We start from the raw sequence: 72,089 nt of genomic DNA on the forward strand, positions 1-72,089 counted from the left end.
AGTCAAACTCAATAATACAACTTCTAGCTTCTGACAAATTTAATGGAGAGGGTTAGTCCAACTGGAAATCAAATTTAAACACAATATTAGTAGTTAATGATTTGAGGTTTGTGTTAACGGAGGAATGTCCTCTTATTCTTAGTTCGACGGTAAATCGGAACGTTCGGGTGCTTATGATAGGTGGGTAAGGGCAAATGAAAAGGCAAGGGCCTATATCTTAGCGAGCATATCCGATGTGCTCAACAAGAAACATGAACCCATGCCCACAACCTGTAAAATTATGGTGTCATTACATGATATGTTCGGGCAACCATCATCTTTTGTTTGACACGAGGCTATAAAATATGTTTATAACTCGAGAGTGAAAGATGGAACCAATGTCCGAGAACATGTCCTAGACATGATGGTTCATTTTAATGTTGCTGAAGCTCACGAAGCTACCATAAATGAAACTAGTCAAGTTAGTATAATATTAGAGTCTCTTCCGAAAAGCTACCTAACCTTTTGTACTAATGCCATAATGAATAATATAATTTACAATTTGAATATTTTATTAAACAAACTACAGATTTATCAGTCAATGATGAAATTAAAAGAGGGTGAAACAAATGTTGTTTCACGTCAAAAGAAATTTCTAAAGGGTTCTTCGTCTGGAACAAAACCCACTGACAAAAAGTAGTATGTCCCTTATTCATCTAAAGACAAAAATGTACAAATGAAGAAAAAGGGAAAAGGAAATAAATAAACCATTATAAAGAAAAATAAGGCTCCCAAAGGAAAATGGTTCCATTGTAGAGAAGATGAACACTGGAAATGGAACTGCCCGAAGTATTTGGCTGGGAAGAAAGAGGAAAAGGCAAACCAAGGTAAATTAGATTTACTTGTATTTGAAACATGTTTAGTGGAAAATTCTCACTTGATCTAGATATTAGATTTAGGAGCAACTAACCATGTTTGTACTTTTCTACAGGAAGCTAGTTCTTGGAAACAACTATCAGAGTATGTAATGACTTTCAAGGTGGGAACGAGGGAAGTTATTTTAGCAGAAGCAGTGGGAGATATCAAGTTGTTTTTTGGAGATTCTTTTGTCTTGTTAAGAAATGTATATTATGTACCAAAGATGAAAATAAACCTCATATCTATTTCATGTCTACTTGAAAATATGTATAAAGTGCATCCAGGTTCCTCCAGCACAAGTTATGAAATATGGAGGCGGAGGAAACCTTATGTCAAATATTTTTATATATTCGGCAGCAAGTGTTATATCTTAGTGGACAAATACTTCATCAGAAAATGAGATTCTAAATCTGACGAAGGCATTTCTTTTGGGTTATTCCACAAATAGTAGGGCTTATCGCATGTACAACAAACGTATACAATGTGTTATGGAATCTATACATGTTGTAATTGATGATATTGTAAATCGTTCTGATACTGCCTCTCAAGAAGAATAAAAAAAATGTTGCCCGTTGTTAGCTCAAATGTCCATGACAAGTTATCTGACAAATGCACTGAAAGTTAGAATGAGAATAGTGAGGATATAATTGAAGAACATGAAGTTCGTAAGAAGCAACCCTCAAGCAAGGTTCATAAAAAATCATCATGCCTCTACACATTATCAGAAGTTTAGAAGAATGTGTCTCCACCAGAAGAAAAGACAAAGTTAACCACCTTGAGATGATAGGTAACATCTGCTTTATCTCCCCAATTGAATCGAAAATGTCAAACAAGCCTTTGTTAATGAATGTTGGGTGAATGCAATGTAGGAAGAGCTTGAACAATTTGTGAGGAATGATGTTCGAACTCTTGTTCCTCATCTAGAAAATATGAATGTATAGGGAAAAAGTGGATTTTTAAGAATAAATCCGATGAATGTGAAAATGTAACAAGGAATAAAGCCCGTTTAGTTACTCAAAGATATACCTAGATTGAAGGAGTTGACTTTGATGAAACATTGGCTCGACTTGAAGTTATCAGATTGCTTTTGGGTATCTCTAGCTTACTGAAATTTAAATTATTTCAGATGGATGTGAAAAGTGTCTTCTTAAATGGGTACTTGAATGAAGAGGTGTATGTTGAGCAACCTAAAGGGCTATTGATCCCTCTCAACTGGATCATGTCTATAAGCTCAAAAAGGCTCTTTATGGCCTTAAGTAGGCTTCTAAGGCCTGGTATGAACAGTTGAATCAATTTCTTGTTGAGAATGGCTATAATAGAGGAAGAGTTGATAAAACTATGTTTGTGAAGAAATTTGAAAAGGATTTTGTTATTATACAGATTTTACGTTGATGATATTGTTTTTGGTGGGATGTCCCAGAAGATGGTTGACCTATTTATAGAATAAATGAAGAAAGAGTTTGAAATGAGTATGGTAGGTGAATTGACCTACTTTCTTGGGTTCCAGATCAAATAACTTGTTGAAGGTATATTTATCTCTCAAAGTATATATGCTAGAAGCATTTAGGCTTGAAAAGGCAAAAGTCAAATGGACTCCAGCTCCCACTCACTCTAAGTTGTCCAAAGATGCAAATGGAAATAGTGTTGATGAAATCTCATATAGAAGCATCATTTGGGAGTTTATTATACCTCACTGCCAGTAGATCTAATATTGCTTTTTCAATTGAAGTTTGTGCTCGATATCAATCCTATCCCACATCTAATCATCTTCTTGCTACAAAGAGAATAATCAAATATATTAGTGGGACAAGTGATTGCGAGCTTTTATATACTTTTGACACAAGTAATTCTCTTGTTAACTACTGTGATGTTGATTGCGTTGGGAGTTCTGAGGACGGAAAAAGCACTTCGGAGGATGTTTCTTATATCATGATTTAGTAAGAAACAAAATTATGTTTCTCTATCTATTGAAGAAGCCGAATACATTGTTTCAGGCAATAGTTCTACTCAACTGATGTGAATGAAGCAAATGCATAAGAAATATGATGTTCCACAGAAAGCCATGACTCTTTACTATGACAACCTTAGTGCTATCAATATATCAAAGAATCTTGTTCAGAACAATTGAAGCAAACATATTTATATACAACATCACTTCATTTTTTATCTTGTTGAAAATAAGCAAATTGTTCTTGAACACATTTGTATTAAAGATCAACTAGTAGATATATTTACTAAAGCCTTAAATGTAGTTTAGTTTGAAGCCTCAAAAGCAAGTTTGGGCCTTTGCAAAATTAATCTATAGTAATTAACAGATATTGTTTTTGGCAAGTTTGGGCCTTTATTGTAAGCAAGCCCATTAATTGTATTATGTTGATGGCCCACGCTCAACTTAATGTTATGATTAGTTTAATTTGAATTTAAGTAGGTGCAATTATTAATTGAGGCATTAATCCCTTCTAACTGGTTGTTCATCTTCTTCCCCACGTTGCTTCAACTGCCCTAGTGCTTTGTTTTGTGTATTGTTCTTGCATGGTGGTGAATACGAGGAAGAAGACTTATGTTCCTTAGAAAAAGATGGTTCATTTAAAAGAGAAAGCTAATCGAAAGAAGATTTTTGACATTGATGTCCTTCAACTACTATTAAAGTGTATGACGTTCGAATGTGAGGGTTACATTCTCCCTCAAACGATAATCTTGTTGCTTCTCGTATCATCAAGCAGAGGAGTTTGCCTGTTGGTTCTCCGGCATTTGTTAAGAGGAAGATTAATTTGTTGTCCACAACCACCTTGACTATGTTTGATTTTGTGGGATCAGGTAAGACAATTTTAGCTGACTCTAATAAATCATCTTCTAGTAATTCCTCTGAGTCTGAACAATATTACCGTATTGTGAGTCATGGTTCTAAGCAAAATGTGTCTTCTGATCTTGGTGAACCTTCTAACAAAGAAGTTAGGGTTTTTGAACCATTTGTTACTAATAAACCAAATGCCTCTTCTACTTTTGAAACGAGTCCTGTTACTAAAAATATTCATGTCCCTAGAACTCCTAAATTGATTGATTGGATTGTGCATAAGTATGAGTTGAGTTCTAGTGGTAATGTTGCTATGAATGTCTCTACTTCTAATGAGTTTTGTTTGGTTTTACCTATTTGTGAGAATCAAAGTGTTGTTGGTGAGTTTGTTAAACCCACTTTTATTGTTGATAGTGGATCTGATAAAAATGACGTTTTAAATAATCAAGTGGTTGACAAATCTGCTAATTTGTTACCTGAAAATGAGAATATTGAAAAGTTGTAAGATGTGAGTGATAATCTTGAAATAATTAATGTTGATCATGTTTAGTATGAAAAGGGGAGAGTTCTACAAAACCTTTGAATTTGTCTAGTCAGGATGATATTCCCTTCAGTCAAATGTTATCCAAGTTGAAAGATGTTGCAAATGATAAAAAGGCAACTTCTGAATCTTCAAAAGAAAATTCTAATGAAGAAGATGTTGAAGACATATATGAGCCATCCAGAGATTGAGGGTTGATCAGTAGTTCTAACGATGAATTTGAACCAGTTACTCGTGCATTTGCACGAGGTCAAAAGAAAAAGGCAAATCCTGCCTCTGTCCCTCTTATGTCTCTTGATGGTGTTTCCTTTCACTCTGAGGAAAGTGCCTTTTTTGGAAGTTTGTGATCAAGACGAAGACCTTTGCTAACAAGGAGTTGTCAGAAAAGGCACAAGAATGTCTTGATATCATGGAACTGATTGTTAAAACTATGAAGGTTGTTATGAACCTTCCTCCTTATTATCCTAAACTTGTCTGAGAATTTATTGTGAGTCTTTCCCTTGATGATGCCAATTCTCCTTATTTTTGAAGGGTTCATGTCAGAGGCCACAATTTTATTTTTACTACTTGTGTGATTAATTCTTTTCTTGATAGGAATGTTCCCCCTAGCACTCATCAACTATGTTCTTCTATAAAAGATTTGGTTTCTGAACTAACTGAAGGTTTAAAAAATGTTTGGCCTAAGATTGGGCAACTTGCTAGTGTTGAGCTAAATGCTAAATATGTTATGTTGTTTCGCATTGGGATTGCCAATTGAAGCCCTTATTCTCATCACTCTGGTCTTTCAATTACTCTGGTTACTTTGTTGTATCAAATTGGAAAAGGTGTTACTTTTGACTATGGGGCTTTTTTGATTGGTCAACTTCGACAACACATTGATTCTCAGGCGTTGCATTTACTCATTCCCTATCCACACCTGATTTGTGGAATTTTGTTGTCTCAGGAGACTGATTTACTCTCAGTGAAAGAACCTATTGGTGCAATCTAGGTCTGCTAAATTTTAACTACAAGCTGTTTCAAGGCTATCACATACCAGATATTACCCTGCCTTCTCCCAGTACTGTTGAAAAAGCTCCAAGTGTAGATTTTGTTGCCACCTTCTTTGGTCATTATCTCCTGTACTCCTTGTTTGAGGAGATTAAAATGCTTAACGATGTTATTGATCGAACTTCGGAAGCGTGAAATTATTGCGTTGATGACTTTGATGAGGCAGGTTGGGGTAGATCCTGATTGTATTCGACCCTCTTCATCAATATTTCTTTAAGCCAGGGGGAGTTGGTTGGCCAATATAATTTTTTTTGGACTGATGTTTGACTTATGGTCGGATGATGATAGCTGCAAACGTTTGGTTTGGTGTTTGGGTTGTTGTTGGTGTTTGGATTGTTGTTGTTTCAGTTTCTTGTCTCTCGTCTTTGGATTCTCACGCTTGTTCTTATTTCTACACAGACCTTTATACCTACTATGGTTTAACAATTCTATTGTTTTTTTTTTCTTTGTCTATCTTTGTTAATTGATGATACGGGATGGAAGTGTTCAATATGTCCTGTCATATCTTAACCAAAGGGGGAGTTTGTTAGAATTAATGATATTGGCTAAATATAATTGTTCAAGATTTATGGCATTATTTTCTTGGGCTTTCTGGAGTTGTCTTTGCTCTTGTCTCTGATAGATCTTGTCTCAAAAGTTGCTCTTTCAGTTGGCCAAATCTGCAGAATATATCTTTCCTTATTTATCGTATTCTATAGAATATTTTATTTGGAATATTTTCCTTTCTAGTGTGCTAAGGATTTTGTGTGGGAATATTTTTCATCGTTTCATTGTGTTATTTAAGCTCAAGAAGTTCTTATACTAGGATTGTCGCATTAATTGTTTTGTGACACTATTGTGAGAGCTGTACAGAATTCTTACAACATTACAGTGTTTTCAAGTAGAAGTTCTTTGAGCTATTTGGGCTATTTGTGGCGGCATGTTCTCCACTTGTTCTTGCTTCAATTCACGAAAGTTGATTAGTTTGAGGGGGAGCCTAAGATTTTGTTTATCGAGAAGGATTTCTCTGGCCTTAGGGGGAGCCTAAGGTGTTATTCATCGAGAAGGGAGTTCTGAAGACTTAAGAGAGCCTAAGTTCTCATATGAAGAGAGTTTACAAGTTAGAGTAAAGACTTACATTTCACAAGGATGATCATAGGTGACTTGACATGAATCCCGAGTGTGTTGTGAACTCCTGCCTATGAAAAGGCGATTCTTTGATTTGCATGGGTGAGAGTGGCCAGATTCGCGAGCTAAATATTCCTACCATCTTGGGGGTTCGTCTGATTGTGGAGCTGGGAACGTAGCTACACAAAAAGAAATTCACCCATTCCTTATTATTAGGGTAAGTAGAGAAATTTCTTCCTTAGTGGCTGATTCCGGGGCTTGAACAATGTGGTGTCACACCCTCTCCTGATCAGAGAGGGGTTCGATTATAGTTGGACTATAACTAATTGTTCATTAGAGGGATCATTGGTACTTAAGAAGTTAAAGATAACTACAGGGGTAAATGGTAATTTTGGCTCATTGTACATATGAACAATTTGTGAAGGGTCAATGCACTGTTGATTGGTTATATCCAACCAACACACAAATATATTTGTAGTGCAAAGAGTGCAGTTGTCGGTCTTTAGTAGAGTGACCGACAGTTAATGGAAGTTGGTTTATTTAATTAAAGAGTTTAATTCATTAATCAAGTACTGTTGAAGCTTCAATCTATAGGTCCATAAGGTCCCATCATCAGCTCAATTAGGATTAATGATAATCAAATTAATTTTGAATCAATTTTCATTGTTCAAATTAATTAAAGGAAATTAATTAATTATATGAGATATAATTAATATAGTGTATATGATACAGTATAGAATTAATTTGAATTGTTCGAGTTAATTAAAAGAAAATTACTTTAAATGACAAAATTGTTAAAAATATTTACACATAATAGCAAAATATCACAATTTGTTTGTGATAAACCGCGATGGACAACGATAGACTACTATCTGTGTCATTAGATAATAGTCTATCACTGTCTATCACAGATAGACTGTGATATCTTGCTATTTTTTAAAAATATTTTGGTTCATTTTCTTATATTTAAAAACAGCCCCTAATTAAAGGGAATTAGTTATATATAAGATATAATTAATATAATGTATATGATACATTATAAGTTTTAATGGGAGAAATATAAAGTTTTTAAAGGGAGAAACTAATATTTGAATAGGATTCAAATATTAATTATATGAATATGATTTATATAAAAACTATGGGCTAAAATTAATATGAATGTGATTCATATTAATTCTATAGGTTAGATGAGAGATTAATAAACTATAGGTTATATTATATGTGATATAATATAAATTATAGGTTATATGTTATATGTGATATAACATATAGTTTTATTAATATATAATAAGGTTAGTTATTATATTTTTATTTTATTTAAAATTCAAAATTTTATTTATTTATTTTAATTTTTTTTTAATAATTAGGAAGGAAGTTTTGATAACTCCCTCTCTCAACAAATTTGTTTATGTGAAATCAGTTCATGTTTCACAGAGGATTGGGGATCGTTTCTTCCTTCTTGGTTTTCTCTCTAGAAAAAGTTCTCTAAGAAATTTTCTGTTGTGAATTTTCTCTCACGAATCTCCTACTTCCTTCTCCCTAAATTAATCTAATTGCGAGTCACAATGCCGCAATGATTCTCATTCTTGAGAATAATGAGGAAAGCCTCGTTGTGGTGTCCATCGGTACTTTCTCCTTTGTTGCATTCGTGGAGGTGAGATCGGAGAAAAAGAATGTTCGTGAGATCGAGAGAGAAAACCCGAAGAACATTTGTCTTCAAGGGTAAGACTTAATTCTCTTCATTTTTCTCCTCTCAAACATGCTGTAGAATTTTTTTAATTCATCATGGAAAAACAATTGGTTTACTCTGTATTTTCGATTTTGGATGCAAATTGAAATTAAAATTATACGGCACTCACATGCTTCCTCTTGGGATTCAATCCCTACAGCTAGTAGTGACTTTAGTACTAGTAGTATAGATAGAGAGTTTAAAGATTGTTCTATTTTCAGCACTTCAGTTAGATTTGAACATGTTTCAATTTGATAAAAGATGTTACGTCATAGAAGTTTGATAAGCTTTTCAACTTGAGTAAAGGGTTTGTTAAGTTCATGTATTTTTATCCTAGATAGCTATTACCTAAGCCATAAACTTAAGTAACTTTCTCTAAAAACATATAAATTAAGAGTGTGTTCACCACTACCCATTGTACCAACCAAACTTGTGAACGAAGCAAAAGGTTGAAAATCAAAATAGTTGAGTGAATATAATCAAACTAGCTTACTTTCTTTTCCATGCCTCCCAACATGTGTATAGCAAAGTGGAGAATATTTTTTGGTTGTGTGTGTGATGAAACAATTGGTGAAAGATATGTAGATTGACCCCTAAAGGCAACAACAAAATCCCTATATGAGTATGACTAAAGCACCTTGCCTACTAGCTACCTAGGTATTAGATGATCAGTAAGAAGCCAAGTTTGGAAGAGAGGGCAAGGGATCATATCTGATATAATAACATGTCATATGAGGGCCCCCAAATCCAATCCAAATACTCTCATTCAAATGTTGGCAGACACAAAACTCACATTTTGATGTATTCTCAGCCTTCCTCTTTTAATTACCCTACTCCCTTTGCCCATTCCTTCCTCCTTTTTTTTCCTCTTTTCACAAGAAATGGATCAAAAGTCTCACATTGACTAGATACGAGGATGATCATAAATATATATATATAGAAAGACACGACTATCTTTAATGATACATGATTGTTTGGACGAGAACAAAAATAAAACCATGAGAGTTCATGCTCAAAGTAGACAATATTATACCGTATCCACTCCTTTTGTTTTCTTCCTTCTCAGAAAAAGTTGACAATATCATACCACCGTGGAGATATTTGGAATCTTTCTTTGTTACAATATTTACAACTATTTATAACTTACAATTATCTATAGTAATACTATTTGAAATCCCTCTATGTTACCTTGTTTACTATTTGTTTTAGTGTTTATTATTTTCTACTCATCACCTTTTTCCCTTTTTATTACGGTATTTATTATTTCTTATTCAGACTAAAATAGTATGTACCTCAAACACGAATTATTATAACCTAAACTAAAGTAGTTTGCACCAGAAATACAGATTATTATAATCCATAAACTATAATAAGTACCGATTATAATAATCAATTTAGTGCCTCAAAAGGTCCGTAAGACACTTTTTTTTTTTTTTTTACTTCAATGTCATTCTCACTTTGGCTACACCAACACAAAACCATACCATTTCTGCACACATCTCTTCTTTAATTTCTCTCTAATTACCCCACCCTTGTTTGAGTTTGGTGGTTGATTGATTGATTAAAGGCCAAACGTGTGGTCTTTTTTTATTTTTGCTATGGGTGTTCTTGGGATTCACGTTCATATCCCAAAGTTTCCACTGCTCCATCATCACTAATTCCTATTCTCTTTCAAAACACTCACACTGCCCAAACCTAAACACCCAACAAAAACAAAAGCTGTGTCTTTCTCTCTTTCTTTTTATTTTTACTCAAAAACAACAACCCATATGGGTTACAAAAGTCAGCTTTCTTTCTTTCTTTTCTTTTTCCCTATATATATATTTAAAAGCAAAATCTTTGAACAAAGCACTCACCATTTTTATATCAATTAAATAAAAAAGAAAGTACAATCCCAGATAAGATATGTTTTTATAAATCTTACTCACGAAGCCATAAGCATCTATTTATATCAATCATTTATACAACAATTATTAAAAGAAAAAACCTACTTAATAAAATCTCTTCTACTCGAATAATTCTTCATTAGTTTAGTGTAAACTAAGCATCTTTTAATTATTGCATTATTCGATTGTTTCTTTTTATTAATCAACTAATCTCTGTTTGGCATCTGAATGGATTTAATTATGAAGGAAAATAGAAATAATAGATTTAATTTGGTATTGGCCATATAAAATTCAAAACTTCAAAGAGATAGATTAGATTTTATTTGATTGTTGTATCCTGCTTACTTGGTGTCATTCCATTGGTTGACTCAACTATTCCTTGTTTGGATAAGATTTTTTTTCCCCTTTCTTTCTTTTTCATCTAAAAAAGAAATATTTCTCCAACTTGCACGACATACAAAAAATAAATAAATAAAAAAATATTAAAAAAAAAAGTCAGTGATACTGACTTTTCCCCATTGGTAACAGTGAAAGATACATCTCAGAATTGCAACCACTTTCTTTTCCTTTGTCACAAAAATGGTATAATTCGACAAATTTAAAAATTAGGGTGACGATGACTGTGTGTGTAATGTTTTGTATTTTTATTTCCAAATATCCATCCCATGAGGCTATAAATTTTGCATTCCGAAAAATCAAATACCTTCCTAATGTACTTCCAAATTAGTGGATAATTGGGATTAATTTATTCTTTTTCTGACACCCAAAAATATATCTATATAAATATGTCACGTCGTCATGATTTCTGATTTAGTTGTTCCAACTGTTTTATATATTCTCCATATCTTTTGATTCATCCATTTTTATTTATTACTTTGCTTTCGTTATTTCAAAATTTATCTAGTTTTTATAATATTCATAAAGATTAACTTTATATTTCTTTTAGAGTAATTTTAAACCTATAAGAAAGTCAAAGAGAGGGGATTAAATAAATATAAAAAAAGTTGTTTCATCCCAAATAGACAAAAAAAAGGGGTAAGAAACAAGCTTAAAGAGATATCAATCAACAAAGCAATTAAGTCACTCGACCAAATTAGCCCACCTAGTCCCAAAAAGTCAAGGCCAACTCGTCATCTCTTTTGAAAAAATGTGAATGAATAGAGACCGTCTGGCCAAATTGGCTAGTCACAACCTTGAAGGCCAAGGTCGAGGCCAACTTACCCCCTCTCCTTTGGACAAATACCAAAGAAAATAGGGCAAAAAAATTGGGTTGTTTGGCCCAATTGGCCTGCCTCAGTCTCAGAGACTGAGGTCAATTCCCCACCCTTTGAAGCCTATTCTCGCGAGACTCCTATCTGACATCTCTGTGTGACCTTATTCAACATTCTTAAGAATTGTTCGTAAAAGAATGAAGGAAAATCCTAAGTAGAGCATGAAATCTATACATCAAATTAAATTCATCTTCTTCTCTAAAATCTTGCTCTGACCCCTAGGTTAAAAACTAACTTAAGTATCAGAGTCCGTGGCAAGTATCACACTAGTGCTTAATTCTTATTATTTTGCATGTGACCTCTTTTCACAATACAAATACATCGTAGGTGGTACGTGAATGGCAAATGAATTCTCTTTGCTAAATTTTGTCATCAATACTATCAATAAAATTAAAGGGAAGAAAAATAAAAGTGATCTCAGATTTATTTCAAAAGTATTTGAAAACATTTTCAACCAAGTTCTCATTATTGTCCCAAACATTAAAGTCAGTAAACAAAATGATGTTGTAAACGTCAATTTTTTTTTTTTTAAAAAAAAAAAAAAGAATAAACTTTAATAATGGAGTTAAAAAGTAGTGTATGTTTTAATATGGAATGAAACACGCATATATACTAAAATTCGGTAAGTTCATCTGAATAAGTTATAAATAAGTAGATAGGAACTTAGTTGTCCTTATAAAATGATTGGTGGTTAATTATAACAATAGATGACAGACTTATAAAAGTGAATTTGAGAGGGGATTGAAGCATAAATGAAGCGGCCAACGGGGTTAAGATGAAAGAAAAGGAAAATATGGGGGGGGGGGGGGAAATATAAAATGTAGAGGGGTAGAGAAAAATGAAGTGTGTGTATATGTAGAAAGATAATGTGTTGTCATGTCAAAGTCAAGACACTAAATTTTGTGTTTGGAGGCAAAGATTCCAACTGTCTGAAATAATAACGTGTTGTTGTGGTAGTAAGAGTCCACATCTCACACACCAATGCTATTGGAATCAATTGCAATTACAGCTATCACAATTCCCCATCTCTCCTCTAATTCTCTTCTTCTCTCTTCACTCTCTCCCACTAAAAACCCTAATTTTTTCTTTCTTCTTCTTCTTCTTCTTCTTCTTTTTCTTTTCTAACATTATCCACACACCCAAATATCCAATCTTTTCTCTAATCCTTTTGTTCGGACCATGATTTCAAATCTGAATTACTTTGCTTTCATGGTCAGATGTCACCCTAAAACCCTAACTTAGTATTTCAAATCTCTAATACTAAGTTAGATGATTACTTTGCTTTCATGGTCAGATGTCACCCTCTCATTCAAATATGTTATTGATTAATTTATACACTGTTTCTGAACTCTAAGTGTTATGAAGATGTATTATCCTATTGACAAAACATAAAAGTTATCCTTTAAACATATTTTCAAGATGATTTTAGCTTTTTTTGAAAAAAAAAAAAAAAACACATACACATACACAAAAGTTGATACTACTTTTTCTACTATATACAATAACAAATGCTATCTTGTTTTGGAAAACGACCTTGTCCAATGACATTAGAGCATTGGCATATATGATTAATTCTTTATAACCACGCATATGTATGTATATATGTGTGTGTGTGGATATATTGATTAAGAAAGAAAAGGTAGATGAAATTGGGTATGGTGGTTAAATTAAAGATGAAAAGGAGAGAAGGGGTTGGACAATGAGATTTATTAGAGTGGTTGATTTGGTTTGAGTTGACTTGGACATGCTATCGTGGCATCAGAACCAAAGTTTTTGAAGCATAGTGTTGTTGGTTTTATGTCAGAAATGGGGTTTACTCTAAGGCCAGAAAATCGTGGGTTTTGGCCCCATCTCTCCCTCTCTATTTTTTATTTCTTTTTACCTTACTTTTTACTGTCCCCATTCATTATTAAAGCTGCAAAACTTCCTCCCTCCTTTCTTTTGCACTTTTCTCCCAAACTAAACTCCTCGCTATTTCTATTTTTCTTCACCCCTTTCATTTTCCTCATTTCCATTTTCCATTTCCCAATTATTAACTAAACTACTTTTCATTTTCATTAAGGATAATATATATAGACAAGAACAAATCAATCATTATGCCAATGATCACTACCTATATCAAACAGGGGAAATATCAAATTGGAGAGCATCAACATGATCAACACACGCATGGGGTTTGAACTTTGATGAAGAAACTAATAAATTTCTGTCAAGAGGAAAAAAAAAACAGCAATGGATTTAAATTAATCTCTCATTATATCGCATGAGAATTATTAGTTGTGGACCTGAAATGTGAATAGTTGAATAGGGATTTGAATAGTTACGGTTGTTAAATTTTGGTAAAATATTCATAAGAGTAGTTGTCTTACATCGAAAAAGTTGAGAAAACAATGGGCTTCAAGCATTATAAAAAAAAACATATGACTTTGGTTTCAACTCAATCTTTATTAGAAACAGTTTAAGTTTGGGTCTGATTGAATTCCCTTTTTCTATTCTCTTATATATCGTGGATAGAGAGAAGGATGCGAATGGTAAAAAGTTTTGAGATAGTGGTCTTGTTCAAGCAAAACAAGAGAAGAAAGAAGGACACAAAGATTTACATTGTAATCAACAATCAAAGATAAACAGAAAATACTAACAATAGAGAATCAACACAAAGATTTATGTGGTTCACTACTAATCGTGTGTTAGCTATGTTCACGAGAAAGAGAGAGTAGCAAGACCCCTCATATTTGATCGTTGAATATGCTAGAAAACAGATTTAAAGCATTCAAAACATGTGTTTCTAATTAAAATTTGGGTGGTTGAAAGGGAGAAGATGAAGCAAAAGTTGGTTATGTAACAAGGGTGCATGCAGGAGGAGTGGATCCAGACTAGAACTTGGGAACTTCCCCAATATATTTCAACCTTTTTTTCTTTTTGAGCAGATAATAACTAAGATCTTAGCCAAATTAGAGGGTAAGCTGTCTCCTTCAATGCCATACATAAGTGGCAAGAGCATGTGGTCTCAGAAAAGGCAGCATTCTCTCATTTCTGGTCCACATTTCTTCACTATAGGCCCCATTTCTTTTTTTCTTTTTTTTCTTTTTTTTCTTTTTTTTTTTTAAAAAAATAATAATAAATTATTTCATCAGTGTCATATATACACAGTACACTGCCACCCATTAGATGCAACCACATGCTTGAATAGACTCTATGTTTTTATCAGACCACCCTCTAATAAAAACCCTAAAAAAACCTTCCCTTCCCTTCCCTTCCCTTCCCTTTTCACTACTCAATATTCAAATATATTAAACCACCTTTTGAGAGGTATATATTTATTAACTTAAAAAGAAGGCACAGCTAGCCTCAAGTAATAACTTACCATTTTTAATTTCATTCTCTCTTGTAAGGTATCTTTCTTTATTCAATTTGGAATACTATTTTGCTGAGGAGAGTGAAAAAGAGATCAGCCATGTTGTGGTGCCCATTCAAGGTCCTTCAATGTTGGCAATTCAGTAGCATATAAACTATATCATTTATTTTTAGTGTTTTTATCATGCATTTTTTAAAAAAAAAAATAAATAAATAAATATTTAAATAATTGTTGCCCCTTTACTCTGCAAATTGGATTGTATTTATCATTTTTACTATTGCAAGAGCTGTGAGACTTTTCCCTCCTTTCTTTTAGGGAAAAATAAATAAATAAGAGGTTAATCAATAATTAAGATGGTGGAGAGCAAAAAGGACTTTATGTTGTTCATTGGCATTGATTGCAGCTAGATCATCCAAATACTTTCACTTTTCTTATATAATTAAGTATATCTTGCTTTTATAAATCTTGGTGATTTGCCTTTTGATCTCTACTGGGTTAATGATAAAAGTTTAAAAAATTAACCCCATAACTTGGAATTGAGTCCTCTATATTACCACTTTCTCATGGTCAAAAGAAGCTGCTAATTGATAAATTTATGACATCAACACTTCCATTTTAATTAACTTATAAAAAAGAAATGATAGGAGATCTTTTTGAACCTTTAGTGGGAAGGAAACAATCGTCTATTCGCTTACAAATTTAAAGCACCTCTTACTCTTTTAGAAGATATTGCCATCGCTACTCTTTGATTTATTTATTTATTTTTAAACAAAATACTAGAGAGAAATTAGGAGGTGTACTAGAACATTTCAACTAGGCATTGGTGCTCTAAATTAGCCCTTTTTTTATAATTATAATATTTATACATCGATTTCTATTGGTTGATTGGTGCTACAAATGTGAAAATTTAGTTAAGATATCTTAGTACATCTTCTGATCTCTTCCGCCCCTGGTATCTTGTTCAAAAAAACTATTGCTCTAAATTGGAGACTTTTCCCTCTAAACTCACTTCTTTTTTTTTTTTTTTTTTTTTGAATGAGATACTAGAGGTTAGGAGGTTAGTAGGAACACCAAGATATCTCAACTAGGTTAACATATCCATAGCGCTATCATCATAGCCTCTAACTCACTTCATGTATTCTTTCGTGTCTCTTTTTGTGGAATGAATCTAACTATGTTGGGTTTTTGAATATGATGAAAGTGCTAAAATGTGTCAACCTAGTTGAGATGTCCGAGTGCAAGATTAATTTTGATCTCATAATCAAAATTGCAGAAACTTGAAAGATTACCCCCACATTGATAGAGAAATGAGATATATAGTACAGAATGAATAATATAATGAATCATGATTTAGAAAAAGGAAAAAGAGTAATTAGTAGTTAAATTAAGGATATATTCACTGAGTATATGAGCACATAGGAACTGAATTGATTTGAGTAGCAGCATTATTTTGTTGGTCTTTTTAAAAAGCTCCAAGCTTTGACGTTTAGTGTGTAGTAGTAGTACTACTGAATTTGCATTTATGTAAACAAACCCTAAAACAGTCCCTACTCTTTAAAAAAAATGATAGTGGGGGTAACCCACAATTTCCTCTATTTAAGGGACACCAAATTCCCCTGAAGCCTCAACATATGATTTTGTCTCTTTTCTGAATTATGTTTTTAAAAGGCCTCATTGTTGTAAAACAGTGACATTGTAAGGGCATGCATGAATAGTTTGCACTGTTATTATTTTATATCGCAGGAAAAATAATTTTAAAAAAAAAAATTGATTAATTATGGATTATTAGGGTTTAGGGTTTAACAATTTGGTTATATAATTATTAATTAATATATTGATGATGAGTGTGGTTGTGAAGAGAGGCTTTTAATTAATGGCGTAAATGAAAAGCAAATGAAAGGAAATGATATTTAATAATTAATTAATGTGTTGGGGAGTATTGAGAGAGATTACCCCACTTGTAGTGTAGAGAATCATATGGAATAATATACTCTTTTGCATATCATTACATGATTTATTGTTTTTCAATGTATCAAACCCTTCTTCTATAAATATATATATAGCTCTTAAGTAATTGAGCTGCCAGCTTACTCACATCTAATTCTACATTATTTCTCTCATACCTTTAACTCATCCTCCATCATTAACTTAAGATTTAAATCCTATTTTAATCCTTAAACTTCGAGTCTTATTCTATTTTAGTTCATAAACTTTTAAAAACGTTCGTTGAAGTTTTAAATAGTGTTTATTTTGGCTCCTACGGTTAAGATTATGTTCACTATTTAAAGATAAAATTTGTTTGATGATGAAATTGCATCTAGTATGGATTAAACCGAATGAAGGTGAAGTAAAATACTAATAACCAACATGCCAAAATAGTGAATGACCAAAATCTTGGACGCAAAATGATTTTTAAGAACTTCTATAAAAAATTCCTTTACCACCTAATTCAAAATTGACTAATTTATTTGGTAGTTTAATCATCTAAAAATACAAATCATCTCACCATTATGTTTAAGAGCTAACAAAATCTTAATAGCAGAGAGTAAAGTGAATACTTTTTAAATGTCTAGAAACCAAAATAGAATAAGATTCAAAATTCAGAGATTAAAATATGATTTATATCTTAATTTAATTATTATTTGATTGGTTTTGAGGAAAGAAAAACAACAATATGTAATTGGGTGTGTAATGTGTATTATAAAGCATAATATGTTTTGTGGATCCTACTCTTTTTCCACAACCAAAAAAAGTAATTGAAAAAAAAAAAAAAAAGAAGAGTTTTTACGTAAAAGGTAGGTGCAACATAACGCTGTATTTGAAATCTCACGGATTTGAGGAACTTCAAATTTGAATGAATAAATGAATGTCCATTTTTGGTTACTGCAATGAAAGAAAATTATTTGAAATATAGAGTATTGTTAATAGGACTTTAAAGATAAAATACTTATTTAACGTTGTGATATTCAAATTTTTAATTAACAAATTATAATTAAAAGTTTATATCAATAAAATGTCCATATTTATAAATCATAATTAAAAGGATGTTGGTGGAGCTGGTTGAGGCAGTTAGTGTCTTAGAGGGTATTATTGTAGGGGAGGAAGGAGAATTTGTCCCTTTATTGGTTGAGAGACCGATTCAATATTTCATTATTTGGTAATTACTACATGGTTTAGACCATTATATCAACAATAAGATTCAAACTAATTTTCAACGAAGAGGTCTAGCTAGCCACTTCATATGTGGATGCATAACTATTTCTGTAAAGATACACTCAACTTAATTATAATTTTTGCTTTCATCTTCTGTTTAATATCTCTTTTATGGTGACCATCCAAACAAAAAATTTCAAATATATTTATTTTAAATTCTTCGTTCCAAACCTAGTAAAATAAAAATTTCAAAATTATTTGAAATCAGATGATTTACCACCAATTTTTTTTAATCGAAAAGGGAAAAAAAAAACGAAATGATGAGTTGAATGGGAAGGATGGGGCCCACAGGGATAATATTTCCTTTTACAAGTCTCACAAATTTTTTTGACTTAGTAGAAATGGGTCCCATAAGGTTGCCCACCATTGTCCTTGTGGATTGAATCATATAAGAAAAATAAAAATAATAAATAAATAAATAAAAAAGCACCTCACGTGGACTCTGAACCAAAGAGGCTGTCCAACCCACAATAAAAAGGCAACCCCCACATATCCTCTCCCCTTCCCTTCCACCCCGTCTTCATTTTCCTTTTTCCCCTTAATTCCCCCAATTTTTTTTTCTTTTTTTTCTTTTTTTTAATTCCTACTTTCATCATAAAACATTTATTTAATTTTGGAAAATAAAGAGAAAAAGAAAAGGTTGGACTGGATTGGGCTGGTTATAAGGAAAGCAATTTCTTTCCCTTAAAAAAGAAATGTATGCTTTTTAAAACCCTTTCTCCCTCCCCTTATAATTCCCACTCATTATCTTTGTTGCTTAAAGTTTCCCATTCTTTCCTTCTCTTCTCCTATCTTCTTCCTCTTCTCATCATCAACATCAACATATAACATATAACAGAGAAATTTTTGTTTGTCCCAAATTTTAGACAAATGACAGACCCACCATTATTTAATTAAAACCCCTCACTCACTCACTCACACTTCTCTTCTTTTTCTTTTTTCTTTTCTTTCACATTTTTCTTTTTAATTTTGAAATTTTCTTCATGCGATCATGGAAGGAGGTGATGAACTTCACCACCATCACCACCACCAACAGAACCACCACCAACACCACCACCGTCCTACTTTTCCATTTCAATTACTCGAAAAGAAAGATGACGATGCCGCTTCTTGCTCCACTTCTCCATACCCTTCTCTCGCCATCTCCGCCGACACCACCCCCCCTACAACCACTGCGATTGTCATTTCTGCGGCAGAGCCCTCCAAGAAGCCACCTCCAAAGAGAACCTCCACGAAAGACCGTCACACCAAAGTCGATGGCCGTGGCCGTCGTATCCGAATGCCGGCCTTATGTGCGGCTAGGGTATTTCAACTCACTCGAGAATTAGGCCATAAGTCCGACGGTGAAACCATCGAGTGGCTCCTCCAACAGGCGGAACCCGCCGTGATTGCCGCCACTGGAACCGGTACAATCCCGGCTAATTTCACATCGCTTAACATCTCATTACGTAGCTCTGGCTCCAGTTTGTCCGTCCCTTCGCAGCTCCGATCCTCCTCTTATTACAACCCGAATTTCTCCCTTCATCAACAACGTCGAACCCTCTTCCCTGGATTCGGCCTCTCGTCGGAAACCTCCTCCACCGCTCTCCTCAATTTCCAGTCAACCAACATCGGAAACTCCCTCCTCCAAGCCAAACCCGAACTCAGAGACACTACCTCTTCATTCGACCTCTCCGAAGCGGCGGAGGAAATCAGTATAGGCCGGAAGAGAAGACCGTCGACGGAGCAGGAGTTGTCGTCGTCGTCATCCCAGCATCAAATGGGAGGATATCTGTTGCAGACAAGTGCAGGGACGATTCCGGCAAGTCACGGAGGAGCTCAGGTTCCGGCGAATTTTTGGATGCTTACGAATCCGAATAACCAAGTGATGGGGGGTGATCCGATATGGACGTTTCCGTCGGTTAATAACAGCGGCTTGTACAGAGGAACGATGTCGAGTGGGTTACATTTCATGAACTTCCCGGCACCGGTGGCTTTGGTTCCAGGTCAGCAATTCGGGTCCGGCACCGGCGGAGGGAATAATAGTTCCAGTGAGGGACACTTGAATATACTTGCAGGGCTAAATCCATATCGGTCGGTGTCAAGCTCCGGCGTATTGGAACCACAAGGAAGTGGGTCGCACTCACATCACGGCGGCGGTGGAAGTAACGGCGGTGGAGATGATCGGCATGATACAGCCAGCCACCACTCGTAGCAAAACGGAAACGGTCGATCGTCGCCGCTCCACTCACATGTGTGGTCGTTTGATGTGTGGAAACACACGTGAGGTTTGATTTTCCATTGAGAAAATTTAAAAAAAAAATCGAGTTTCTTTTTTCTTTTCTCCTTTCTTTCTTTTTTGGGCTAAAATTATTTTTTTTCGTGTGATTAATAAATACTGGAGGTTTTTTTAAGGGTGTGATGAATGAGAGAGAGAGAGAGAGAGAGAAAGTATCATCTTCACATATTTATGGCGAGGAAAAAGAAAAAGAAAAAGAAAAAAAAAAAGCAACCCATTTGAGTTTTTTTTTTTTTACTGCAACATTATTATATTAATCTTTGACAAAGTTTAATTATTATTATTGTTGTTTATTGTTTGTTATAAGTTTTGTGACATAGATTTGCACAGTAATTGGGAGAGTTTTTGAGAGTTTCCTACCTAACCAACATAAAAAAAGAATAAGGAAGTGATAGGAATGAAACAGTAAGTGGAAGAATGATTAAGGTTAACGTGTTATTATTATGGGGATTAATACTTAAATGGTGGGGGAGGGGGGTGGGGCCCTAATCTTATCAGTTCCAGGTGTTCGCTCAGGTGGGTGGGTCCCACTTGCTGCTGCCTTGCCTAAACCAATGTACAATGTCACTGACAAACAGGTGGATCATTCTCTCTTCTTCCTTTTTTTTTTTTTTAATTATTATTTTTTAATTTAAAATTTTTATTGGAGGAAATTTGGAATCAGTGGTGGGGTTTTAGGTTTTAGGGTTTTGATGATCCCCACCGGATCATTTTATCTGTACCGTTCATTTCAAAAAAAAAAAAAAAAAAAATGGGCCCATCTCCTTTTTCTTTTACACATGATTGAGTGAGTCTGGTTTTCTCTTAAAAAAAAAAAGAAAAAAAAGAAAGAAAAAGGAAAAGGAAAAGAGGAAGAAAGGAAAATGGAATCTGAAGAAGAGGTAGAGGGTAAATTAAATGTAAAAAAATAATTAAAAAGAATTATAATGAAATTAAATGGTGGATAGGTAATATTTGTGGGTTTTGTTTTTGTGTCAGAAGAGAAGAAAGAGGATATGATTATTGGTCATTTGTGATTACTGATTGGGTGTCCCAAAATCTGCCTCTTTCTGTTATCAATTTTTTACCTAAATAATTGATGATATGCTCTGCCCTCTCCTCTACGCCTTTACTCTTTTACCAAAACGCCCACCAACGTTTCTTTTTTCTTTTCTATTCTCTCTTTATTAACTAACTCTGGATTTCAGTGCTCTACTCTAAACCCTATATTTTCAAATCTCACTTTTTTTTTTTTTTAATTATTATTTTAAATTTCTTATCCATTCATTCATTTTTCATAAATATGATAGCTAAGTAGGTGATTAAAAATGTATGTATTTTTTCTTTAAAAAAAATTATCATATTAGGGATTTGTTTGAATGTAGTTTCAACTTTGATTAAAGAGTGTTTGGCTCTATGGTATTGTTGGTAGATTAACAAGCTTTCTTGCAGTTAACCGTTTACAATATATATATATATATATTTTTAATGATGGTTTCAATGTTTTTCTTTTCTCTCACATTTTTATATAAATAATTTTTTTAAAATCAAAATATGAATTGAGACTAGACTTTATGTTGTAGTCATCGTTTGCAACTTTCAATTTTTATATGATTGGCTTGTTCACTATTGGATTAGAGTAAGTACTGCACATCGCCTATCTTGAGTTAGAAAGTTATAAGTGAAAAAGGGTAAGTATAAAAATAATAAAGTCTATTGTTTTATATATTCAAAAACCCAAATTCATAAATTTCATAGATAGAGTATCTACATAAGAAAGCAGTTATCATTTTACTGGAAGTGATGACATTATAGAAAATGTATAGTTGTAACATCTACCTGTATGCATACAACTATATATAAAAGGGAAGGGACAATGGTGGGAAATTTTTAAATTTTTTTATACTAAATTTCATATATTTGTCATTTATTGAGTGAAGATTTACATTCTCATTTATCCTTACATTTTTATTAAGTTCCTAGTTTGTCCTTTAATAATGGATTTGAATGTTTGTAAATGTATTTTAAGTTCCATAGGTATTATTGATACTAACATGAAATAAAAATTATTCATGCAAATGTAGTTACATATTGAATTGGTAGATCTATATATACGTATGAAAATGATCCATATATAAAAAGAAAAAAAATCACTGTAAGTACATACATTCTCCTTTTTTCAGCTGTACAAAATATTAATTGATAGCAAAAATGATTATTTAATTATTAAAAAACTTAAACTTTTTCCAAAATGAATGAAAATTGCATTTTTATAAAGGAACCACAAAGCTGTGATACGATGAAGTTTTGTGAATTCAAAAACTTACTTTAGACAGTGAAAAAATATTATTATCTATCCTTATACTTAATTATGTGTAGTGTATTATTATGTTACAAACAATCAAATGTTTGAAATTTTGTTCACATTTATTACAAATCATTTAAAAATATATATTATAAATGGACCCCCCTTTTTTAAGAAAAGGAGCTATAAGGCTAGTTATTCAAAATATTGCAATCTCTTGTAACCTTTATAACTTTAATTATCGTTCTTAATTTTAATTTTTATAATACTCCACACACTTTTTATTTCCTTCAAAGGGACCTCCAAAATATGTTAAAAAGATTGTTTAATTTTAGTGTGGAAAGAAAGAAGAGAATTCTTCCATTTGAAATGTGATAACGACGATAATAATAATAAATAAATAAACAAAATAACAAGTTGTTATTTATTTTGCTGGCAATTCAAGGCCCGTGGTAGAAAATTTGTAAACAGAAATTTGAAAAGCAAGGAATTCAAAATTAAGAAATTGGATTCTAATTTAAACAATTATTTGAAATGTGTTTGATACTATATATTTATAAATCATAAAACTAATTAGAGTTATCCACCAATATTTAGTTCACAATAAATTATTATTTATTTATAAATATAATATATGTTAATAGATTATATAATTATTATTTTGTAATATTATATAATTTATAATACATTACATAATATATATCATATTCTTTTAAAAAAATGAATTGAGTTTATAACATGATGTGTTGTATCTCTAAATGTTTTTAATTTAATTTAATTTAATTTAATATAATTCTATATTTTAAAATTTAAAATTCAAAATTAGATAGAATGGAAATATAAAAAAGTTGTTTTCAGAATTTGCATTGTTTGGATCACAAAATTCAAAAATAGTTTTCAGTAACAAAATCCGAGTTGTCTGTCAAACACATGTTTTCTGAATTCAGTAATTTGAAAATATAAAATAGAATCCAAATTCTCTACCAAACAAGTCTTTAATAAAACTCCAAAATACAAAATGAAATTAAATAAATACAAAAATTGAAATATGTGTCAAATTTAACTCAATTGAGTTGTTAGTTGATAAAAATCAAATGTAACGTATTCAAATTAAGAAATTAAACTACAAATCTAACTTTCATATATGTTAAATTCGTACATGAAATTTCAATAAAATTTGAAAGTTTCTAACCATAAACTTGTTTCCATATAATTAAATTCATGGGTTCATATTTCAATATTCAATTGTTTCACTTTATTTCACTATAAATCTCCAAAACGTTTTAAAATCTAAAACTACATTTAATTTTGGGTTATAAAATTATTTTATAGAAACTTCTTACACTGCACTTGTTTGGTTTTCAGCACTACAGAAGTTGGCCTATAATATGAAAGACAGTTTATAAACTTGGATTTAGGGTCGTAATCTTATTGAAATTGACATTTATAATTTTTGGTGAAGAATTATCTTCTAAATCAAACTTGCACTTAATTAGGCAATATAAGCCACACAAATCAAACTAATAATTTAGATGTTTACTTATGAACTCAATTAATAATTAAGACCAGTAAATTTGTACCATATGTGTGATAAAGATATTTCCTTCGTAACAATCAAAATCATCACGCAATGATCCTCACTTCAAAATTTGATATATTAAAATTAAAAGGTTCAAAAAGAAATATCAAATGAAATTCCGTTATCTTTGAAATGATTAAGCTTTTGAATGAGGATGATTTTTCTTGTTATAAGATTGGGGTCTTTATCGAGGATATTCTTTTAATTGGAAACAATGTAAATGTCGTCCGATTTTGTCATAATTTACGAGAGGAGAATAAATATGCTCACAACATTACAACTTTAGTCTCCTCTCGAGATTGCTCTTTGTTCTGCATAGATGTTTTCTTAGAATGTATTCATCCCCTCTTGATTAGGGGTTTCTGATTTAGTTGTTTTGCTCTCTTGTTTCTTGTCTAAAAAAAGTGTAACAAAAATATTGCCGACACAAAACCATTTTTCAAGCATTTACATCATTTAAAAATGTGATGTTTTTTTTTTTTTTTTTATTTCATTTTAATTTTTGATAAATACATGTGTCAAAGGAAGAAGGCATTTAAACCGTTGATCAAATAGACAACACAATAGTTGGAGATGAAAAAACCAATGGGTGAAAGAAATATTTTGGTAATATAATGGAGAATGTGACAATAACATTTCAAGAATAAATTTGTGTTGGAATACAATTATCACCAATAAATAAGATAGGTCTCTATCCAACACATTAGGCACATGCATATGAGTTCATATGCTACAAAATCAATGGTCCCCAATCCAAAAAGAAAATAATAATTATTATTATAAAAAAAAAAAAAAAAAAGTTCATGCATCATTGAAGAAACATCAAAATAATGAAGGCACTGCCCCTTTAGACTCAACAAACTTGCCGGGATGGTTTTGGAAAAAAAAAAGGTGTCATCTCAAAACTCTAATTAAATATATTAGTTTTCGACCTATTAAAAGAAAATAAAGGTTAAAATGTCATTTTTCTCCCTGTATTTTAGAATTTAATCAATTTTAGTCTATAAAGCTCAGATACAAATACGATTACACGATACGAATACGATCGGATACGTCGATTCGTCAATTTCTAAAAAACTAAGATACGAATACGTTTAAGGATACGTCACTTTTTTATATATATTTTTTAATATATATATTTCTAAAAAATGAGATATTGATACGTTGAATATATATTTTTTTCTTTAAAAAAATTTAGGATATAGATAAATTTAACATACAGGTTAATAACAATAGCACAAAATAGAATACAAACACTAAAATACAATACAAAAAAAACAACATCTAAGATGTTGAAGTACAATAGTTAATAAAATACAATAGAAAAGTGACTCATATTGCAAAGAAGAAGAAGAAAATATTAGAGAGAGAAGTATGAATATAAACGAAAAACTTATTGTTGAAGACATCTAAATGATTTATATTTTAGTGAACTTTGTGGGGACTCAAATGTGAAAATGGAGATTAGATGATTCTAGTCTATGGTTTGGTCCGTTTTTTATTTATTTTTCTTTTAGTTTTAGACTTGAGTAGAATTTTTTAAATAGGTTGCCTAATTTTAGCTTGAGAAATATTATATGAGTTACTTGTCTTTTTTCTTTTAAAAAAAAAAGTACGCATAAAAATAGATACGTCAAATCGCGTGTCAGATACGTATCTGTGAAGTATCGGTATCTGATATGTGTCTGATACTGATTTTTTGACTCACATAAAGTATCTATGCTTCATAGATTTTATTCTTCGTACTTCTAAAAAAATTTAATTCTAGTCTCTAAGCTAGTTTAATAGTATTTTTATAACTTTTGAAAATATAATAGCCTATTGTAATTTTACGTAATTTTTCTAATTAATTAATCAATTTTAATAAAAAAATAATTTTAAGTGGCTAAATTCAAGATTTGTCAAAAGTAAAGAAATAGAAATTAAAAGAACTCTAAAGTATATTTTAACAAATATGAGAGACATATATTTTAAAGAATACATTTTTCTTTGGAGTTGCTTTTTGTTAAAGAAAGAAACAAAACTTTGAACAGTAAAAAAAAAGGGTGGCGTTATGGTAAGATATCTAAAGCATTAAAAAAAAAGCATGTTGTCTGGCTTTGAATTATTCGTTTTAAAAAAAAAAAAAAAAAAAAGAAGAATTGAATATTCGAGTTTGGCATCAAAATTATTCATAATAAAACGATTAGAAATTGGACAAAAAAGAGGATTAACGGAAGAAATGTAAAAGGGAGGAATTAGGGAAAAGGGGGATTTAGTAATGAAATCATTGATAAATGGAAAATGGACCCATAAAAGCAATGGGCATGTGGTTGGGTTTGTTCTGAGGCTACAGGTTGGTTGTTAGGACATTGTTTATGGCCTTATGGGATTGGCATTGGCCATTTGGGACTAGACCCACCAACCCTAAAGTCATCTCTGCTTATTGCGCCAACTGATGATCTGGGGTCGAGTGGTCATTTAACGTCTGTTAAATGTTTCAACTAATCTTCTAAGTGATTAAAAGATATATTTTGGAGTACGAAGAAAAAATATTTTTGAATTCTTAAAAATGTACATACAAGTTTGGTCACTAAAACAATAATAATAATAATAAAAATAAGTAGATGATGTCCCATCCCTCCAGTTTTGTTTGTTATATTTTAAATTTTTAAAGAATTCTAAATATAACAAAATCTATTCATGATTGACTTTATCGTTGATAAATTAGCAAAATCTAGATTTTACCATATTTATAAATTCTTTTGTATTCTATTATATTTATAAATACTTTAAACCTAGTTGTTATATTTTGTAACCGCTTATTTTGTTTGGTTAAATTGCATATAGTTAATATTCTTCCTCATAACATTTTCTCGAGTTTTTAAAATGGTATTAGCATACATGTACGTGGCAACGGTCATAATTACTTTAAGTCTAAAAAGTCATAATCATTAAACGTTTTAAATGGACAAAAATTAGTACCTTTCCTTTCTTTTTCACAATCAATGAACAAAAGTTTCTCCCATCCATCAATTAAATACAAATCATGGTCTAGTTACAAAAAATAAAAGAAAAAAAAAAAAAAAAACTAAGAGAGGCTAATTCAACTTTTAACTCTAAATAACTACTGATAAATTATTGTTAAACTAAGTTGGGTTAATTTAAATCGTTACTCACTTATGTTGTTCTAAGGACTAAAATTTTACTTCATAAATAAATCTTGGTAAATACAATTTTTTTTAAAGAAAGATATTGAAATTAAAGTGTGGGGTGGGAAAATTGAACCTTAAACTACAAGGTTGATAGGATGAACACTATGCCGGTTGAACTATACTTTTGTTGGCAGTTTAAATACTATTTTGGTACTTATGCTTTCGGATTTTGTTCATTTTGATCCATCTACTTTCAAAATGTTCAGTCTGGTCCCTATATTTTCAAATTTGATTCATTTTGGTTAATTTACTTTATAAATGTTAAATTTGGTCTTTGTACTTCCAATTTTGGTTCATTTCGATCCATAATCTTTTATAGGGACAATTGCAAATATAGCATTCAAACCCAAATTATAGCAAATATAACCTAACGTAAAAAAAAAATGTAGATATAGAAAAATTTAAATAGTTTATCAGTGATAGACCATATTACTAGTAAGAGTCTATTAGTGATAGACCGTATCGTTGGTTAGAGTCTATCAACAAAAGAAGTCTACCACGGATAGATTTTACTATATTTATAATTTTTTTTAAAAAATATTGTTATATACTTAATTATTATCACTAAAAATATTATATATTGCGATTACACTATTTTTATATTAATGATTTAGTCACAAGAGAATTTGTTTGAATTTCACTAAAAAAAAATGACAAATTATATTAGCGTTAATAATTTTCAGGAACTCTGGTACGGTAAAGTGAGGGCGACGAAATGGAAGGTGTTGTAGATGTTATGTGAAACCGTGGAAAATACGTAGTCGGCGATCCTTCGTCGCCCAAAATCTCACGGAGGACGGACCAACCGAGTCACAACTCACTGCCAACTCGTGAGTCGCGACTCTGTGAAATGAATGTCCCTCTTTGGATTTTTCAGTCTCTTTCGATTTCACTGAACTCACTCACCCAGGATTGCTCCAAAGCTCACATCCTTCATGGGAAGGACTGCAATTTTCTCGACTCACTCTGCCACTGTCGCCTTGATCTGGTTCACCTCTGCTGTCCTCTTCTTCTTTCTCTTCCAAATGGCCCTCCACAACTCCAGTCCCGCTTCTTCCTCAGGTATTCTTCTCCTTCCCCCTCCTATAGTGTTTTGTTTTGTTCGTCTTCTGAAAGGGGAAATAATTCCATCTCTTTTCCGAATAATCTAGGTTAGGCTTTGCGTGGGAAGTGAATGAAAATTGGCGATCCCAATTTGGGAATTTAGGTTTCAATTGATCATAACAAGTTTTTATGGTCTTAATGCAGTGTGAGTTTGATCGAATCGATTCATATACTCTCATGAGCAATGTAATTAAGGAAAACTTTTTGAACATTACTTTTCTTTTTACATCCTCGGGAAATATTACCATTTTTATACGGTATAAACTAAGTAAGTAAAATTCTTTTGTCTTGTTAAGATTTTATATTAGACCTGAAAGCTTAGCGGGACCTCAGATATTTGTTTCAATAATACAATGTAATAGAAGGAAATAACATTTTAAAAAAACTGAGCTAAGATTTTGATCTAATATCATGTTGCGGAATTGCTGTTAAGAGAGTATCACATTACAAAATACCTGATTCAAAAATTAGGTTGTTAGGTGATGATGAATTTAGTAAAATTCATAACAATATCTATCAATACTCAACGTATTTATTTGAATGAATGGATTTTCCCCTAATCTCCTTTTTCAATCTTGATTTATTTGTAGGCATTTTTTATGTTACAAATACCAATCCTTCCTTTTATAAGTTGCTTTGCATGTGAATTTACTTCAAAAGTTTATGAAATTGGTTTGGAGTGTGGCTAATTTGGATTCCCAATCTCTACAATGGACCTCTACCACAAAAGAACTAACACAATCTGCTTTAGATTTGCCAATTTTTTGAAGCTTTTGTGCTTGCAACCATGTGTCATGTCATCCAAAGAATCTAATATTACTGCTTGCATTTATAATACCGTGTTCTATTTTATTTGGGTTGAGCAAGATATATGAAATAAAGTGTAGCCCTTTGCTGAAAACCTCTATCAGATTCTTTGGTGTCTAATTCTGAGTTAAGATCAAAATTATACGATAAGATGGAGAGGGATTTGGATGAGAAAGGGGCACTATTCCTCAAGGGCGGTGAAACGTCTCAGTCTTTATCACTTTCTGATATCTTCACTATCAAGGATGGATCTGTGACCCCTGTATTGAAGGCAAGCTATTTCTTAAAGAAATTATATTCTAAATTTAATATTTCTTCCCACATTTGTTGCAAAGGACGTCCTTTTCATCTATGCAGGCAGCTAATCCACCTGTTCGCGCTAATGTTTTGTATCTAAGCACAGAATACTCAGTTCCCATATCGTAAGTATTGTTTTGCATGTTTTAACATAGCCTTGCAAATTATCTATACGTTGAATTCCTCATGTTCACCAATCCATTTAGCATCTCGTGATGGCATCAGAAATAAATAAATAAATAAAATATAAGTGGTGGAGTTAGGAAAGGATATGTTTGCCATCTTGTAATTTCATGCACAAAAAGTTATTTGATTATGGTTAAGGGTAAGAAGTTCTCTTTGTCAATTAAACATGTTACAATTGAAGAGAGTAAACATCTTCAATTATTATACATCCTAGACTGTTTTCCCTTTTCGTTGTAGGACTCTTTATTGTCTTATTTAGTTATAATGGTTATGCCTATTGGCTATTCATAAACATTTTTGTTGTGCTGCAGTGAGGCTGTAAAATCTATATTTGATCCTTATTTTGATAAAGGTTTGTTTTATTTTTTTCATTTTCTTAAGTAGATCGTAGTTTACTTCCTATTGTCAATATGAATACGTTTCTACGTAGATATGATCACCTTTTTTTATTATTATTTTTATTTTAATTTTTTTTAATGAGTATGGTACAATTCCTTAACGCATGTTCCCCTATTCTTTGTTTAGCAATTTGGTTTCAGAACTCTAGCTTGTACCATTTTAGCATGTTCCATGCATCACATCATATTTCACCGATTCCTGCTACTGACAATGAGGCAAGTTTCCTTCTGTATCCGTTATTGTGATGTTTTGAACCTTTTTTTTTTTTTTTTTTTTTTTTTGTATACTTTTTCAACAAATCTTCTGTTTGGCAGATTGAAGCTGAAGCAGCTGCTGTGAAGGCTGCAACAGAGCATATGTGCCGATTGAAAATAGTTCTAGACAGGGTTATTCTAACTTCAACCGGTGTTCTTCTGGGATTTTGGCAGGTCATTTCCTTTTAACTTATGGTGACATCACTTTAGCATTTCTAGATTGATCAAGTGCCTAGATTTTGGTTTCATTCTTTCTTCTTCATTTTTTTTTTTTTTTTTTTTTTTTTTTTGACAATACATTCATACTGGGTGAGGAAAACACGACTTGCACAGTTCATTGTTTGCCATATTTTTCAGATTATGGTCAATGACACTGTCATGTTCTCGCACGTTAAATGTAAAGATCAACGTTCTGTATAGCCTTTTGTTTTTCGGTTTAAGAAGAGGGACAACAAACTGAATTGAGAATGCACAAAAGTTCACAGAGGTCTCCTTCCATTTTTTGAAAATTTCGCTGATAAACATTTTATATGGTACTCTGTATATGTAACTTTTCACTTAAACTCTAGTGAAATATCCAAATAAGTAAAAATCTCGTCATTCTGGATAAGAACTAGAGAAATATATTGAGAATGAAGAAATCACCCAAATCTTTTCAATCATTATTTGGCATGATAAAAACTAGAGACATATATTGAGAACTGATTTATGATAACTGAAATATGGCATGAGATAACCAACCAGATAAGTAAATATACTAAGAATGAAGAAATACACCTGAACCGTGGTCAATGAAGGCCTGAGCCGTGGTCAATGAAGGGCTAATGTATGTTTTAAAGGATTTAAAGTTAATAGGTTCAAGCCATGATGGTCACTTAAGATTAATTATCCTATGAGTTTTCTTAGCTACCAAATATAGGAGGATTAGATGGTTGTCCTGAAAAAATAGTTGAGGTGCGTGCAAGCTAGCTTAGACCTTAGACAATCACGGAGGTAAAAAAAAAGACCTGAGATAATTTTTATCATAAGACATAACATAACTCATCATTACTCTCTGATATTTTTGGCATCGTTGTATTACATTGGACAGAAAATTTGCATTATGATATTCATGTCAATTGGAAAACTAAATTCCTTTTAGGGATGTAATTTGGTCTAAGAAATGGTAAAATATGGGTAAGAGTTCTCGCAAAAATGCAGCGTGGTTTTTCTCTAAAATCTCGGAGGGTTCCGCCAGAAATAGTTTGGGACTCAATCGTTTGGTCTTTTGAAGGAAGACAATTAGCTGGTGCTATTATTTCTCCTGCCATGAGGACCAGGGAGTTTAAGAATATTGTCGAATCATAAATTTTTGCTGATCCTTAGTTTTCCTTTTGTGTAGGTAATATCAGGGACAGATCCTGTTACCATCCGTGCTAAACTAAGGGCAGCGCTTCCACATGCACCTGAGAAGCAACTTGTATGAGTTTGTGATTCTTAATCCCAGTTTATTTGAAATAATGGCAGTCAGCAAAATCCTAGTCCATAGTTATTTTTAGAGTTATCGTCTAAGTTTGAGGGCATGTAGTATGAGTACACTCAGATAATAGATGAGAGAACTTGTCCCGTGATCTATAACTTTTGGCTTGGATGCATATTTATGAGATTGGTGGGGACTTGGCATCCTTGATTTGGTACTCTCCCCACTGACGTAACAGCTATTAGTTTCCATCTTGCTTTGCCACTTTCTGGGCGTTGTTGAGGTTTTGCCCCTGAAAGTTTACATATGGATTTGGGGGAAATTTTTTTGTTAATAACATTTAACTGTTTCTGATATCAAAAGAATATTTTGGCCGACACCTTGGTAAGTTCTTTAATTGAAAAGATGAAGGCCTGAAATATTTTAGATTAGACGCTTCCCATGCCTAATTTTATTTACATCATTTAAGATAAGAAGAATGGTTTGCAGTTCCCGTGTGCAACCAATGGATTCAAAGTTTTATAATGTCATACACTTTATGCTGCATTTATTGATTTCTCTTGCCAATCATTGACATAAATTATGAGTATGACAAAACTAATTTTCAGTGCCACTGCCTTCCACAGTACGATGCTGCTATTCTTCACACATCATTTGCTCGGCTTTTGGGTCACCCAAAAGCTTCAGAAACGGTACTATGTTGGACCAATGTTTATTTCAAATATTTCTTACTTCGATTTGAGATTCAGATAGCCTGCCGTAATTGTGTGGTGAGGATAGGAACTGATATATGGATGTGATAAATTGTGATAATCTTTCTCCGTTGAACTGAATTTGAGAGGGGATTATGGAGACTTCATACATTTTCTAGAAATTTACTTCTACTCTGAAAATTTCCGTTTTCTTCTTCTGAAGTAAGCAAAAGAAAAACCAAAATCCCAAGATAGAATTTTAGAAAATTTATCAAATGGATGTTTTCTTTTAATATACTTATATAGGCGATTTCTAAAAAGAGAAACATTATGAAGCACACTCTTTTCTTTAAAATAATAAATGTAAATTCGAATTGAATACAAAAAATGGGAACTTCTCAAAATTATGATGAAGTCTTAAGCCCATTTGTACTTTGTAGTAGATGGCACATCTGTTGAATCTTTACTTTTCTGTGACTTCCTTTTCTTTTTTTGTTGTGGTAGCTCCATAGAAGTTCTGATGAACTCCAACTCTTTCACGAGCTGGTTGCTCGCTTGAATAAACAAATCCGTGGGTCCGAGGTAAGTTATTAATCTCCATCTTTTTATTTATTTGTATGCATGCATACATGTAGATGATATAACATAAAATTGTCTTCACCCATCAGCTTAAACTTACTTTTGAGTAACAATACATACATGCATACATATACTTTTACTTTCATGTTTTGGTTCTTTTATATTTAAAACTTAGCTTGGTAGACTGGGTATAGTGAGGATGGGTCCAAGTCCAATCCTCTTCCTTCTTATAGAGATGACATAATTAGTATACATAGGTCAGTTCAGATGCTTTACTAGTTAAAAACTGTTTTTGGGGGTAAAAGTCATTGTAAGAGTTGTAATGTGAAAGTAGATGGGCATATTGGAATATAATGTATATTGGATTGGTTGCATGAAAGGTGAAAACGATACATAGCTTAAAATGAATTATAAGGAATTGAAATATTGCAGGCAGTGGTGTCGGAGCTGTGGTATGTGGAGGAATATGATGTTTTAGCTCTGGCTTTGAATGGAAGAATGAAGGTTCGCAAGTTCCCGCTTGGCTGCTCCAGCTCTTGAGATGAAGAATGTCTATATATATATGTCTCCATTGATGCTAATACACACAAGTTTTAAACAATTCTCTTAGCCATAGTTGATGCTCAGTGCGGGCTAAAAGTAAGAGCATTGAATAGCAGTCCAATTTGTCTGCTCCACGGCCCCCCTCCTCCGAATGATTTCAAAATTTATCGACCACGTGAAACTTGAGAGAGGTATACGTTACAAAGAGCTTTATTGTAAATAAATAAAGATGGACCTTCTCTGTCCCCTTACTTATTTATTTAACGGAGCTCTAAAAGCAAGTAGGTAAAACATCTACCAGTGTTATGAAAGTGGATAAGTTTGACTCGTTAAAAAAAGGGCCCCTTATTAAGCATTACGGGGAGATGAGTTTCAGGAATGCGCGTGTGTGGCGGACACGCTCCTCAATGCTCAATGGGACAATGCATTCGTCTTCCCCCTCGTGGATGCCACACGTTGGGTTTCACCTCTTAAAAGGATAATTTTATTTTAATCCTTTATACCAACTCCATAATAATATTTTTTTTTTTTTACTATTTTTAAATATTATATCCCATCAAAGTACTAGGATCTTGGTGCATAATTTTCTGAATGTATGCGTATTATATGTTTTTGAGAATATAACATTATATATTTTTAAGGTCTTATAAAGAAAGATAATAGATATTTTAAGTTTTTGAGCACATATTAATATGGTTTTCTTTATTAGCCATGAATATTATTATTATTATTATTATTTGGAAAGATATTTAATTACAATAAAATGAAGAGAATCTCACAGTTTGAGGTCAAGATATAACCAAACACAAACACAACTAAAGGAATTAAGAAAAAAAAAAAAAAAAAAATCAAACAAAGGACGATATATGCAACTCAAAAAAAGTTTTGAAGTTTTTTATTTGTTATAGGAAAAGATATGTTTTGACATTTTGGCAACCTTTAATTTAAGAAAAAGATTATGTGTCAATTATCGTTGAACTAAATTTACTTATCGAGAATTTTATGATTGTGATGTACTGTTTTCATATTAGATGGATCCTAAATTTAGTTGCATAGTCTAATTAAATGTACTCAGAAGTCGCGGATGACTAAAATTTTGAATACCTCCGCATTTGTTAGTATACTAAAAAAAAAAAAAAAAAAAAAACTTTTAATTATGTAATGTAAGGAAAATGTGATGTAAGTGATGTGGCAATGAAATATTGGAGAAGGCCAAGTCAGAAGGCAGGCAGGCAAAATGAGGGAAAAAGAGAGAGATGAAATTGAAATGGAGAGGAAACGACAAAATTGGAGCGTGTCGACCATGCTTCCGGCAACTCGCCGGCCACGTGCCCTTAATAGTCTCAGACCTTCCTTCCACACGCCCAGTTGAGATCATGCTGCGCCAACCCTAATTTCCCACCATTTTCTTCTATTTCTCTCTTTCTTCATCTTCTAATTTCTCCCCTTTCTCTTCCTCTTCAACCTTTCCCTGCTTCTTTGCTTCTTAGGTATCGTCTCTTATTCACCAATTGATTCTTTTCAATTTTGTTTCTCCTCTTTGCTTTCTTATGGTTTTCTTCATTTTCTTACTTGCCTCTGTTTGTTTTTCACAATTTTCTGCCAAATACGCCTCTTTGCTGAATTTTAACTTTGAAAATGCTGGATATTTCAATTGTTTACTATTGCAACATGTAGAGTAGCAATTACCACTCATATGACCTAACTCGTATGCTTTATATAATTTCTTGCGGTGGTTCAAATGAGAAAAAGGATTTCTTTGGACAGGCCTTTCGTTTTGCATTGTTTTTTTTTGCAAATTGGAATGTGTTTCTAGCTTCAAGTTGTTTGCTTTGCTTTGATTATTAAGATTTGTTCGTGGGGATTATGATAATTGCAGAATTTCGTCATTTCACTCTGTTTCACTTGCTGTTGAAGATCATGGTCTCTGAGGTTCCTTCAAAGTCGGTTGTTGAAACTGATGCTACAGTCGTGGCATCGGTTTCTAGGTAACTCTTGATGATTCTCGATCCTAATATTTACTTTGTTGAATGTACTGAATGTTTCAAATTATAGTGCTTCTATCGTTGTATCTGTCGATCGCCTGAAGTAGCGAATTAGTTGTTGAATATGCCTATGTGGAATGGAAAGGTGGAGTTCGATTTTGCAATTTTGTTTCGAATTAAATCATTAGTGTGTTGTTGGTAGAAGCTAGAAAGTTTGTCTGATGATAGTTTGCAATGTATTCATGAATATGCTAAAGATGTTACATTAGGTAATTTGTGATGGTTTAGCAATATCAATGTTAAACTTTGAACTGGCTCTTTCTGCAGGAATTGTCCTGGTAAAAAAAATCAGGTGAAAGTTCCTAAAAAAATTCACAAGGCTGAGAGGGAGAAGTTGAAGCGAGAGCATTTAAACGATCTCTTCCTTGACCTCGCAAATGCACTTGGTAATTTCTGCTTCTGGAGATTTATGGCGATATTGCTTTTCTTTTTCATGATGGCCCTCAGTTTGGAGCATATTTATGTCTTACCATTTGGGGAAAATGTCTTCTTATGTAAAATGTAGCTTGATATGCTCCCAATTTCGATTTGTTAAGATATTCCCTATTGTGGCACATTGTCAGCTATTCTCATACTTGGAATGGTCATCTGCAGAGCTGACAGAACCGAATAATGGGAAGGCATCTATATTGTGTGAAGCAAGTCGGTTGCTGAAAGACTTGTTTGGTCAGATTGAGTGCCTTAGAAAGGAGCATGCGTCGTTGTTGTCAGAATCTCGATACGTAAGGCTCTTAAAAAGACCATTACCTCCTTTGAATTCAAAAGGAATACTTCTCTAAATAGTTGACTTGATTTCTTTACCTACATGATAAAAATTGCATGAATTATATCGTACAGGTCGACATTGAAAAGAATGAGCTGCGAGAAGAGACTTCTACTTTAGCATCTCAGATTGAGAAACTACAAAGTGAGTTACAATCAAGGGCTGTACACTCTAAACCTGACTTAAACATTGCCCCCCCACCTGCAGAGTTTCTGCAACAAGGGACGACAGTACCACATTTCTCAGGGGAATGCCTTGGATTGCCTGTTATGGAACCTACATTGCAGCAAACACATACCGTCTTTATCGTTCCTGTGCGACCAGATCTCCCATCTTATCCAGCAAGGGATGCAGCTCATGCCCCGACAATGCCTACCTCACATGTAAGCAAACCACATGCCAGATATCCAACACCAGCAGATTCATGGCCTGCTGGAATTCTCAAATCGTCACAAACAGAAGCAAGTAAAGAGTTTTAGCCATTGGTTGCAAGAGCATTGCAGATATGGGAGGAAAAGGATCTGACAGAAGTCAGAGCTGGTTGATGTAGTGACCTCTTTTGTTTTTATAAAACAGATGCCCTCAGCAGACAGATGATTGTAGTATAAGTTAAAAATGGCTGATGGCTAACCTGTGTTTTAGGATCTGTCTATTAGTAGGACGTTAGATTCGAACAACGTTCGGGACTTAGAATCTTTAGTTATTTACCCCGTAACAAGTTAATGAATCAGCAGTTTGGTTCCCACCTTTCTCCCCCCTCCAAAAAAGAAACCACTGCTTCATTCCCCTGATTTTCAAGACCGTTCAACCTGGATATTTGTAGAAATCTACTAAGTTATGAAATGAAAAAGAGATTGGAATGCTGTGAACAAAATTGCTCAGATCTTAGGATCTTTGGGGAATACGAGGCTGACCACCAGTTTCACTTTGCTTGGAGCTCTTGGAATTTTCTCAGTCAAGCTCAAAAACATTTTGGGAATCTGAGACAAAAAGAAGCAGTAGTGTGCGTTCGAGAAGGCTTCACTTTACCTCCTTTGTCATTACGTGGAAACTTTTGTTTGGTGGACCCTCAGCTTTCAGCGCTCCCAAAGTACCAAATAAAGAACACTTCTTAGCCTCTCAAGTATTGAAATATTGAGATTCATATTCCTTATGGTCATCCTTTCTTGAGTTATTTTATCTGTAAAGTGGTTGTGTCAATTTGGAACCTTTGGTAGTAATAACATTTTTTTTAAGATTGAACAGGCTTAGCTTTTGACTTCTTAATTGAGAATATATGCTCTAACCAGCTAGGTTGACTTGGTAATAATAATATTTAGAGAAAAATACCTTTTGATTCTTGAGTTATAGATAAAAGAAAGATGGAGATGGAGAAGAGAAGACGGAAAATTGACAAAAATGACCATTGTAAGCATGGTAAATATTTGTTGTATAATTATTCTTATGTCCCTTATTAAATTTCCACTTTCAACAACTAGATTACCAAATTAGTTCACTAAAAATTCTCCACCTAAATTTATTCACAAAAAGTTAATTTATCCAAAAACCATTAACAAAAAATTATTCACACAACAAATTCCAATTACTCTTATGTCCTTTATTAAATTCTCACTTTCAATTTAATAACCAGCTTATCAAATTAGTTCTCCAAAAACCATTAACAAAAAAGTATTCACACAAAAAGTTCTCTTCACCAAATTATTTTCAGAACCAAATTCGTCAAGTCCGAAACTTCTATTTCACGAAGTTGTAATTTTGTACACTTCATAAGAAGGTATGTATTTCATTTTGTATGTATTCAATAGTTCGATAATTTCTGGGAAAATTGATAAAAATATATAAATTTATTAAAAAAAAATTGAAAAAATAGCAATTTTTTTTTAAAGATACTCGATCGAGCTTCACCGGGTATTCATCATACCTAGTCGGGCTTCACCAGGTAGAAAGAAAATGAGTTAAATTTATCCAGGCTTTATCAGGCTTTATCGGGTACAAAATAATTGTTGGAATAAGTTTGATTCCCAATTGGGCTTCACCGGGTCTTCACTAGGTATGAAATAAATTGATTAACCCGGTCTTCTCTGGTATGGTATAGGAACCGGGATGGGATTGGTCCGGGGCCCAGTAGAGTTAACCCTAGCCCGGTCGGGCGCACAAAAAGTAAGGATTCTATTTTTTGGCCCAGTATTGTACCCAGTCGGATGGACGATCGGCCCAATTTTTTTCTTTCTAGTTTATTTTTTATTTTTATTTTGCTTTTTCTTTAACTACATTACATTAATACATTTTTGTTATAAATTGTAGGAAAATGTCTCGTGTTTAGATTTGTTTCGGTGACGTTTAGAATGAAAGGGAAAAGGATTACGATGGAGGAGAGTTGCAGGGGTGTGACATTGAGGTCGACATGACCTATAATGAATTCCTGACCGAAGTTTATAGGATACGTGGTATAATGTAATCTTGTTGTAAGATGTATATCTTGTTATAAGATGTATACTTCAATTGAGATTCAAAGCCCCTGCATTTGTAATTTAGAATGATGAAGAACTACACGCATTACTCACATGGGAAGATGTCTCAGTAATACCTCTTTACGTATCCATGCTTCCAAAGTGTGCAAATAATCGAGAATTTCATCCAAAAAATTCATATATCCGACGAACTGAAGAAATCATTTCAACATCTAGGCCAGTACATTGGAAGATGGAGTTGGATGCCTTCGTTCTACTAGTACTTCTTCCACTTATTCTTGGTCTTCCCGTGATGCCTTCGTTCACTATCACTGTGATCAACCTCCTTAGTGTTTGAAGGTCCAACAACATCACCATCATTTGTGGGTAGAGGTGGTGCAGGTGGTGCAATTGGAAGGATGGGTGGCTCCATAACACGATTCATAAACTGAATGTTTTCCTCAGATGGAACGAGTTGCATTGTGATCCTTACCTACAAAAGATTGTAATCATGAATAAATAAACTAAGAAGCTAAAATCATGGAAAAAAAATTCTAACTCAAAAAACTTAAAAAGGAACATATTGCATCTGACCGGAAGACTTTGTCTCTAATCACTCCATATGAAGAAGAATGTGAGCATGACCATCTCAAAATGCGTGGTATTGCATTGTCATTCAATCTGTTTGCTACGCGACCAGATATGATGGAACGACTACCTTCTTTGTGTTGTCTACTCCGATTTCATCTTCTTGTTCCTGGATGCTCCATAGGAATCGGACAGCCTATGTTGTTTCATTCCTAAGCTCCTTCCATTTTCTCTTACATTGATGAGCCCTAGCCCTGTAAGCTCACACCTAATCAGTTGAATGAATTCTTTGTTTGATTCTTCGGGCTTCTTTCGATCCGCTTGATTGTATAGGCATACTGGAAACCGTTTGGCAAGTCATTCTTCTTCGATTTATAGAAAAGTTCTTGATGAAATCATTTCGTATGCCCATACCTATATGAAATGTAAGTGTGTATTAGTGGTGTAATTCAACGAATATTCATTAAATCAAATTAATTAAATTACCTGAAAGCATGGGGAAACCCGTAAAGACTATATGTATGTTGTTTTCCATTTGCATTGCCCTTATACGCCAGTCTCTTATCTTTCAATCATTGTTTAAATCGTTTGATTGTATTTCCAAAAATTTTCTTGCTTCAGTCCTCATTACAAAATGTATTTTAGTCATTTATGATTGCTAAATTTTCAAAATTCATTTATTTTTTTCCTTTCTACCCATCATAGCAAACTCAATAAAATAAATAATGCAGTTCTCACTGCATCAACATTGTTTTTAAACTCAAGTATTAAAAAAATATAGTCCAACTCATATGTTCATACCCTCATTGTCATTTAGATACTTAGTTCTGAGTTTAACAAAAGAATTTTCTCCTATCACAGTTCTAGTTTGATGTTTTACTTCTATAATAAGGGTTAAACTCTATTTGGCTCTTATTTCCCATAAGATTAAAACTAATAAAATCTCCTACGTTCCTCTGCATTTTGAAGAAAAATATAATGAATCAGTGATCCATTGAAGATGATGTTTGTGTCAAGGAGAGGATCAAAATATATTTGTCTAAACATGGTTAATTGTGTGGGAGTTAGTTTTTTCTTAATTTTAGGGATAGCCTTTCCTATATGGGAACCGATGAACTTGACGATGATGAACCGAAATATTGAAGAAAAACTGAAAAAAATGTGAGGAGCTTTAAAAGGAATTTGAAGGGTTGCAAGAAAATAGTCATGAAGAGAAAATAGTCATGAAGGGAGGGATTGGGGTCTTGAATCTTTTTCTAATGGTCTTTTCCTACCTATAAAGGGTAAAAAATATATTCTTTTTAGTAGAAATGGATCATTTTTTTCAAAGAAAAACTTCCAATATGTCATTTTCTCCAATTTTCCAAGAGAAGAAGAGAGAGGAGAGAGAGCACTGATAGAAGTGGAAGAAAGAAGAGGAAGAGAAGGGAGAGAAATGAGAAAGATTAAAAAGAAAAAAAATTTCAAGTCATCTTGCCATGTCATATTTTTAATTAATTTTATGTTTAAATTTAATAGATCCATTAGTTGAGAGGCTTTTTAAACCAATTTTTGAAAATTTGGACACTAAATTAGTTAATTTGAAACATTAGGACCACCAATGCAGATATCTTAAAAACTTAGGGATTAAAAGGATATCTTTCCCTAATATTTAAGATGTGATGTGTAAAGGGTATTATGACTTTGATATTTTTAAGTTTGTGAAGTAATCTTTTCTATATCCATTCAAGTAGCAGGCTAACACCAATATAGATTGGTAGTTAACATTTTGAAACTCCTTCATTAATTCATAATCTGTTACCAATCACATACTTTTTTTTTTCAAAGTTATTAGATTAAATACATAGGATGGAAAATTGAACCTCCAATCTTGAGGTTGGACTTGACAATGTCATTCTTTTTAGAGTATATTTACGTGCAACCTAGTTTTATACTCCTCTACTACAAACCTTACTTTTAAAAAAAAAATGGACACATGCAAATTTTTTATTGGTGCAAGGCTGCACTAAGTTTTCATTTTTAGTTTGATGCTGTTAAATCATATTAACAGATTATTGAATTGTAACTGGGTTTAACATTGCTTGATATTCTTCTTTAATTTATAGTTTCTTTATTCTATCATTCTTTTTTCTTTCCCTTTGCCCATCTTTTCTCTCTTTTTCTTTTTCACGCTAGAAAGTTCATAACACTAACAATGTGTACAAACAGGGAGATGGTGAGAGTTTTTACCAAACCTCCCATTTGGTTTATCCCCTAAGTTTCCTTTTTATCACTTCACTTCAGCACTTGTTTAACGATTAAGGCACAAAGTTCCAGTCTTTCCACTCTCTCTCTCTCTTTCTCTCTCTGGGCTACCGAACTGGCAGAACGCAAGAGCTCCCTTTAGGAGGAACCGATTATCCAGAAGCTTCAGATCAAACGGAGAACGGGGACTGATCCACAATCAATCGACACTAAATGGGATCTGGAGCGGGCAGTTTTTTCAAGGTCATCCTTAAAAACTTCGATGTTCTTGCCGGGTATGTTTCTCTCCTCTTGATTCTGATTATCCCAGAAGAGGGTTCGTTTTTTCTTTGAGGGTCGACCTTACCATGGAGGGCAAGAAAACTTCTTTAGACTAATTCTCTGTTAACCGCAATATCCTCTGCTCGTGATCGATCAAATTAGCTACCCGTTTAGTGGAAGGAATAATCCGAACCCCCAACTCCTTTGCCTATGCCACAATACAGAACAACCATAAGAGGACCGTGTTCTCAGAAGAAAGATTCCCAATAACCCTCAGTTGCAGCCTGGGCTCTGCCACCAATTTGTGTTTGCAAGGGCGCCAGGTTAGGAGGCATGGTCCTGAAATATACTGTAGCCACTATTAGAAAATTGATATCAACTCTGTTAACTCAGTCAATATCTGAAGTCTGTGCGAGCTGCACTAACTGAAGCGTTAAGTAAAATGTGCAGTTTCTTGTAATTATCTAAGCAATCTTGTACAATCTTGCCAGTGAGTATCAGTTGTGGGGGCACTGAAAACCGACTTAGCTTGTTTACTGCAGATCTGAGACTTTGTCGTTGTTAGGTATGGTAGACTGTAGCCCAACTAAATCTATCATGAAATAGTGAAGGATCTTTAAAAGGAACACTCTAGCCAGTCCCATTGGTTAAGGACTTGGTTTTGCTGTTGTATATTTCAGTTTTTGCTAGTGGATTTCGAGTATATTTGGTCTGAGAGAACACTCATCACTGCAGTGTGCCCCAAAACCAAGAATCTAGCTCTCTGATCCAATACTATGGAGAGTATTAGTCTGCTGAATTCTGAATTGGTACCTTGAACCGTAGCTTGTGAGAACCTAATAATTAAAGTGTTGTCAACATACAAGCAAAGAAAAATAGAATGATGAGTGGACTTAAGTCAATCAAATTAGGCCAGGCTCTACTCTTGAACCTTGACAATGACCTTGCAAGGCATTGTGTAGTTTACTCATCGCACATGTAATCTTCCTGTCATGGGACTATAAACCTGCTAGTTGTTTTGTTTCATATAAACAATTAAGTTTATCATTTAACACATGGAGTTTGTTGAAACTCTTTGGTAATCAAACAAGCCTTGGACCTATTAACCAATTGTCCCATTGGCATTCATTTTAACCTCAAACAAACAGCCAAAGAACATACAATGGACCATCTTAGTATGCATTAAGGCAATGTCTTCCTCCTTAATAGCTAATTTTCACTTGGAATCAGTGAGTTCAACCTTTACACGAGAAGGCTGGCTAGGTAAAGGACTGAGATACGAATTATGACATGAGAGGGTATTTTTATTCCGAAACGCCAACACTAGATCTAGTGGCCAACCAGGATAATGAATTGAATTAGGGAAAGAACCATATATTTATGTGATTTGAAGGATTATATCACACGTCAATGATAAAGGAGAGAAGGATGAGCATGTTTTATCTTTTGGAAATAAAAGGAGATACAGTAGTAGAGACAGGAACAACAGAAGCATGCAAACTTGCGAAGGAAACCCAGCAGCAGAATCAAAGGTTAAAAAAGTGTGCCTGCATATCTGAGGAACAACTGCAAGTTTGATGCAGAGGACTGAGCTCAGGTTGAAGACCTGGGCAGCCAGGGAAAGTCAAATTAAGAGCATAGAATTGAATCTCATCGTGTCACTGATTCTGCACTACAATAGTATCGTGTTCTTATATGGTCACTGCCTAAGAAGCAATGTGTAGTTGCTCACCGGTGGTTTGGCACTGGATAACTTTTCAGCTCTTTACGCATCCTAAGCATGTAATCTTTAGTACTTGGGGTTTTCTTTTTCTAGTTCTATGATTAGTCTTCAATTGGTGGACTCTACATGCACAATCATAACAAGAAGAGCATCTAACAAGTACCAGGCCTCCTGAGAGGCCAAACATTGACTCACTTACACGGTGCTATATGTTTGTAACCAAGGATCTCTATGTAAATCGGAGGATTTACCTTCTCCAGAAGACCAGAATCAGAACCCAAAGGCCTCTAGTCTTGGTTCTGTTCCAAGTAGAAACCCTTCAGATCACGTGATTTCCCTATTAAAGCACCCGAGGTCTTGGTAATTTGATCTGCCATGATTGAGTGTAACTACGACGACCTTCTAGTGAGTAGAGGGAGATGGAGGAACAATCATGTGTAACTTGCGTAATGTATGGAACTGACTAGATCAAGAAGCCATTGACATTAGTCTATGACTTTGATACCCTTAAATAAGATTGAGAGAAAACTAAATTTTTTTAATAATAATTGTACATGGCTATATATTAATGTGTTGAGATTTGAGGTTTTTCTTCTTTAAATTTCAATTTTTAAGTTTTTTAAATTTATTGTTATATTTAATTTTTAGTTCGATGCCTATGTTAGATCTAAGATTTAATTTGTTTATTATTTTTAAGCTTTTAATGTTTTGTGAGTTTCTCTTTTTAATATTGTTAGGTTCATATCCTCGTCCTATATAAGGGTGAGTTACCATGTATTGAGTGTATCACAATTTTGTGTACCACATTTTGAGTATCACAATTTTGTGTACCATATTTTGAGTATCACAATTTTGTGAACCACATTTTGTGTATCACAATTTTGTGCACCACATTTTGAGTATGACATTTGTTGTATCACATTTCTTATACAAAATGTATCACCAATTTTTTTCCTACTTCAATAAGAAGTTTGAATTTTCACGCTCATTTTTGTTTTTTCTTCTCTTTGTTTAACAAACATTGAGATATTGATTTGCTTCTACAACATTTATTTATTTTTCATCGATTTTATTTTCTCAACAGTGGTATCAAAACTACTTTGATTTTTTCAATAGTGGTATCAGAGCTACTATGATTTTTCAACCTAATAAGTAATGGCAAGCTTCTTTGACTAATGCAACCATATAACAATAAGCCTCAAAATTTACACACTTGCTCATGAACAAGGAAATAGGGGGGGATAGAAGAGTAAAAGAGCATGAAGGTTGTTTTAACTGAGCGGGTGAAGGATAGGATGGGAAAATGGTTAAGAGTACGAGAAGAAATGTAAAGGAGCAGAAAAAATTGATTATGTCAGTGCACACCAGGGAGAGAGAGGAGACTTTCCATAAGCCTACCTCAACTATTTTCTTTTTCACTCTATGAAAATTATTTCTGATTGCTATCACCATCATGTAAGTGCACACCAGCAAATTCTTAACTTCATTCCTGGGTTTCATTTGCAGGCCTCTTGTGAGTCTTGTTTATCCTCTGTAAGTGGTTCTGCTTCTTTGTTGAACTTTCTATCCTTTTCTTGAATGATGCCTTTGGACTGTTTTACAGTCACATCCCAAAATTGTAGCTACAATATTTTCTTTTCGGCAGATATGCATCGGTTAGAGCCATAGAAACAAAGTCTCCTGTGGATGATCAGCAATGGCTTACTTACTGGATTCTATATTCTATGCTCACCCTCTTTGAGCTTACATTTGCAAAAGTTCTCGAATGGTAAATTTGCTTCTTTAGTTTAGAAATAGCATTTTGTTCGTTTTATCATACTGTTCTGTGGTTTTCAATTTGTGAAAATAAAGGCTCTCTCAAGTTTACATGTGAGTTATTTTTTCTCGTTACACTGATGTTAGTTAATTTCCTAGAGATTAGGACTTGGAATTTCAAATCCCATATGATTATGATAATTTAATTCTTGAATAATTTTCGCATAACTGTTGTTGTTTTTTTGGTCTAATTTTGAAATGCTGGTATTATTATTTATTTTCATATATGGTGCATCTAAAATTTGAGGCTAGTTTGTTTTGTTATCTTGGCCTTGTTCTGGATGATTTTAGTATGTACATTTTAAAGATTATCTGGTTCTGCTTGCAATGGTTTTTTTCTTATCAGATGATTCATTTATCTCTCCTGTATTTCAAATACTTTTCATTTTTGAAGTTTTCTGATCCAGTCCTTTAATGAAAGTGTTCTACTGTTCTTTACACTTATAAGTTGATTATTTTATTAGAACTGGTTAAAAAGCCACTGATGAAGTTCCAATTTTCCCCATTAAATCTTTACATAGGATCCCTATCTGGCCATATGCAAAGTTGATTTTGTCATGCTGGTTGGTCATTCCATACTTCAGTGGTGCTGCATATGTGTACGAGCATTTTGTGAGGCCTCTATTCGTCAACAAACAGACAGTTAACATTTGGTATGTTCCAAAGATGAAAGACTTCTTTAGCAAGCCCGACGACATCCTAACCGCTGCAGAGAAGTACATTGCAGAAAATGGGACTCAAGACCTACAAAATATCATCAACAGGGTATACACACGACTTAGACTCGAGTGGTTGCTTTAAAATAATTCTGAAGTTGTGTTCGTATGAATGAATCAATGCAAGCGTACTCAAGAAACCCATCAATTAGTTTAACTGACCTTGCTGATACATATGAATGTTTTTTCATTTTGTTTCTGTAGGCTGACAAGGCTCGGACAAGTAATCCTTACATGAGCTATTCTGAGAACCACGACTATGACGACAACCGCAACCACAATTACTGGGACTAGTCTATATCAGGTGTTGGAGGACAAGAGAGGATAATGTTTTGGCTGTTGGTTGATGTTGTGAGATAGTGTTTATTTATATGTTTTGTATTGTTCATTTGAAACTCTAGGCACTCTGTAAGTGTTAGATATTACTTACTAAGTAGTTGGGCTAATATTATGATGGCTTCTTAATCTTTGATGTCTTGTTTGTTCTTCCCCTCACATTTGAATCTTGACTTAACTTGGTTGAAGAATAAAAGTCTTAAGCTAGTTTGTTGTGCTTTCTCAGGAAGTAATTGATTGCTACTTGATATCATTTCTACTATACTACTTTCTGGAAATTAGGTTTTTTCTACAATGGTCAATGATGGAATACTTCCATGGTTATCTCATTTACGAATTCTTTTTTCTTTTTTTCTTGATACAATATGATTATAATTGTATCAACTTTTGTAAGCCAAACATTAAGAAAAAAACGATTAGATACATTAATTAATCAAAGTTTCTCTATATTTTTCTTTAGTGTAATGCATACATATCACATAAAATCAGTATTTTTAACTTTTGGGTTGAAATGTTCCACTTGTTTTGCTAATAATCTAATCCTCGATATATTTTAAAAGTAGGAACAGCTATTATTCTAAACAAAATTTTAGAGAAAAAGGGTGACAAAAAGAGTTTTCAGAAACACATTTCCAGAGCTATAGAAGTGAGTTGTTAATTATGTTGGGTATAATAATCATTTGGTTTTTTTTTTTTTTTTTCTTTTTTCTTTTTAATTAAAAAAACTAAGATATATAAACACTATTTTTACTTCTAAATTTTTATACCCAAGTAATTTTTTTTAAAAAAAATAATTTTTATTTAGAATTTGACTAGGAATTCAAGTGTTCTTTTTAATAAAAATAAAAATCATAATTGAAAAAAAAAATAAGAGGAAACAAAATATAAATATATTGTAATTGTCGGTGCAGGAAACTTGCCCCCAATTGTCGTCGTTGCGAGCCTCTCTCATGTACTTGACTGCTAACTCACTTCTTCTGATTTGGTCTCGCTTTTCAAGTTGACATATGTGAAATTTCTTTGCACTGGTGTGGTACTGAACCTATCACATTTTCAACTAATTAGCACACAAAAGTAAGTTCAAGACTCTTCTTGGGAGATTACTTACTCATCCTCTTTGGAACTGTCAGACTATTTATGTCTTTCTTTGACATGCAAATGTGGTTACGTGTAACTGATGTCAAAGTGGTTGTAACACTCAAGATTGCAGATGCTACACCTAGCACAACTTGATTGTTTCTCGATTAATATATATTTACAAGTTCGGTTAATCGACTCCAAATTTGAGGCTTTGACTTTTCTCTTTTGGGACATACATTTTGCCATGCTATTTTCCAATTTTCCTTTAACTTAGGCCCGTTCGCGGGCTGTAGGCCTTATCTAGGATAATCCTCAACATAAACTAACAATGAAATCATTATAAAATGGGTTTTAGTTAGCAAGTATGACCATGCATTGGTGTTAATTACTTATAACTCTCTTCCATAGGTTAAGAATTAATTAATTAAAAGTAAAAAATTTGTATTTTCATGATCCAAGGGGAATCATGCAATGAATGTTTCCATCTTTTGTTTCATTCCAACTGTCTGTTATTCTATACAACTTTGGACAGACAGATTTAGGGAACTAATCAAACTTAGTTTAATTATAATTGTTCAACTTATTAATTTATGTTTGCAACTTGTTGATATTAGAATTGCAACTTTGCTCTATTAAAAGTTAAACAGTTCCAAATTAATACACTATTTGTCTTAACCATACATATAATTAATTTGTAGATTTCCATTTTGTATTGGAAAAATAATTAACCCAAATCTTCATTCACATAAACAAATGCCTAGTTGCAGAGCAATTATTCATCTACAACATACGTGAATCCCGTTTTAATCTCAATTTGATAAACCTACATTAATAAATTATTTATAACAAAAAGTTCAGAATAAACAATTTTATGTTTTAGTAAAAATTTCAACTGATTAAAAAATATATATGTTTAATTATGAACTAAGAGGAAGAAGCAACAAAAAAAAATTGGTCTTTTTAAAATAAAAAAGTGACAAAACCAGAGATGCCGTCTGTGTGGCTGTAATTTTTATTAGACTTTCAAATTGCTTTATCGATAAATACAATTATGCTGAAAAAATATCAATAGATCCAAACTTAATATAAATGAAACAAATAAGGGCTGTTTCTAATAAAGAAAAATGGACTATTTATTTATAAATATAGTAAAATATCATTGTCTATAAGTGATAGATTGTGATAGATAGAGATAAATATCTATCGATATATCATAGATGTCTATTATGATCCATCGCAATCTATCAACGATAGAAAGTAACATTTTGCTATATTTATAAATATTTTAAACTCTTTTTTATTCAAAACAATTACCCAAATAAATATCGTCTTACATTGAAATCCCCATCCCCTTCATTTAAATTGTAACGTCGTTAGAATAATGGGACCCAATATACTTTTATTATTATTCCATATTGGAACATATATTAAATTATCATAGTTTCAAAATACTATTTTCAATGGAATTTTTCGATGTTATTATTTGTTATTTGGAGGCTGTTTGGGACGCTAAATTGTGGAGTTCATGTCTGTATTTGAGGTACAAATTTATCTAGTATTCTCTCTCCTGATCCTAACTAGCACTCTCTCAAAGCTTTTATACTACTCACACCCTTTTCCCACTCTCAAATTAGAGAATACATAAAGAGAATTTAACTAGAGTTAGCACACCCAAGCTTAGAGTGTTTCTAACTAGGATGACTTGAAACTAGAAGTATAGGCTCCTTTTATAAGCTTAGAGCCCATCCCCATTCTTCAATTTAACTGATGTGGGACAGACTGCACTTCTAATATTTTGTCAAAATCCAACAAATTCACTGCAGTTCTGATATTTTGTCAAAATCCAACAAATTCACTGCACTTTTTAATATTTTGTTACAATCCAACAAAACACTTCTAATATTTTGTTAAAATCCAACAAAGCACTTCTAATATTTTGTCAAAATCCAACAAATTCCACCTTGGCAAGATACTTGAAGAATCCACAGCTTTTACAACATCCATTGTCTTCACCGACAATCATAATTCTCAAAAAAGAGAACTATAACCTACTCCACTATGAAAAGTATACCACTTGGAATACCACCTCCCAAGATTTTCCTTTTTCGTCACATGTCGACAAACCTTGCTGATATTTATGGTGCAACTTCCACCTACTTGGCTCACCTAGAAGTCTTTTAGCCATCGATATAACTTCTACCACACACCTTGCATAACCGCCAAGTCAATGCCCATGTGCAAACTTGTGGAACCGCTAACATCACATCCTCTATCATGGTAAAACGGACATACCACGAGGATGAATTCTGTCTTCTTCAAAGGAAGTCACCATCTCCTCTGATGAGAAAGATATCGTCGGCATCCGATCTAGAGCCCCTTGACGAATCTGCTCTAATTTTCATGTGCCCAGATTGTCCGTATGCCCAGTAGCCTGGGCAACCTATCTTCTGCTGGAAGACTCTCCTTTTTAAACCTATGCTGGAATCACTCCGAAACTGCACTGAAACACCATTATCACTTAATATGCACTTGTGTAATCCGTATTGCATCAACACATCCTTGATTTGCATTTGCCATAAGCCGAAGTTGCTTCCATCAAATTTCTCCCCTTCAAATTTTATTGAACTCATAAAACTTGACACACATTTGATTCACTCCTAGCAAATTAGCAAATAGTGAACAAGTCACACTATTCACAAACACTGCAACCCCTTTTAAGAATTCATTTCTGATGTGGAAGCTCAGACAAAGCTGTAACCATAGAGCATACTAAGACATTCAAGAAACTACGAACCTGATGCTCTGATACCACTTGATAAGGACAACAACCTTCAAACTATCTCTACAATGGCAATATGTCCACTTTGGGCATAAACCATCATGTTTTTTTTTTTTTTTTTTTTTTTAATTATTTTATTTCACCCCAAAAGGCCTCATACCAATGGAGATAGTCATTCTCACTTATAACAATCATCCCCTCAAATAAAGGGCTACCAAGTCTCCCCTTGTCTAACTCATATCTAGGCTAACGCTTTTTCACCCGAGCATACCACCTATCCAATAGAGTTCAATCACAGATCACACCATGACTACTTCTAAGGCTCCACTATACATCTTTATTCAGCACCGAAGATGATATCACTTGTTGGGAAAAACCTCCCACTTTTACCGCTGGAATAAGAAAAAAAATAACAGAGAAATTAAAAGAAAGCAATAAAACTAGAATCACAAGAATTTACGTGGAAAACTCCCAACTCGGAGAAAAACCATGGCTCATAAGAAAAAAATCCACTATGTGAAAATTTGTTACAATCACACAAAACAATTCTCTCTCCTGACCACAATTACAAGAGCACTCTCTCAAAGCTTTTATACTACTCACACCCTTTTCCCACTTTCAAACTAGAGAATATATAAAAGAATTTAACTAGAGTTAGCACACCCAAGCTTAAAGTGTCTCTAACTAAAACGACTTGAAACTAGAGGCATTAACTCCTTTTATAAGCTTGGAGCCCATCCTTCATTCTTCAATTTAATCGATGTGGAACAAACTGTACTTCAAATATTTTGCCAAAACCCAACAACTTCATATATCTGTGTTTGGGATGCAGAGTTGAGTTTATATGTCTTGGGTATCTGGTCCAGTTTTTTTAACTTTAAATAATCTGATTTTGTGATGACTATTTTTGTTTTAAAATTTTTTTTATTCAATAATTCTACCCATCTTTGTATTGAATAAAATATAAATTATAATTTTTTCTTTTAATTTTAAAAGTTTTAATTAATTAATTTATTTATTTCTAGATAATGAACAACAATTAACTCACTATATTTCTGGCAGGAATACAGTTAAATAAAATGGAAAATCAAAGAGAAACAAAAAATTTTGATTCTTAATTTTTCTCCATGAATTTCATCACCATCTTCTTCCTTTTCTTCTTCTTTCTAATGTTGCTTTGTATTTTTACTATGATCTTTTTTAATTAAATCTCCCCCATCATCTTAGTGGCCAATGGAATGTCATCATATTTCTTCAACAATTTCACTTTCAATTCTTCCAAATTTGAATGATTATTAGAGAACACATTTCCATTTTTCACTTTTTCTTACCAAAAATGTTTAAAAAAATATATTCATTTTATGATTTTTTTGTATGTGATACATATCAACTACATATATACTTTTCCAAATATTATTAACACTCATTTGATACGTAAATTCAATTAAATAAAATATATAATTTAAAAAATTTATATGTATAGATATTACACTTAATGTAAACAAAATACCATTATTTATATAAACAACAATCCTACAACATACTTTAACAGTCATCGATCTTATAATAGTTGAAAGTGGTTGTCGAAGTTGATTATCGAAGATGATTTTCATTGGAATTTGTAATTAGAGGTGGTTGTCGGATCCTGAAGTCGGTCTCATGAAAGTGGTATTGGAGTTGGTCGTTGAAGGTGGTTTTTAAAGCCCAAAGTTGGTCGTCGGAGTTGGTTGCGCGAAGGTGATCATCAAAGTTGATCATTGAAGATAATTTTTGTTAGAGTTTATAGTCGGAGGTGGTTGTCAGAGATCGAACTTGATCGCATGAAGGTGGTATGAGAATTGGTTGCTGGAGTTTTGTCATCAGAGGTGGTTGTTGAAGCATGAGTTGGTCAATCGTTCGAAGGTGGTCATCAAAGGTTATTTTCGTTGAAGTTTGTAGTTGGAGGTGGCCGGAGCCTACAAAGATGGTTTTCGGAGTTGGTCATCGGAGTTTGTTGTCGGAGCCCAAAATTGGCTGTTGGAGTTGGTCGCACAAAGGTGGTTGTCAGAGCTGAGTCATTAGATTTGTCATCCAAGGTAGTTGTCGGAACTCAAATCAGTCGTTGTAGTTAGTCGTCAAAGATGGTTGTTGGAGCCCAGAATTGGTTGCCATAGTTGTCATCAATGGTGGTTGTCGAAGCTTGAAGTTGGTTCTCAGAGTATGGCAACAATAGTTGTCGATAGTGGCCCTTGGTGGAGCCATTGAAAACATTGGAAGAAGGGAGAGTTGGAGTGAGTTGGGATGAGTTGGTAAAATATACCAACTCAAATCCACCAATACTTTGTTGGGTTTTATGTCCTAAAACTTGTGGTTTGTAAACAATAAACTCATATTGTAAAGTTGTTATTGAATATATGAATTGTTTATTTTGTTTTAGAAATAAATCCAATAAACTAAAAGATCCATGACTATTATATGAGTACTTGAACTTTATGTGGAGATATAAAAGTGGATCAGGTTTAATTAAATAGTCAAAATGATCTATAATATATGGATAAGGTTCGATGCCTTATTCTGGTAACACTATCGGATGCGACCCACTCTGTAGTTATTATAAAGAGTTGTAAAGTGCTATAGACGAAGTGATCCTAATTCGTACATGTGATGACATGAGAAGTGGGGGCGTCCTGTGCAATGAGTTTGCACAAGATCGGACCATGAAATAAGTCACTCTTACTTTATAACGTTGTTTACGGTTTAAGACTGACCATTTTAAATGACGACCTAGGTAACTTGACCTTAATCCCGAGCTAACTATGAACTCCTGTTTATTCGGGATTATCCTTAGATTTGCATAGGTGAGAGTTGGCTCAACAGCGCCAGCTCAATAAGCCTCCCACTTCAGGGGTAAGACCGAGTAGATAGCTGGGAAAATAAGATGCAAGATGGAATTCACTCCTACCCAGTTTCAGGGATAGTAGAGAGGTCGTTCCCTTAAGTGTTGACTCCGATCTTGAACAAGGGGCTCCACCCTCTCATTAGCCAGAGAGGGACTCGGTTTGATGATCGAATCATAAACTAATTGTTCATTAGAGGATCCGTGGGACTTAAGGAACAAAAGGTAATCTTAGGGGTAAAACAACCTTTTGACCCAGCCGTTACTACGAACAAACTGTGAAAGATTAACTTACTAATCATGGTTATATCGAGTGGACATAATATATCTACAGTGAGGGAAGCAACTACGGGCTTTAGTGGAGGGACCTAGTAGTTAACGAATGAGGGTTAATTCGGTGTAAAGAGTTTAGCCAATTAATCTCGGATCATTAGAGCCCATGATCTGTAGGTTCACTAGGTCTCCATACTAGCTCACAAACGGATTAGGCTTAGAGTAGCGTGATAAGTTGATTTGAAACGTTCAAATTAAAATTAAGGGAATTAGTAATTATATGTGATATAATTACATGTTTAATGTTGGAATTATATGGAATTGGAGAATCGTTTAATATTTAAATATGATTTAAATATTAGATTCATGAATAAAGATTCATGATAATGGAATTAGTTACAAGTTAATTTAATATTTGATATTAAATTAATAAAATTATTTAATTATTTTATTAATTTTATTAAAAAAATTCATTATTGAATTAATTTTGTAAAATTAAAAAAAATTCAATTTATAAATTAAATTGTTTTTTTTTTTATTTTGAAAATCAGATTTAAAAAGAAAATTCAAAGTAAATTTGAAAATGAGAAAACACTTTCAAGTTTCAGCAACTCACACATAATTTCATTTTTCTTCAGCTCAATTATTCAAGCATGAGTTGTGATTCATGCAAGGTTATTAGTTGCAAGAAAGACATGCAATATAAAGCTGAAATTTTGAGTGGAAAGGGGACATAGCAATCGCTGCTGAAGCTGAGAATGTGTGTTTGAAGAAGTATTCTTCGTACTGTGAAAAACCATTAACCTCCTCTTCAATTTCCTTCGATTCAAGCTTATTTTGAGTCTCACAACTCAAACTAAGGCACCAAGAGAAGAGTAGGGAAGACCTTGTGGCGGTTCACATTCAAAGAAGAAGGAGATTGCAGTTGAAGATCTTGAATAAAAGATACTTCAAATGTTAGTATTGAAAGTCTGGTTTTAGTTTAATGAGCATGCTTAGTTTGAAGCTAAAATTAATGAATTAGAATGCTTAATGATCCTATTTTTGCTTCCGTTGCGTGCTTCCTAAATCCAACACATTTAAAGTAGGTGGGTCAAACACTTGGTATATTATATCAACTCAACTTTACTCATGTTGGTGAGTCAAACACTCCTTTAATATTTGAGATAAAATATAGTATTATACCCTTTTATTTTGTACTAAAAAAAGACTTCAAATTTAATTTAGTCTATTAATGTTCTTCAAAATTATTTCAATCCTCCATTTTTATTAATGAAATATCTCTAATTTTTCTTAACATTATAATGTTATTCATGTATTCAAATGTTACTAGATTGTGCAACTAGTTTGATAAGTATTTTGTTGCCACTAACACAGAATAATTTTTCTTTTATCATTAAGGAGATGTTTGGCTCACGATAAAAGCAGAGAATTGAGTTTGAGTTGAGTTGGTAATTATTATCTGGAGAGTTAAATTGTCTGTATTTGTTGTGCAGAGTTGAGTTGAGTTAGTAATTATTGTCTGTGTTTAGTGTGCAGAATTGAGTTGAGTTAAGTTAAGTTTGAAAGTCTGTATTTGGGTGTAGAGTTGAGTTGACTTGAGTTGAAGTATCCGATTCAGTTTTTGTAAATGAGATTGGTTTTTTTTACCTTTTTTTTTGCTGTACTATTGTTGATTAATTTTCAACTATACACCTATTTTCTCAACCCTTTTATGACATGAACTGGAAAAATTCTATTTTTTTTTTCAGTTTATAAAACATAACAGAATCTTTTCAACATATTCTTTTAAAAAATTGTAAAAACTCTAATTCTATTCAATCAATAAAACATACCACCAAAATACATATCATATTGCAACTCAATTACTTATGAGTTGATATATTTTATGTATGTATATTGAATCTTGCTAACTTAACATTATTATAAAAAAAATTACGATGTTGTACACATAAAAGTTGAATAACTGGATAATTTAACAATTTATGTTTATATAATATGGATCGTATATGTCGAACTGAAATTGTACATATAATAATTACCTTTCATTTCATAATGATGATGAGAATGTGATGGTGTAGTAAGTTACATTCTTCTGAACATCGCAAAAATTATATCAAACGACTGAACATGTGGCCATTCCAAAAATCAAATTGAAAAAAATATATGTTTTTAGGTTGAAATATTGGGTGGTCAGTCTAGTGGGTCCGAGCAAGTAGGCATGTGCAGTACCATAGTCGTTTTTCTTCCGGTATAGTGAGGAAGAGGTTTGTCTTTTGTATGTCTGTGCCAATTATATCAATTAGGTCGCATCTATCATCCTCAGTCAACCCTTCAATACCAAATATGGCATGCACTACCTCTTTCCATATCCAAATTCTAGCTCATGTTTTTCAGTTTGCCACGTGTTCGAGCTCAGAATCGATATCGTTAATTCAACTCCAAACCAAAAGAAAAGAAAATTTGTAAGTACCGAACTACTTCTATCACTACAAAGACGTAGCAACATTAGTAAGTTCGAGTCGATCTGCATGGAAGTGCTTTGTTTCGTTAAGTTAATGTTCTAACTAGAGTGGTAGATAGGGGGGAGGGGGAAGGGGAAAGGGGGTTTGTATGGAAGAGATATATGCGTGAAATTAAAATAAAAAGGTAAATGTAATTTAGAATAGGAGTCTATCTAATTTCTAGAGCAAGAGAGAGTTTCCTATACAATTTCTTTCATTAGGCATAAATTAATTACATTGAATTTGTTAACCCCTCAATCTATTAGAAAATCTAATAACCCAATTAGCTAAATTCGATGTTAAACTAAATTAGCCCTAATTCAATTTACAACTCTTCCTTCTTAGTGACATACAAGTTAAAATTGAATTGTATGAAAGGGTTCAATTGTTGAGACATACTACAAGTCGAAAAAGCCATATCTTATAGCATGATTTATTTGAAAAAAATTATATTAGGGCATACATGCATTTGGTCAGAAAAAGTCTAGACTTTACACATGCGATCCTAATATGCGCAACTGAATCAATCTATATATGCATAGGCTATGAAGATTTTGCAAACAAGAATTTCAATAAATTAATTTATCAGATCAATCTATAAAAATTCCATTAAGATAAAATCAAATCATCCTAAAGAGTTCACAAAAATTCAGTTAAATTAATTAGAAAACCTTTAAGAAAATAAACATAGGACTCTTGCTCAAAAGAAATTAGATAGAAGTTACCTCTTAATTCATAGAAAAATCTAAGATACACATCCAATCCGTCGATTACAACTCAAAATAAAAAGAAAAACTAATCTAAAGATACTAAAATATGAAGGGAAAGGAAGAAGAATGAAGGATAACTTCAGCCTCCGTCGATTCGCCCTCCAACATTCAGCATAATTTGACCTAAAGATGAAGGGAAGTATTTATAGAAATCTTCGCAGCGTTGTAACGCTCGACAGAAAAGGCCACGAGCGTCAGGGAAAATGTTGCAATGCTAAGCATTCTGTCAAAAATTCAATACTTGATGCACGATGATCCTTTACTCAATACTCGACGCTCGATTATTCGATAGCATTTTACTCGATTACTCGACAGCCTTTTACTCAATAATACTTGATGATACTCGATGGCCCTTTACTCGATGATACTCGATGGCCTTTTACTCAATAGCAATTTACTCGATTACTTGATGGTTGATTATACTCGATTATACTTGATGCCATCAATAAAAATATAGAATACTTGATGGTACTCTATGACAATTTGGTAATTTTAACTTCTTTGAAACCTGGATACTTAAATCAACTCCAAATTACTTCATATTAACCTTGTTCTTCACCAAAGGATTAATTCTACCTTTTCATTGCTCGGTACCTACAAAATAGGGAAATAAATATGTAAATCTAATAACGAGCCTGAATTAAGCTAGGAATAATAGCTCTTTTTGAAAGCTATCACCACGCAGTGAGTCTGCCCATATGCACTGATTGCATATCAGTGGTTGATCACATGATGTCAATCATTTCATTATAGAGTGTTAGTTGTTTTCTCTTACTCCCTCTGGATGACTCCGTTGATACGCTTGCTCAACCTGTGGAGATATCTGGTATACCTGCTCTTCTCATAAACACTTACCTTCTTCAATTACATCCTCATGGGTTTGTTCATTATCTGGGGTAGGGTATTCTTGTGATCCTAGCCTCTCATCCTCCATTTTCTGAAACAAATTTGACACCATCACTACTAGGGGCTTGTAGAACTGCCCGATTGCCCTATCCTTCCAAAATACATTTGGTAGTTCATCATAATGAGGGAATGACTTATTCCACAATCCCTTCGCGTTAAGATGACTCTGCATTGGTATATAAAAGCAATATTAGAAATTATACGAAAACAGGTGTGGTGCACACTGTTCATTTTTTTTTTAAAAAAAAAAAACTTACCCGAACCTAGACGTCAAATATCTCCCTATCCACCTGAACGCACTTGAACTCCTTGTTCCATTCGAATTCGATTTAACATCTTTGTTACTGCTGAAAATTATTTCTTCAAACTTCTAATCTTGCATTTGATGGTATTTTGGTTTAAACCACATCTGAGAAACTTCTCCTCCATCAACCGCTCCAAGTGCTATAGATATCCCGGTCGGGTCTCATTGTTAGACTTCCAACCAGACTTCACTAAAGAGATTAGAGTGCTCACCAACCCAGCGTCCTCAGCTTTTGTCCATGTGTGTTTCGATTTTTTTCCATCATCTACCATTTTGATTCATGCATGTATACTTTGTAAAGACATTATTCAAAATTAAACAGCTTCATGCCATATTTTTTTTTTAAAAAGCCATGAAGTCAAATAGTCGAATTAAAAATGTTCATGACATAAATGAAGCATGAGAATATTATTCAACAAGTAGATAAAATGTTCAAATATCTTTTTTTCAGAAACATAATCATGATCATTGCCACTGGAAAAACATTTTGGTAGCCAGATCATCTCTAATATGGTTCCATTCATTTGATATCTCAATAAATTCAATATTCTCCTTCTCTGTAACAGCAAATGCAAAATTCTTGTCCAGGGACTCATCAAGTAAAGCACCTATCCCCATCTCCCTTGTGATTAAGTTGTGAATCAGACAACACGCAGTTATCGTTTGACATTGGACCTATACCAGGTAGAAGGATTTTCCCTTAAAAATTGCCCATCACCTCTTTAACAATCCAAATGTCTGATCGATAACATTTATTGCCGACAAATGCTTCATGTTGAAAAATTCTCTCAGTGTTGTCGGTGTGTTGCTCGCGCCACGCCAGTCTGAGAGATGGTAGCGTTCCCCTATATATGGAACAAAAAATCCTTCAACATTGGGGTAGCTAGCATCACACAAGTATTAGTATCCTGTACCATTATGGAACTGTAATACATGGCTATGAATGCAATAACTCAAGGTGGCTTATGTATATGAGTGATTTTTATACCTTTTGGAACACGCAGTCTATGTGGTCGTACAACTGCATTCCTTAGGACCCTAGAGTCAATGGTTGAGCCCTCCCATCCTGGCATAGCAAAAATGAACTCTCTGTTTTAGTCACAGACTGCAAGAATATTTGTGGCCATTACCCCCTTCCTCGTCCTATATCGTGGTTGATCTATAGTACTGACATTCACTTTGACGTATGTGTCGTCCAATGCACCCAGGCAATTATGTTGAAATTGTTTAATCATGATAATTTGAGAAGATGTTAGCATAGTTTATTTCGGATGCATTAATATAATGGTACTGGAACTTTGTTCTACCTTAAACCATTTCCATTGTCTATCAGTACAAGCACTTATAATCGGTTTGAGGGTTTCAATAAGACTGTGTGTTGCTGTATTACGGCTTTGAGAACTGCATTGAAGTATCTCGAAACTATCTCGCCAGATCTCAAAAAATGTGAGCGTGTTACTCGATTCTTCACATCGTGAGCAAGAATGTATAGGAATATTGCCACTATCTCTTCAATACCAACATATCTACCTGGCTCTAAACATCCCATTGTTCTAATCATGCTGCATAAAATCATAAATGTCCTTCTATCCATTTGAGTACTCTCACGACACACCAAGTCACTCGCGTAAGTGAGGCGGAAGAACGTCAACTGCCGGATGCAATGTCTAACGTTTGCTGTTTGTTGTTCTATCCTTCTATTATTATTAAGAAGCATTGTCAATCTCATGAACAATTGTCTTTGAGACACTGTAATACTTGTTATGATTGTAAATAGCTCCTAAATAGTCTTCATCTTACTAGGACGGGGGGGTAGTAGATCTTGAAAGGATGAATTGTACTTAGAGTTAATGAACTTAGGTTTAGTTACAAAATGACAAGTCTTGACAATTGAGTCCATCACTCATGTCCTACTATCTCGAGTCAAGTATACATTACGATCATCCCATGAAACCTATTACAGTTGCAATAGTTGTACTATATTATCCTACATGTTGTTTATTAATTGGTCCGTTAGGGACAACCATAACTGGTCTAATGCACGTTGTACAAAAGACCTATATGCATGCGTTGCTTCATCAAATGTTTCATATGACTTGTGTAATGCCCACTTGTACTCACTGACTTAACTATGACATTCGTGCCAGGATAGGTAGATCCCTAGGTTACGACCAATGAATACCACATAGAATTTGTGTCTTCCCATCTACCTATATTTTCAAAATAGGGGTAGTTAATACCAGTAATAAGCGCTGAGATAAAGAGTTTGTTGGGGAGTTAGGATTCAAGAGTTCTAATGGTTATGGTTTAAGAGTTCTCATGCAACCCTTTACTACTTATCTGTGTCCTAAGTTATGCAACTAGATATTCTAGTTGAAAAATGATAAGTATATTTACGTAAAATCGAAACAAGTCTAGATAATTATTTTAATAGTTGTGATCATTAGATTTTTCTAAGATATATTACAATAGTTGAGAATATATTAGTCTACAATTTAAGCATACTCTAAAGTTTCAATAAATGCTTAAATTGTGTAATTAATAAAATAAAAATCATCTAAAAATATCACACATAAAGAGTTTGAAAAAAATTATATTAAAAAAAGACATAAAGAGTTTATGTAATTAACAAAATAAATATCATCTAAAAATGTCATACATAATTAATATCATCTAAAAATGTTATACATAAAGAGTTTGAAAAAAAATTAAATAAAAAAAAGACAATACTTTCGTACTAAAAAATAAATTATTCAATGTGGTTTTAGTCAAAATTTGAGGATTAAAATATTGGAAAACAAGGTTATAGAGTGAAATATATATATGAAAATTTAGATATAGCTAAAATAAATTATGAAAAGATGATCCTTTTTATCTCATACTTAAAGCTTTAATCTACAAGGTGGTGACATATTAGAAAATAATCATTGAAAATTTGATTCTTGTTAAAAGCAATTTTAAGACTTGTTAAAAGAAATTTTAAGACCTTTTCCATTTTGTTTATATGCTTATGATGTTTAAAAAGTACTAACTTTTGTTCCTGTACTTATTCCTATGCTTATGATGTTGAAAAATGTACTAACTTTCGTTCCTATATTTATACTTTCTTTGTCGTGAAATTTCTGCAATATTAGAAAATATTACATGACAAAATGGGTCTTGAATATAATATTTTTACAATATTAAATGTAACTTTCATTTTAAGACATTACAATATTTTTATATAGATTCATTACATTGAAAAAGTTAAAAAAAAAAAGAGGGGATATTTTCTTTTTTATTTTTCGTATTTACAGTACAACTATTTAAAAAAAAAAAAAAGATTAATTTTATGTATTTATAGTTATTCTTTATATAAATAAAAAACATGTCTTTTTTTTTTTTTTATTCTATTCTCATTTGCAATTTTCCTTTTAATTTTACATAAAAGTGCAAGACAAAATAAAATAAAATAAAAATTGAATCAATTTAAATTTATAGATGGAATTCTAAATTGAAATTTATAAATTGAATCTTAAAACGAACATCAAACTATTTACAATGAATCAAAGTCCACAAAGAAAAAATTTCCCAACAATGTCAATATACAAGTAAAAGAAAACAAAATCATAGTGCATTACAAATGTCACCAAGTCAAGCAACAAACAGTAGACTATAACAAATATTACTCCGAACGTAAAACTTACGAACCTCAAACTAATTAGGAAATGTATGTTCGATTAGTTTGGGCCCTACAAGGAAGAAAAATAAGTATGGTTAGACCAAATGGTAGGTCAATACGACTGAAGTAGAAATAAAATATACTGGAACATACCTTTTGATAATATTCAGAGTGAATGGTATTCAAGACAGTCCACACATACGGGGGCAGAAAACAGATGTTGCCTAACAAAAACATGAAAATGTTAATGACAGATCTTACTAGGAATATAATGAAGGAAGGAAGCAAACCTTGTATAGGGCAATCTTTCATTTTTTGGCTACCTTATCTGAATTGAATAAGGTTGAAGTTAGATGTTGAAAAAGGAAATAGAACATATTGTAACAGCCAAACCACACATATGAAAATGTAAAAACAGTTTAAGGAAAACTTGCCAAAAAAAAAGAAGTTAGGAGTTGGGATGTACCAACACAGTGGATCAGAGGAGGCTATATAGAAGTCTCAAAAAATATGAGGAGAAATTCAGGTATAAGTAGAAGATACAATCAGGATGGTTGGTGAGGAGAGTTAGGTGTACTTACCTCAAAAAGTTCAAACATTAAATTCATTAGACTCATAATAAAGAGAATCTCAAACATAAGTAAAGTAAGTAACGGCCAGTTCAATATTAATTTTAAGTAGTTGACCATAGAATAAATTTGCAATATAATATCTCACACATAAATGGACATAAGAATAAAGATTAGAGGGCCTCAAAATTTGGTATAGATCTTTCATTGAAACAAATCCAACCCCAAACAAACAAAATAAACAGTTGCAACAGTTGTAAAATTGAAGTTAATCTAATTAGCGAAATGAAATAAAATCAAATCAGAAATCATACTAAAAAATTAGAGTGCAAAATTTTATAACAAATCATTATCGACCTCAAGAAAAAAAAGATAGAAAACGAACTTGTTGTGGGATGGATTGGACCCCCACCAAGCTCCAATAACATGGTCGGTATCCCTTACCAAGAATTTACTCGTCGTCCAAGTTTGATGGAAAAGCATAAAAAAAAGGCAAGGGAAAGACACATGATCTGTTATTGAAGTGACAAGAGGCAATCTGGAAAAAAAAGTAGGGAAGACAAAGATAAACAAAACATATATAAGCAGGGGAAGAAAGAATAGAGATGAAGAAGTTAATACAATATAAATGGAAAAAAAACAGGGACTTGGTTGTAATAACATACCAGAAGTGGAAAAAAATCATAAGAGATGAAGAACAAATTATAAGAGTAAACCCTAGTCATAAACATGCAAACTAAAAAGATGCCCAAAATGACGGAAAGCTAAATCAGAACAAAAACAAACTCGACAAAGTACAGAGCTAACAACGATCGGAAAATCAAGCATGCAAGGATGAATAAAACATGAGGGAATCCAGACGAGAACTACAAATCCTAAGCCAAAAACCAAGTATTCAAATAATTTCATATCTAAACAAAAGAAAAGAAAAAGTTAGATTTTCAAGCTGAAAAATGCCCAAAATAACAGGAAGCTAAATCAGAACAAAAATGAATCTGACGAAGTATAGAACCAATAACAACCGGAAAATCAAACATGCATGGACGAATAAAATATGAGGGAATCCAGACGAAAAAGGTACAAATCCTAAGTCAGAAACCAAATATTCGAAAAGAATTTAGATCTAAAAAAAAAAATAGATCTATCAAAATATTGTTCATATCTACTACAAAATAATAATAATAATAATAAATAAATAAATAAATAGTTAGATCTACAAAAAAAAATAGTTAAATTTACCAAAAAATAGTTCATATCTATAAGATCTAAAAAAATAGCTATACAAAGAAAATAAAAAAGAGAACCTAATCGTTCAACAAGAAAATGCAGACAAGAAATGAAATTTGAGATGAATACAATCCATACGAGCCAGAGGGAGTAAGAAAAGACGAGATGAAGGAAGATAAACTGAATAGTAAAAGAAGAAAGAAAATGAGAGAAGAGAGGCAGAGGTGAATAATGAAAATGCATGAGGGGAAGAGAGAGAAAATGGGGAGAGTAATTAAAATGTTTGTAAAAAGTGGTGTGAAATAGGAAGAAAAAATGGTAGGTTAAAACGGTGGGTTTATAATCCATAGTTTTCTTTTAAACGGACATCAAACATCGAGTGAGCTTTTAACCCAACTCTAGTGGGCTATCAAACAATCCCTAAAAGAGTTTTCAAACTCGCTCCTTTTACTCGAAGTATATGTATATATAATTTGTTAAAAGAAATATATATATATATATATATATATATATATATATATATATATATATATATATATATATTTATATATATATCTATTAGAAATGTCAAATATTTAAATCACAACTCCACATTGGTATGAACTAAAAAAAACCATAAATACTTATTAATTTCATATGATTTAACATGTGTAAAATAACTAAAATAATTTACACATTGTTACCAAACATTTATTTAAGAAAATTTTTAAAAATGGAAAAATAAGAAAAACTATTTATCCAATATAGTAAAATTTAACTTTGATAGAGGTTGATAGAAATTTATCAATGTCTATCAGTGATAGAAATTGATAGAAATCTATCAATTTTTTTTTTTTTTTTAAAAATATTTTGACTTGACAATTTTTTCAATTTGTAAAATCACCTTTTATTTAATATCGATATACCAACCTCATAAAACTTATCATTTTTAATTTATATATTCTCATTCAATTCCTTTTCAAATTTGAACAATATTTCATTACATCACAAAAAAAGAAAAAAAAAAAAAAAAGAAGAAGAAGAAGAAGAAAGAAAGAAAGAAAGAAAAATTGAAACTTACCAAATTTCAAACAAACTCCTTAAAAAATATTACACTAAAATGCACCTAATCTTTTGTCACTTTATTATTATTAAAAAAAAAAAAAAAAGAAGGTAAAGAATATATAACTTTTTTAAAAGAAAAAAACATGAAAAAGTCCAAAATGTAGTTTGAAAAGGCAAAGCCGAAAAATCGTAGTTGCCTAGGTAAGTGGGGTTTTTATCCCAACCCATTTGCAAAAATAACATTAATTATTAATTATTAATTACTATTTGTTTTCCCATTTCGATGCATGGAACGCATAAATAAAAGATGCTCTTTCCTTTAATTTTAATTATAGTCTTTCCACGTGCAACTCTCTCTTCTTTCTAAGGGATTTTTTTTTTTAACCTTTTCTTTTAAATTGTTTATTTTATTTTATTTATTTCGCATCCCCCTCCAAATGCAATTAATCTAGTATTATTTTCCCTCCCTTTTAATTAATCACAATTAACAAAGTACTACTACTATTTATTTTGTATTCATTATTCACTAACCAGTGCCCACTAAAACATTAATGGTTAATCAGACAAATTGTATTATTGATTCAGAGAATACTGCCTTAAACCCTTAATTATTTATATAATTACAGATTATTTATGCTTCTAGGTTATTGATTTTGTTCATCAAAACCTTTTTCTTTAAAACACCTATGATTACTACCTACAATTTCTTTCTTTAAGGTTTAATTATATATATGAAGTCTATTTAAAATTATATTATATGGTATATTTTTTGTAGCAAGGTTGAATATATAGCTAGGGGCTACAAACCAGCTTTTAGAATACTACATATCATTCTTTGTTCCTTTGTGATATATGGTATAAATATATTCACAATTTTGGTTGCCTTTTCGAGTATACTTTTTGTCCCATCGAGAATTTTTGGTTGCCATATCGAGTACACTTTTAAGAAAACAAATACTTAAGGAAATATAAATGATATATTATTCATATTATTATTTAAAGTATTTGATTGTGACTTGTTAAGAGTTTTGGTGGAAGAAAATCACTAAGCTTATTATTGTTAATTATATTTTACTACTAGCAGTATAGTTTATTTTAAGCATAAAACCTAAAGCCCTAGTTTTAAAACTAAACAAACGTAGGAATTAAAATAAAAAAGAGAAAGAAAAGAAAGAAATTGAAGGAACAAAATTAATAGGTATTAATTTAAACTCTAAATTTTAGAATAAGTGAATTAATTTAGTTCATTTGTAGCGATTTATAACTATTTTCTTCTATTTTAAATCAACTAAAAGTATTTTTCTTCCAAAATCCTGCAAACAACAAGAAAAAATGTATTATAGTACGTAATTCTTCCTACTGAAATTATAATGAAAAATTGCTAGTATTCATTTGATTTTGACATCTGTTTCTAATATTGTATCAGGTTAATCTTTGTATTTTAATGTTAAGAGACTGTATGAAACGCTGGGTTAAGATAAGATGTCTATGAAGTTCATATATATGTGAAGTTCGTATGTCTGTGTTTGGGGTGCGGAGTTGAGTTTATATGTCTAGGATATTTTGTGCAGTTTTTTGAATTCTAAGGCTTCGTTTTGTATCCATTTATTTTTTATTTTTGAAAATTAAGCCTATAAACACTACTTCTACCCTCAAATTTCTTTATCTGTTATCTACTTTTTACCAATAGTTTAAAAAACAAGTCAAATTTTGAAAACTAAAAAAAAGTAGCTTCTGAAAACTTATTTTTGTTTTTAGAATTTGGCCAAGAAGAAAGATGCAAATCATTATAAGAATTAAGAAATGAGAAGAAAATAGACTTAGTTTTCAAAAACCAAAAACAAAAAACGAAATGATTACCAAATGGGACATAAATAATGTGCTTTTTATGATTACTATTTTTATTTTGAAACTTTTTTATTCAACAACTCTACCCAACTTTGTTTGAATAAAATATGGATTGCATTTTTTTCCCTTTAATTTTTAAAGTTTTTCGCTTTTTTTTTTGTGTAATTAATAACAACTGATCAACTTTTTCTCCCATGAATTTCATCATCATCTACCTCATTTTATTCTTCTTTATGTTGTTGCTTTATGTTTTTACTTTGTCATAAGTTTTTTTAATTGAATCTCTCCCATCATTTTAGCAATTAATGGAATGTCACCACATTTCTTCAACAATCTCACTTTCAATTCTTCCAAATTTAGAGGGTCATTAGAAAACAAATCTCCATTTTCCCCAAATTCTTGCTAAAAAGATGTTCAAGAGAAAAAAATATCTATTTTAAGGTTTTTTTTTGTTATATGCTACATACTTTTCAACTACATACATACTTTTCCAAATATTCTTAATACTCATTTGATATATGAATTTCAAATTTCTACATATAAATATCACACTTAATGTAGACAAAATACTATATTATTTACGAAATCAACATCCCTACAACATAATTTAAAATTCCTCAATATTATAATAGTCAAAAGTGGTTGTCGAAGTTGATTATCGAAGATAATTTTAACTGAAGTTTGTAGTCGAAGACAGCTGTCGGAGCCTAAAGTTGGTCGCATGAAGGTGGTATTGGAGTTGGTTGTTGAAGTTTGTCATCGGAGGTGGTTGTTGAATCCCAGAGCTGGTTGTCAGACGCTCAAAGTTGGTCATCAAATTTGATCATTGGAGGTGGTTTTCATTGAAGTTTGTAGTCGGAGGTAGTTAGTCATCAAAGTTGATCATCGTAGTTTGTTGTCAGAGGTGGTCGTCGAAGCCTGAAACTGGTCGTCAGAGTTGGTCACTTGAAGGTGGTCGCCGGAGTTGTGATCAGACGTAGTGGTTGCTGGAGCTTGGAATTGGTCGATGAAGTTGGTCGCACAAAGGTAGTCATTGAAGTTGGTTGGTGGAGTTGTCATTCGAGGTGGTTGTCAGAGTCCAACATTGATCGTTGGAGTTATCATCGGAGATGGTTATCGGAGCCCGAAGTTGGTTTCCAGAGTGTGACAACAATGGTCGTCGTAAGTGGAGTCATAAAAAATATTGGAAGAAGGTAGAGTTAGAGTGAGTTGGTAAAATATACTAACTCAACTCTACCACCATTTAAAGTTGGTGAGCCAAACATTAAATTGGGTATATTATACCAACTAACTCAACTCATGTTGGTGAGCCAAACATTCTCTAAATATTGTATCATTCCCTCCAAATTTAATAACTTTAAGAACATAAATTGATATATATATATATATATATATATATATATATATATATATATAAGCTACGAAACAATTACATGAGTCATAATTAAAATATAGAAGATGGAATGTTAACAGGATAAAATTATAAAAAAAAAAATTATGAACAAGGTTTAAAATGTTGATGTCGATGAAAATATTGAAATTTTAATTTTACAAAAAAAATAACAATGAAAATATCGACAAAACGTTGACATCGATATATATTTATGAAAATACAAACAAAATATTTAAAAAATAAATTTAAATTTATAAATAAATATTTTATGATTTAAACAAATTAACATATTTATTATTTATATTATATTTACATTAATAACATTTCGTTACTTATATTTTATGCTTTGTAATTTTTCTATGATATAATGAAAATATCGATTTAGGTCGAAGTCATACAAATATGAAAAAATCCATAAGTTGATAACATGATTATGAAGTATATTCTCATATGACCCTCAAATGAAGTAGTAAGGATTTCGTCGGTGTTGAGTGACAATTAAAAATAAAATTGACAGTTTAGAGACAAAAGATGATGCACGCATTCCAAAGCAAAACAAATAGTATAATATAATGTTGAGAGTTGAGAAGGAGATTATTAAAGAAATAGAAGGAGACAAATCTTAAGCATATGCAAATGAGTATTAAATAATAATTTTAAGAAAATTAATGAACCCAAATTTGGAGGGTAAATTAAGAAAAAAATTAGGGCATAACTGAAATTAGATGGGTAGAGTGATCCAGAAGGAAATCTGACAGTGCCCATTGGTTTGGAGACCCAAATTAAAATTAAAATTAAAATTAAATTCTAAACCCTGACACACTCTTCGCTGTCCATTTGCATCCAAGTCATGTGCCCCGGGATGCTTGCCGAGCCATTTCTATTAAGTTTTATTATTATTATTATTATTATTATTTTTCTTTTAACTTCATCCCTACATTTACATTTAAATCCGACATGTCTCACATAAGTTTAGGAATCAAAAAATACGATTTAAAGATCTTTTCTACAAAAATCTTTTATATTATATTAAGAAAAATTCTTATAAATAAAAAATTCTAAAAAATATTTACATTTTATAGTTTAAAGTTCTAAAAGTTATTATTTTTTTTTTCTATAAAGTATAAATATTTTTAAATATTTAAAAAGTTTCCAAATATTAATTTATATCTCTAAATTAAAATGTCACATTAATAATTGTATTAATTTAAAATTAATTTGCAACTTTAATCCATTAACAATTTATAGTACGGATACTATATCAATTGACTTACATTCATGTTTATAGTTATTTTTACTCAGGTTTAATTTAGAATCGATTCTATCTTCTAATAACATATTTCCCCCCCTAAAATCCTACCACAAGTAGCCAACAAATAGTGAGATACTTCACCATAAACTCAGTCGGGAGAAATTAGAGGAATTAGAGAAAAGAAAAAAAAACCCACTCATGTTGATGAAAACCCCTACTCTCTATTTTATTTCTAATATAACATTAAACTCTTTCTCTCTCAAACATTATTGAAAGCTTTGAATTTGTTAAATGATGTTCTGAATGATCAAACACAGAGGTCTCACTTTCTTTGGCACCTCAGTCTTTGTATTTTCTTGTATTCTTCTCAAATAATTAAACTACTCTCTCCTTTCTCTACGGAAGTAGTTAATACACTATTAATAAACCATATAGATCTCTATGATACGTTTTTCTTATTTGTCAATTTTGTTCCTATCCTAACAAAATATTTGACAATTACGCACTAATAATTTTAAAACGAAAAAAAAAGTTGAATCAAAATCTTAAATTTTCATAATTGAATCATTCATTTAGAGTTCTTTTAAGTGATGACTCTTTGTCATAAGGTTTGTATATTGAGTGTGTGTGGTGGTAGGTATGTGGGTGTTTATATATCTATATATATATTTATAGGTCAAGATATTTCAGAGAGGTTGATATTTTGGCGTAAATTAATGGGGTACTATAATTTTTTTTTTAAAGGAAAATGAAGAAAGAAGAAGTAGAAGATTGGTGTATAAGATAATTAATGGATGAAATTAATTTAAGTACGTCAACCCTATAGTTGTGCTGCAACGCATATGGGTGTGTCTTTAATTTAATTATTACAAACATTGCTTTGCATGGAGGACAAACATTAGAGAATGCCCTTTCATTATATGTATAATATGTAGATTTATTAACTGCTGCATGCACTACAAAAATTAACTCCATGTCCATCCATTATATATATATATATATATATATATATATATATATATATATAATATATATTTATATATATCTCTATATGTTAATTAGGTGAATTAATTTAATTAATTAGCACCATAATTTAAAATTTAATAAGGTATGTAATGCTAATTTGCAAGGGGATTGGAGGAGTCAGATGCACGTGGTGATGAAAATTGATGTTGATTGGTGTCTAGGTTTATGCAAATGATCATCAGATCTCTCTGTTTCTTTTCCCACAAACACAAAAACAATTTACATTTTATTTTATTTTATTATAATATAGACATAATAATAATTATTATTTTGCAATACATTGAAAAAATCCAAGCTTTCTACGTCTCTCTCAGGGGTTTGTTCATTGGCCATCTAAAAGATTCTCAATTATTATCCCACCTATATACAAAAACAACTTGGCTCTAATTTGTCTCAAAAAGAAAAGAAAAAAAAAAACTTGGCTCTAATTTTGTCCATATTATTTTTATTACCTTTAAAATAAATTTTCGTGTACACAAGTTTCGTTTAAATCACGGACCGCTTAAAATTGTACGTTAAATAATGATTAGAAAATGTTCACTTATAAATAAAGTTTAATGGTAACATAGAGTAGTGTTTAAGTTGATGCAAATGCGATTAATGTGTGGGACTCACATTCATTATTGATATTATTATTATTTTTGTTTTGGTAACCTAAGACGAAATGAGGGAAATTTAAATAAATTTCAGCTTAATTATGTATGATATATACTAATTAATTGATGATACTATGATTAGCAAAAGAATTTTATGTTGATAAACTGGAAAAGTACAACATATTATTTATTTTTGTCCATGCAAGGCTGTTATTAGTTTCAAGAAAGCAGTATAAAGGAATCTAAATCAAACCTCCAAAATACATTCATATATATATGCATTTATTTATTTATTTATTTATTATTTATGTGCACATGATCAGCCCTAATTGAGTGAATTTAATTTGACTATATGTATATATGTGGGAAGAGTGGATGGAGTTGCTTTTTTTATTTTTTTGTGTTCTAAATATCTCAAAATGCAACCAGAATTATTTGACAAATTGAATGTTAAAGATGATTAGAAATACTAAATGTGCTCCCATATATTCTAACCTATAAAAATATGTTGTTTTCAAATATAACAAAATGAATTAAAATATTTAGCAATATAGCAAAATTTCATTATTTATAAGTGATAGACAATAATAAATACTGATAAACTACTAAGAATTAGCAGATTCATTTTTTATGGTTTCCCTAATCAAACTACGCCGCTTCTTGTCTTGTTCTCTATTGCGAACTGACCAAAACTTGAAAGCAGACTACTACCATACTTATTTAGGAAGTGCTTGTTGGTATTAAGAAAATTCTCCTCTCATGCAAGACGAGACTGGAACCAATGCCAATGGCAAGAGCCTAAAAAGAAAGGAATCAGTCTTAGCTAGGGGTGTCACTTCCAGATTAACTTCTTTTTAGGGTTAGGGAAAGAGCCTTTAAGTTAAGTGCTTTTTGCTAACGTCCTTAAAAGGAGAGAAGGAACCGGAGGGTGTCAATCAACATAGAGATATAAAGGAGAGGGCATAAGGATGAGGAAGAATGGAAGGATGACGAATCCCTAAAGAGGTTGTATCATTGATAGACATTAAAGTATCCATCACTGATAAATTATGACATTTCATTATGATTGAAAATATTTTCAACAATTTTACCATTTAAAATAATTATCCGTAAAATTTTAGTTAGATGATCTTTCCTTGATTATATTGATATTGCATTAAGTTCATTTTTCTTATCCCTTTGGAATAATTATCGAGAGGAGGGTGTGTCAACATGACACTGTATTTGAAATACTAATTTATGAGATATTTAATGTGATAAGATCTAAATGCTAGTGATTTATTAAATATGAATAGAGTTAGGCTAGGTCTTGTATATCTCTTTCAATTAAATATTTCACATTTACATTTATAAACACTATATTACTTTGTAGGTTGACTGGTCAACTAATTAATAATCAATTCACTCATATACATGATAGAGAGAGAGAGTGAGTAGCCCCTATAAATTAATATACTTTGTTCATTATTTTAGGAAATACTAAATATTAATTCTCACCAATGTGATAAAGAAAAGTGCATTCTTTCTAAATTGATAAGTAAAAATA

At 32.2% G+C, this 72,089-nt stretch overlaps 4 protein-coding genes across 5 annotated transcripts; all 4 read left to right on the forward strand.

Annotated features, from left to right (window-relative positions):
• Positions 1 to 18,350: 18,350 nt before the first annotated feature.
• Positions 18,351 to 20,398, forward strand: LOC120071544 (transcription factor TCP15). Its single transcript, XM_039023873.2, has one exon. The coding sequence runs from the start codon at positions 18,832 to 18,834 to the stop codon at positions 20,032 to 20,034; it is 1,203 nt and encodes a 400-aa protein (XP_038879801.2). The 5' UTR covers positions 18,351 to 18,831; the 3' UTR covers positions 20,035 to 20,398.
• A 7,437-nt stretch (positions 20,399 to 27,835) lies between these two features.
• LOC120071051 (uncharacterized) lies at positions 27,836 to 33,754 on the forward strand. 2 transcript variants are annotated; one of them, XM_039023053.2, is made up of 10 exons: positions 27,836 to 28,237; positions 29,191 to 29,357; positions 29,444 to 29,508; positions 29,881 to 29,921; positions 30,095 to 30,183; positions 30,283 to 30,396; positions 31,604 to 31,681; positions 32,308 to 32,373; positions 32,878 to 32,955; positions 33,385 to 33,754. In XM_039023053.2, exons 1-10 carry the CDS (start codon positions 28,111 to 28,113, stop codon positions 33,490 to 33,492), a joined length of 933 nt encoding a protein of 310 aa, XP_038878981.1. In that variant the 5' UTR covers positions 27,836 to 28,110; the 3' UTR covers positions 33,493 to 33,754. The 2 variants fall into 2 exon arrangements, with proteins under 2 accessions (XP_038878981.1, XP_090166856.1); XM_090310730.1 differs by having other exon boundaries at positions 27,866 to 28,237; positions 29,167 to 29,357.
• A 1,474-nt stretch (positions 33,755 to 35,228) lies between these two features.
• Positions 35,229 to 37,046, forward strand: PYE (basic helix-loop-helix (bHLH) DNA-binding superfamily protein). The gene is given in 5 exon segments (XM_039023054.2): positions 35,229 to 35,483; positions 35,808 to 35,926; positions 36,135 to 36,262; positions 36,378 to 36,774; positions 36,777 to 37,046. Coding segments are annotated over 5 exon segments (843 nt in total). The 5' UTR covers positions 35,229 to 35,361; the 3' UTR covers positions 36,854 to 37,046.
• Positions 37,047 to 41,281: 4,235 nt separating this feature from the next.
• On the forward strand, positions 41,282 to 46,665 carry HVA22A (HVA22 homolog A). Its single transcript, XM_039023359.2, has 5 exons — positions 41,282 to 41,860; positions 45,076 to 45,102; positions 45,215 to 45,337; positions 45,906 to 46,149; positions 46,305 to 46,665. Exons 1-5 carry the CDS (start codon positions 41,799 to 41,801, stop codon positions 46,392 to 46,394), a joined length of 546 nt encoding a protein of 181 aa, XP_038879287.1. The 5' UTR covers positions 41,282 to 41,798; the 3' UTR covers positions 46,395 to 46,665.
• The last annotated feature ends 25,424 nt before the right edge of the window (positions 46,666 to 72,089 follow it).

This window comes from Benincasa hispida, chromosome 2, assembly GCF_027475165.1.
Source record: "Benincasa hispida cultivar pf3 chromosome 2, pf3_genome.v1.1, whole genome shotgun sequence".
Classification (NCBI taxonomy): Eukaryota; Viridiplantae; Streptophyta; class Magnoliopsida; order Cucurbitales; family Cucurbitaceae; genus Benincasa; species Benincasa hispida.

Bases quoted from the DNA above. Each gene is read 5' to 3' on its own strand.
- HVA22A (XM_039023359.2), top strand. From the start codon at position 41,799: ATGGGATCTGGAGCGGGCAGTTTTTTCAAGGTCATCCTTAAAAACTTC. The intron at 45,103-45,214 runs GTAAGTGGTTCT...TCTTTTCGGCAG, and splicing joins GTGAGTCTTGTTTATCCTCT to ATATGCATCGGTTAGAGCCA. The intron at 46,150-46,304 runs GTATACACACGA...TTGTTTCTGTAG, and splicing joins TACAAAATATCATCAACAGG to GCTGACAAGGCTCGGACAAG.
- LOC120071544 (XM_039023873.2), top strand. From the start codon at position 18,832: ATGGAAGGAGGTGATGAACTTCACCACCATCACCACCACCAACAGAAC.
- LOC120071051 (XM_039023053.2), top strand. From the start codon at position 28,111: ATGGGAAGGACTGCAATTTTCTCGACTCACTCTGCCACTGTCGCCTTG. The intron at 30,397-31,603 runs GTCATTTCCTTT...CCTTTTGTGTAG, and splicing joins TTCTTCTGGGATTTTGGCAG to GTAATATCAGGGACAGATCC. The intron at 31,682-32,307 runs GTATGAGTTTGT...TGCCTTCCACAG, and splicing joins ATGCACCTGAGAAGCAACTT to TACGATGCTGCTATTCTTCA.